Here is a 72,089-nt window from a genome sequence, read left to right on the forward strand (position 1 = left end):
TGTAACTGTATGCTGGGCCCCTGCGCCAAAAAAACTCCCATTCACACCAGTGAGTGTGATTTTAGACTCATTCTGCATTGTTGACCAATAACCACACTTACATCATTTATATTTACTGAGTTGAAAAATCCAGGATCTATTATATGTTCTAACCCAATTTTAAGCTTCAGGAAGAGCAAAGAAAAAGGCAATGTTTCAGGGAACAAGTCCTCCAGTGCACACAAGGGGATGACTCTATTTTTAGTGTATGTGTTAATATGCAGCTATATTTCGGGGAGAATTTTTTTTCCACTTTCAATGGACTTTTAATTGGCAAAAGTTTTAATATCAAAACATGCACCATTCCCCAATCGAAGCATGTCACAAACTGCCCCATGCCCTGAATACTAAATAAATCTGAATTAAAATAAAAATAGAGATAGCAAAGGGATTAACAGTCTCTTGCTTTTTCCTGTTCATGAAAGCCAAGCCTTGAAGGTGGTCCATGAAGCAAAACTAAGCCCTGGCTTTTCAACTGGTTTTCCCAGGTTGAGAGGAAAAAGTAGAGGTTAAAAACAAGGCCTTTATATCATGCAAAGAGCTAACCTCAGCACCCCCTGCTCCCAGATGTCTCTGATAGAGCTGTTTCCCTAGACTTCCAGAACGCTGGCAGCTCCCCCAGTTTCCAGTCATCTCCTGGGGGTGGCATGTAATGGAATGTAAATTTACATGTAACACAGTTGAGGGTCCGTTCTCTTTCAATCTGTTGGACTAGGTAGACGTGGTTAGTTTTCTGCTAGAAAAGGGATACTTTCTGACAATCTCATGAAAGTTCTTAGAAGAAACTGCAGCCCAAAGAAGTTAAATGACTTCCCTGAAGGGTTACAGGTGTGGAGGAGCAGAACAGGACTAGCACCCTGGTCCATTTTTTAAGAGATGGGGCTCTCACTTTATTGCCCCGGCTGGCCTTGAACTCCTGGGCTTAAACTATTCTCCCACCTCAGCCTCCCAAACAGCTGGAACTACAGGCATACAATATGGTTCCTCGTTTGGAACTCAAATGGGCACCCAGGATTACTGACAACAGACAAATTCAACAATCCTAATTTAACAATATTGAATATTTATTTCGAGGAAAGTCATGGGGCTAACTACTCTCCTGCTCCTAGCACCTGACCCTTACAAGTGGGGATAGAGCTGGCAGGGAAGGGACCTGCATCAGGAGGATGAAATCCACATGGAGCGGTGAGGTGGGGTCGGGAGGAGCAGATCTGCAGCACCCACCCAGGAGCTGGCCAGGGCAATCTCCAGACTCGGTCGGGATGAGCAAGGAACCGTGGGGCATCCCCCAGCAACAGGGATTTACCTCTCTCGAGGTGAGGTTTCTAGGGAGCACTAGCAGGGGCAAGATGAAATTGCTCCCTCACCTGGTTTTACCCTCCAGTGCTGAGAAATTAAGAATCAGGTGGCCGGGTACAGTGGCTCACACCTGTAATCCCAGCACTTTCGGAGGCCGAGGCAGGGAGAGATCGCGAGGTCAGGAGATCAAGACCATCCTGGCCAATGTGGTGAAACCCCGTCTCTACTAAAAATACAAAAATTAGGTGGGCGTGGTGGTGCACACCTATAGTCCCAGCTACTCGGGAGGCTGAGACAGAACTGCTTGAGCCCAGGAGGTGGAGGTTGCAGTGAGCCGAGATCGTGCCACTGCACTCCAGCCTGGGCGACAGAGCGAGACTCCATCTCAAAACAAACAAAAAAATCAGGCAAAACCTCATTAACCCTTTGGGACCAGAGAGGGAGAGCGCCCCCAGGTGCCACATGTCTCCCATGCCCATGCTTCTGCTTGACCTCTCTACTTTGGCAGACCTAGCTGAAAGGTGTAGGTGTGTTTTCCTCCTGTGGAATTCTTTCCCCTGTCCATCTATAATCCACTCTCAAGCAAGGCAACAGGCAGGCATTTACCTAAGTTGTAATCTTATCTGGAGATGTTCCCAAGTGTGGCCCAGACTTGTTTTTTCCAACAAAAGTCTGACTCATTGTTGTACACAATCATTTGTTTTATTTGAAAACATGTCTACACCGCATTGAGCACCAACACAGGTGTGACCAAGAAACCCACAGTCCTGTCCCCGCAGGCACTGGGTCCAGTGTATGACTTGGGGTGGACCGTTATTTTTCACAGTGAGGAGGGAAGAAAGGATAGGAAAGAAAAGATGGCCATTATCCCAACTCCTGTTCAGGAATCTGAACAATGAAAGTTATTTAAACTCATCCAGCTCTTCTCATTCCCCTTCTCTCCATCAGCTGGTGTTCAAATATGGAATCTGAGGCCGGGTGCGGTGGCTCACGCCTGTAATCCCAGCACTTCGGGAGGCCGAGGCGGGCAGATCACGAGGTCAAGAGTAGAGACCAACCTCGCCAATACGATGAAACCCCATCTCTACTAAAAATACAAAAATTGGCCAGGTGTGGTGGTAGGAACCTGTAGTCCCAGCTACTCACGAGGCTGAGGCAGGAGAATTGCTTTTTGACATCCTGACACATGTACAATTGCCGGGAGGCAGGGTTGCAGACTACATTTCACACACACAAAAAAAAATACGCAATCTGAGCCGGTGGGGCCAGCTGGATTTGGGAACACACAGACACACTGTTTAAAATAACATCCACACATTATTGCAAAAAATGGGAGGAATGGGCTGTGCTTCCGAATGATAGTTTACTTTTTCCTGTTTTATGAATGCTTACAAATTTAGAGGATACCAGAATTGCACAACCGCAATCATGACAGAGCATCTGCTCAGTATGAAAACTTTGTTTAGAAAAAAAAAAATCCAATGGATATATGGGAAGAGAAGTGCCAAGCTGGATGGTGCTGAGACAGAATGACCCCTTTGGGCTCCTTTATTTTGTTCTTTTCAATAGGACCCCACAGATATTTAGGGCATGTCATGAGGACTGGGGATATCTTCTATTTTTAAATCAGGTATTTAGTCAAGCTGCTTTTAAAATTAAGATTGTACAAATTGATTTTTATTCTCTGCCCTGAGAGGCAGAAAGTGAATGTTATAAAACTGGCAGATTTTATTTCTCATACCAGAGGCTCACATAGGATTTCTTTCTGCACGGGGGCCAACTGGCTCTTGGTTTCAAAAACACTTGAGCCTCTAGCACCATTAAGCATGAAGCAGCTTCCTCGGCATCCAGGCTGAGATATCCATATTCCAGAACAAAGCAGCCAATTTGAAGGATGTGCATCACTGGGAAGATAGAAGGCTGCCCCCTTAGCCCTGGGGCTCCTCATCATCTGAGGGAAGTGGAGGAGGCAGGTGGGAGCTAGCTTGGAGTCACCAAGTCATGGCTGGAGAAGGACTTGGGTAAAGCAACTCTAGAGGCTGCCTGGTGCCCTACTTGGGAGAAACAAAGTGCCTTTGAGACTACAGACTTCCTGCTTGTGATCTAAAATGGATGTCTTTGAAATGATTAATCTGGACCAGCTAAAGGCAGTTGTTCATCACGTGTTATCCAAGTTTAGATTTTCTACTTGATTATTCACACCAGATCAGGCTTTAAAAGATAGACCAAACTAGACCAGAATGTGTACATTTCAGCAGATCAGCAATTGCAAAATGCTGGTGCTATTTACTGACGTAGCACTGGATCCAAGGACTCCGTGAATATAAATATTTCCAGATTCCTCTGCATTTTAACAATAACAATGGTCAGACGGAGACACATGGTTACAGCATATAATATCGATCCAATGGTCCAGTCTTAGTTACAAATCAGTTTATACAGTTTTGCTCCATTTTCTACGAATTTTGTCTTTCAAATAATCTTTTATAGAATGTATATTCAAAAATATGTTTGAAAAGCAAATATTTAGAGGAGCCAAGTCTGGTGAATGGTCTTTCCTTCGGTTATTTTGGCAAGCGGAGAGGTCACCATGGATTCTGAGTGGGCTGGGGAAGTGTTCCACGGGTCATCTTCTCCCACGAGCTCAGGGACAGGGCACAGAGTCAGAAACGGTCTTTTTTAAGCATGTTGGCAGCAGGGCGTAACCCTTCAGCTCTTTAGGGCCTGTGAAAATAGAGAAGGGTGACAGTCGTGTCTCTTAATGGCATTGTGAATAGTAACCCCGTGAGTCCTTTTTCCTATTGTCCTTTGCTCTAAATCTTCCAAGTTCTGACACCTGGTGATCATCTCTTGTTCCTGACATTCCTCCTCCATGCCTTCATCCTCACACAGCAGGGTCAAACCGCCTGGCTTTTCCAAACACGCTAAGTCCACAGCTGTGTTGTCACCTGTATCCTTCAACCCTCCAGGTGTTTATCATTTGTCCTCTCCCCTCCCTTCCATCATATATCATCTCTCCAACACATATAAGAAAAAGGTTTTTGGCCGGGCGCGGTGGCTCATGCCTGTAATCCCAGCACTTTGGGAGGCTGAGGTGGGTGGATCACGAGGTCAGGAGATTGAGACCATGCTGGCCAACATGGTGAAACCCTATCTCTATTAAAAAATACAAAAAATTAGCCAGGTGTGGTGGTGCATGCCTGTAGTCCCAGCTACTTGAGAAGGCGGAGGGAGGGGAATCACTTGAACCTGGGAGGCAGAGGTTGCAGTGAGCCAAGATCGCACCACTCCATCCAGCCTGGTGACAGAGCAAGACTCTCTCAAAAAAAAAAAAGAAAAAGAAAAAGGTTCCCTCTGGCCATGTGTGTAGATATTCTGAATTCTTAAGGAAGTTTAATAAGGAGAAAAAACTCCTTGCCTTCATCAATAGTCAAAGCTAGGAGTCTATGACCACGTATGTGGGTGCACGCAGGGCAAGAGTAGAAGATCTCAATGAAAAAGACCCCATCCTCAGTGGAACTCCTAAATCAGAATGGGCTGCTAACTCTGTGACAGGTGGTTTTCTAGAAGCCACGTATCTTGGATGGTTGGAAACAGGCTGATTAGGCATCAGGTTAAAACTTGGTTTGGGTTTTCTTCCCAGTTCAGTTAGTTGGAAAACTAAAACAAGAGATCAAATGTGGTCAGATCTCAACAGAAGTCAACTTACAAGCCACCTCTGGCTCTGACTGTCTTATTTTGGAAATTTATAAGGTCTAAGTAGACATTTGTCCTTCTGGGGAAATTTCAGATGTAGTCCTTTTGAAGATTAAGAGGCTCTTTTTTTAAGAGACACAGTCTTGCTCTGTCAACCTAGGCTGGAGTGCAGTGGCACAATCATAGCTCACTGCAGCCTCAAATTCCTGGGCACAGGTGAACCTCCTGCCTCAGCCTCTCAAAGCACTGGGATTCCAGGTGTAAGCCACTGCACTCAGAGCCCCAAGTAAGGAACTTTGGAACATGACCATTGTACCAGAGATTATTTTTTTGAGACAGGGTCTTACTATGTTGCCCAGGCTGGTCTACAGGCGCCCAGCAGCTGAGAATACAGGCACGAGCCACCACACCCAGCTTATATTAGAGATTTCTATTAGTTCAAAGATTTGAGTTCTAGACATGATGGCCTTCATTTACCTGTCACATGGGTGTAAGCTATTTACTTACGAGTACCTTCCCGACATTTTTCGCATAACCACAACGATGATTCCACCAATGAAGCCAATGGCTAGTAAGACCCCAACTATGATTCCAACCAGGGTCACTGTTGCCAAACCATCTGAACGAGAGAGAGGAAAAAAGCATGAGCCCCAGAGAAAAATTACATCAGTGAAAATATGTAATATATAAACAAAGCCAATGCCCTACTGCACATAGCAAATATTGCTCTATGTTATTTGAGCATGGAGCATTTCTTCCAAAAGCAGAAAATTTGGGCTAGTCTAATCCTATTTTACGAATGGGAGGATTTCTGGGCCTGAGGATCTATCAACATAACACTCACATTGGCTTCAGTGTTAATTTTTGGGTACTGTTTACATATGACTATTAAGTTGGCCCCTATTTTCATCCTTAGTAATGATAAACTGTCAAATGATACCATTCCCCATATCTGACATTAAGGGAATAGACTCATCTGAGGTTTGCTTAGTTTCAAATACAAGAAATTCCCTTTTCTCTCTTTAAAAAAAAAAAAAAAAAAAAAAAAAAGCTTGAAATCTGTTCTCGGAATGTTTTCTATTCTGCTCTCATTGACTGCAATCCAGAAAAGAATGCAATTCATCTCAACAATTAGCTTCAAAGAAATTTTAAAAACCTCCAGTAAGAGTATTCTGATGCCAAAATCTAGCCTACCTTTCTCAACTGTTGTCTGTGTGTCTCCATCCACTTTCTCTGTGAATAGAAAGATATAATAATGTAGAATCATTAGGGTTTAATAACTATAATTTAACAATTGGCAAAAGATGAATTTACCCAAGTGGAAAGTAGCAAAACATAAACCAAGAGGATGGCTTCTTAAATAAATTGGATCCGGGGATTTTTAAACAAGCCCCGATGTGACACTGTCTTTGTAACTAGTATTATCTAATTTATGGACCCTTATTCACACCAATGGGTTCATAGCACTTTTCTATGTATTAATTTTATAGTTTAGAAAGCAGAGTAAAGGAAACTGAGCCACAAAGATCTTAAATGAATGATCAAGAAGTATCAGAGGTTAAGGTAGTAGAAGAATCCAGAGCTGTGGATTCTGAGTCCAATGTCAAGATCACAGAGAAGGGACAGACTGTGAAGAGGTATTACTCACTTTGAGATTAATACTTTAGTTTGGGAAGATGTGACCAAGATTGTGATTAAATCTCAATATTATTTCCTGCTACTTCTTTGGTAGCAAAATCTAGATTTTTACAAGGCAACAATAGGCCCAGCTAAGTTTCATGAGCAAATACACCCTTTGTGTTTGTGCCACTGTTATTTTAGGGGTTTCTATCTGCAGTCAAACCTAGTCTAATAGTTACATGTGAGTATTTGTCATTGTGAGTTTCTTTTGAATAATTTTATGCAATAACCTATTTAAAAATAAAAATGTCTTTTCTTCTTGACCTCTTTATATAATGAGTCCTTAACTGCTCTGGGTGGTGGCTATTGACTAGTTTGCAGATAGAGAAAAAGTCAAGATGCCTTGATTTAATAAGAAATTGGAGAAGTTAATCATCAATCAGGCCCTGTCCTAAAATCTTAGTTCACAGCTTGCAAAATACCCCAGATATCCAGTAGCTTCTCTAATCAGTGGTAAAACTAGCCAACTATCACATAGAAGATGCCCACTTTTTCTAATGGTTGGGTTTGAAAACCATCTCTTTTGTACCAAGGTTCTCCTCAGCACAAGGCGCCTCCTAAAGATGGCCCCAGGGTACAGGTCCCAGAAGCCAGCACTCCCTGCACAAGCTGAGCCCATGGGTATAGAGCATGTAAGAGCTCATGCTGACTGTGCTACCCCACCATATAGGACAGGGCTGGGTTTGAGCTTTCCCAGAATAAAGATGGGATCAAATCAACTCCCCAAATGTCATTGCTAGGTCAATTGCCCGCAGAGATAAGTCAATCATTTGCTTATCACGTCCTACCACATGGCTGCTGATTCCAGGCTCTTAATATACCATTATCAAAGACACCATTGGTTAAAAAATATATTACTAAAGTTTGTGGAGGATTTGTTATTAAATTAGAGCTTATCAGTGCCATATTTCCCATCTCCCTCCCAATGGCACTGTGATCATGAGCATGCATCATACATGTGCACGTCATCGTATTTGGGTGTTTCACAGCAAAACTGAACATCTGCTGCTCTAATAAAATTACCCCTTCAAAACTGAGTGCTTATAATGACATTTTGGCTCACATGTGAAAATGTCTTGGGATAATGATGTATTAAGTAGGAATGTGCACAAAGTCACAATTTTTTTGTGACAGGAAGGGGCAATTTTGTGACAGGGTGGGGCAGGGGACAAGAAGAAACAGTAACATGAGTTACTTCCCAGGCAACTGAGAATTTTTTTTAAAGGAATAGAAAAGGAGTATGAAGCATGACAGAATACTCAACATGGATGGCACAATTTTCTGCTGCTAATTAGCTGTCAACCCATGTTACAAATGAGCAATTCTCCAAAATTTTGAAATGTTTTCCAATGATCATTTATATTGATTATTCGTTCTTTGCTTAGCTCAACTTGGCTTTCTCTGGTGTTTAAATGTTAACCATTTCTTTAACAGCTTGGAGTGAGCTTCAGGTTTTATCTCAAAGCCCTTTATAAGGCTCCCTCCCGCTAACACTGTGGTAAAACATACAGGATAAAATGTACTAAATTAACCATTTTTAAATGTACAGTTCAGCGGTATTAAGTACATTCATACCGTTGTTCAATCATCACCACCATCCACCTCCTGAACCCCTTTCATCTTGCAAAACTGGAACTCTACCCACTAAACAGTAACTCCTCATTCTCCTCTTCCCCCAGCCCCTGGCAACCACCACTCTACTTTATGTCTCCATGAATTTGACTATTCAAGGGGCCTCATATAAGTAGAGACATACAGTATTTTTTTTTGTACTGGTTTATTTCACTTTGCATAATGTCCTTAAGGTTCCTCCATGTTGTATTATGTGTCTGCATTTTCATTTTCAAGGCTGAATAATATTCCGTCATATATACCACATTTTGCTTATCTATCCAACTATCCATGGCCACTTGAGTTGTTTCTGTATTTTAGCTATTGTGAATAATGCTGCTATAAACATGGAGGTACAAAAAAAAAAAAAAAAAAAAAAAGGCTTTTCTTTTTTTTTTTTTTGAGACAGTCTCACACTGTCACCTGGGTTGGAGTGCAGTGGGCATATCTCGGCTCACTGCAAGCTCTGCCTCCTGGGGTCAGGCCATTCTCCTGCCTCAATCTCCCAAGTAGCTAGGACTACAGGCACCCGCCACCACTCCCGGCTAATTTTTTGTATTTTTAGTACAGATGGGGTTTCACCGTGTTAGCCAGGATGGTCTCGATCTCCTGACCTTGTGATCCGCCCGCCTCCGCCTCCCAAAGTGCTGGGATTACAGGCGTGAGCCCCCGCGCCAGGCGGAGAACAGATTCTTGTACCATGCATACAGACATGAACTCAAGGTAAGGTACTTAAGTAGTCATATAGAATCTATTAAGATTTACAGAGGATAGCTGAGTGTCGTGCCCTTGGATGTCAACACAAGTTGTTCACGTCACATTTTATCTGCTTGGGGTCCACCATGCAACCTCAGTAGCTACTTAACTCACCCTGTGCGGGTGTTATCACTAGTTATTCTAGGTAGAGAGGTATGTTCAGCAACCCACTACAAATGTATCAATTCAAATCGAATTCTGAACCTACCATATAAAGCTTGGTTCAGAAGTCACTCTTGCATCCCAATATGTCCCCTATTGATTATTGTATTTGTTGATGGACTTTGGAATGCACCGATCACGCAAAAGTAGATCAGCCCCCATGGAGGTGGCTGGTTTTCTTACCCGTGGAGTGACTGGTGGCCACGTTTGAGGCTGTGGCGCTTGGACTTTGTTCTTGCGCGTGGACTGTGCTTTCTGAAGTTGGCAGATCCTCGATGCGAATGCCTGTTACACTGTTGACATTTGTTGCTACCTATTGTAGGTGTAGTAAATGAGGAAAAACAGGAAATAAAGCCTACTGTCTTTAAAATATATACCCTGCCTTATAAAAGGATTTAAGGTGGCATAAAAATATGGAACATATGATGGCATGAATTGCAAGTAGAAGTAAGAAAACGAACAGAAACAATTAGATCTCGAAGAGACGGTTGTACACACATGTTCATAGCAGCATTATTCACAACAGCCAAAAGTGGTAGCAACCCAAGCGTCTGCGGACAGAAGAATGGATACACAATATGGTCTGTACATGCAACAAAACATTATTCAGCTTTATTTTTTGTTTTCATTTTTTTGAGCTGGAGTTTCGCTCTTGTTGCCCAGGCTGGAGTGCAATGGTGCAATCTCGGCTCACCGCAAGCTCTGCCTTCCAGGTTCATGCAATTCTCCTGCCTCAGCCTCCCGAGTAGCTGGGATTACAGGCATGCGCCACCACACCCAGCTAATTTTGTATATTTAGTAGAGATGGGGTTTCTCCATGTTGGTCAGGCTGGCCTCGAACTCCCGACCTCAGGTGATCCGCCCGCCTCGGCCTCCCAAAGTGCTGGGATTACAGGCGTGAGTCACCACACCCAGCCTATTCAGCTTTAAAAAGGACAAACATTCTGACACATGCCATAGCACAGATGAACCTTGAGGACATTATGCTAAGTGAAATAAACCAGTCACAAAAGACAAGTACTGTATGATCCCACTTACATGAGGTGCCTAGAGGAGTCAAATTCATAAGATAGAAAGTAGAATAGTGGCTGCCAGGGGCTGGGGAACGGAAGAATGAGTTAGTTTCATGGGTATAGAGTTTCAGTTTTACAGGATGAAAAGTTCTGGAGATCAGTTTAATGATGTGAATATACTTAACACTACTGAATTGTACACTTAAAAATGGTTGAGATGATAAATTTCATGTTACTTTTTTAACCACAATAAAAAACATATGCTAATGAGCACCTCCTATGGGCCCAGCATGGTTCCAAGCCCTGGGACTATAATGTGAATAATATAAATTCTCTGCTCTCTTGAAGCTGGCATTCTGGGGTGGGGTAGCAGACTGTGAACATTTAGTAGGTAAATAAGTACAAAGGGTGGTTTGATATGATTTTGAGTGCTTTGAAAGAAATACAAGCTAGCCTTGTCTAGACTAGACTAGCCTTTGGAAAATTTATTCTGTAAAGGGCCAGATGAGTAAATATTTCAGCTGTACAGGCCACAGTCTCTGTTCTAACTAATCAACTCTACTCTTACAGTAGGAAAGCAGCCAGACAATTCTCAACTGAATGGGCATTGCTGTGTTCCAATAAAACTTCATTTATAAACACAGTAGGTGGGCCAAATCTGGTGGGTAGTTTGCTGACCTAAGGGCTAGAGGTGACTTCTGATGGAGGTGGGGGTGAGACTACTTTAGGCTGTTTGAGATGGCATCAACCTTGAGAAGTGTAAGAAAAAGTCAGCCACCATTCTGTAATTTACCCCTCCCGCTGTAAGGACTCTTCCCTCCAAAACTGTCTGTCAAGTTAGCCAGTCGGCCTCAGTTTAAATTGTGCGGTCCAACTCCAGCCAACGGACACAGTCGTAGGGAAAAACTGCGTTAAGAATAAAAAAACTCTTTCCCTCCTTTGTTCGGTGTGCTCTTGTGACAACCAGTCCTGCGAGAAACACCCTTCTACAGAAATAAATTTGCCTTGGTGAAGAATCTCTTGTTTAAGTGTTCGTTTTCTCTGCGACTCTGAGCTTTACTTCCAACAGATGTGGGGGTGAGATTACTTTAGGTTGTTTGAGATGGCATCAAACTTGAGAATTATAAGAAAAAGTCAGCCATGGAAAGATCTGGGCAGTGTTCTAGGCAGAGAAAACAAAAGCCTAAGTTGGAACAAGCTTAGTGTGTTCAAAGGTCAGAAAGGCCAAGACGGCAGAAAAAGACAAAGTGAAGGAGATGCTGGTGTACAGGTCAGACAGGCAGGCAGGAACCTCCGTTCTGTTACCAAGGAAATCATAGATTCCCTCAAAGGTCGAGGATGTGGCTCACTGACCTCCTCAATCCTTCCCAATGCCTGGCACCTTGTCTTGTCTATGGTAGGTATGTAACACATATGAGTTAATTAAAATTCATCAGGTTAAGAATGTGTTGGTCGAGAGGCTAAATAGTCTATAATCTTGTGGTCTGTGGACTGATTCTAGTCCTGTTTATTACCAGTCTATAGTGAGAAAAGAAATTGAGACTTACTTACTTATTTATTTATTTATTTTTTGAGGCAGAGTTTCACTCGTTGCCCAGGCTGGAGTGCAGCGGTGCGATCTCGGCTCACTGCAAACTCCACCTCCCGGGTTCAAGCTATTCTCCTGTCTCAGCCTCCTGAGCAGCTGGGATCACAGGTGCACGCCACCACGCCCAGCTAATTTTTGTATTTTTAGTAGAGACAGTGTTTCATCATCTTGGTCAGGCTGATCTCGAACTCCTGACCTCAGGTGATCCACCTGCCTCAGCCTCCCGAAGTGCTGGGATTACAGGTGTGAGCTACCACGCCCGGCCCAGAAGACATATTTAGAACCCTTTATAGCAATGACATTGCCACAACACCCACGAAAACTTTCGTTGTATTGAAAGTTGGGCTGTAACAGATTGGAAATGTAAAATCCTGGCTGCTTTTACCAATTTGAGAAGCTCTGGCTTCTACTCTCAAACCACCTGTGATCAGCACACCAGCTAAGTGGATGAAATTGGGAAGGACAGTAAGTCCTCACTTAACTTTGCTGATAGATTCTTGGAAACTGCGACTTTAAGGAAAATGACATGCAGTAGGGTCCTCAAATAATGTTGTTTCTTTCTAAGTCATTTTGCTTCAAGTCAGTCACAGTTTCCCAGAACCTATCAACAACATTAAGTGAGGACTTATTCCTCTTTGTTGAGCCACATAACTATTCCTTGGTATGGTGGCTCATGCTGGTTTTATAGATAGATATATTTTTATATAAAGTAAATTAATATACATCATAGCCTTGCATGTGATCACATGCCTACAGAAAAAATTCCTCTTCCCAGGACACTGACCAGAGTTGTCAAGCCAGACTTATAGCGGTCTTCGCTGGCTCCCGGGGTCACATCATCTTCGGCACCTGGCATGGCAACACCGCCTTCCGTACCTGTAGTCTCAATGTCATCTTCTGGCTGGCCTGTGCTGGCTGAAGAAGAAAGATTGAGTCAGAGCTTAAGGTGGAAATTGCATAAGCAGACTGAACTTGTCGGCTACAAAGCAGACTGAAACTTGTCGGCTACATTTGGATTATTTTCTTTTCCATTTCTTTTGGAAATTTTTGTTTTATTTTTGGTCCTCTTTGTGGCTTACTGTGGTGCCAGAAACCAAACCATTCTCCTTGCAGCACTTCTGGTACATCAACACCCTGGTTATCTCCATTGCAAAGCAAAGGAAAATGAAAACATTAAAAGGTAGAGCAGCCAGCCCCTCCCTGGGGCCCCACCGAGGTGGCCTGGACAGGGGACGTACGTCTTTCCTTTTCAATAAGGAACCAGATTCTTCCTGGTGTCATTTCATATGATGAATTAATATATTCATCTAGACCTAAAAACTCTAAATTAGAGTCAACAGGAAAGATTTCTAAACATACCCCTTTGCAGACTCCATGCCAATGTGGGGTCTCCATCTTTTTATTCTTTTTTTCCCTACCTTTTCAAATTAATGTTTTTTAAGAGACAGGCTCTCCCTCTGTTGCTGAGGCTGGAGTGCAGTGGCACAATCATAGCTCACTATAACCTCAAACTCCTGGGCTCAAGCGATCCTCCCGCCTCAGTCTCCAAAGTAGTGGGGACTACAGGGACTCACTGCCACATCCAACTTCCATCTTTTTAAAAGCAAACTCTCTCTCCATTTAATTTTGAGACTGCTGTTCACTTGGACAATTAGAACCATAGGCTCTGACCACAGACCTCGTAGATTACATGGAGTTTTACCTCTTACTTTACAGTTGAGATTACTGTCTACAGGGGACGGTCAGTAATATGCTTAGGGATGCCAAGTTACCAATAGAACACTTAGTACACCAAACTAGCTGGGTGCAGTGGCTCACGCCTGTAATCTCAACACTTTGAGAGGCCAAGGTGGGTGGGTCATTTGAGGTCAGGAATTTGAGACCAGCCTGGCCAACACGGTGAAACTCTGTCTCTACTAAAAATACAAAAATTAGCCTGGTGTGGTGGTGGGCACCTGTAATCCTAGCTACTCAGGAGGCTGAGGCAGGAAAATTGCTCGAACCCAGGAAGCAGAGGTTGCAGTGAGCTGAGATTGCATCACTGCACTCCAGCCTGAACTCAATCTCAAAAAAAAAAGAAAAAGAGCCAAACTAATGAACTGCCCCTGGCCCTGGCTTTTCTGCATTAACATTTGGACAAATAATGTGTCATGCCAATGAAAAAGGTTTCTGGGCCAGGTGTGGTGGCTCACGCCTGTAATCCCAGCACTTTGGGAGGCCAAGGCGGGCGGATCACAAGGTCAAGAGATCGAGACCATCCTGGCCAACATGGTGAAACCCCATCTCTACTAAAAATACAAAAATTAGCTGGGCATGGGGGCGCATGCCTGTAGTCCCAGCTACTCAGGAGGCTGAGGCAGGAGAATCGCTTGAACGTGGGAGGTGGGGGTTGCAGTGAGCCAAGATCACACCACTGCACTCCAGCCGATGACACAGCAGGACTCCATCTCAAAGAAAAAAAAAAGGTTTCTGCTGGAGCAGGGAATTGGAGTGGACTACCAGGCTGAATTCTACAATGAGAGATAGAGCAGATAACAGCAGTATTCTCTTCTTCAACTTCTGTTGAAGTGACCCAAACTACTACTCATGACCGTGCTCATCATCTCTAAAAAATCACCAAACAACCCTCTTCGTGCATTAAAAATGTGACTCACTGGCCATGGGCTTCTTCCTTAGACTCCAGTGGTTCTGGAAATTCCACGACTAAATACAGTTGCAAAATAAACAAGCATACACATCCCAGGAGCAAGGGGAGGGAGGTGCTTGGAGATTTCTTCGTGTAATTAAAGAGCAGATGTTTGTTTGTCTCTAGGCAGCATTTACATTAGCAATCCATTCCTTGCCTTAAGATACCTTATTCTCCCCACTGCTTAGACAGCACTTACATTAGCAATCCATTCCTTGCCTTAAGATACCTTATTCTCCCCACTGCTTAGACAGCCCAGCCAGAGGCACAGCTAATAAATATTTGATTATAGCTTCTTTGATGCCTAGGGGGAGGAAGCCTCTGAAGTAAGTTCACTTGTTCTATGAGCCTACTCTTTGATTCTAGAGTCCTAATCCAGTAGAGATGGCTTTGGATGAGCTACCTACGCATTTTATTTTAATCTGTGGGTGTACAGCGAGGGGTTTACCAATTAGCAATAACTGAATATTTCTTTGCATGCAAATGGTTTGCCTCTCCATGTGGCCTTTTGCTGGAGTAGGAGTAGAGGTGAGGGTTGGTGATTGGCTCCTACAAAAATGTATGACTTGTGGTGTAGGCAAACATTTACTGTGTATTTATTGAGCTCAATGGGAAATATCCCTTTGCCAGACAAGTAGTCCTTATTAAAAAACTTATTAAGCTTCCCATTTTATTTCTTCCTCACCTGGTTTGAACTTAGTTAACAAATCATCAATTTTAAAAATGTTTTCTGGAGCTGTTTAGTACAATCACTTACTTATTTGGTGTATCTAACTTAAAACAATTCTTGCTTTAAAAAAAAAGATCAAGTGCTCAATGAAGTTAGATTGAATTATTTCATAGAAAGCTCAGTTCACTGAAAGTGTAACTTTATAAAAATTCCTTCTTGTTCTTTTCCACCCTTGGCCCACAGAGCCAAGTACTAAAATCGCTCTGAATGGACAAAAGGCGTTTTATGAATGACAATCAGGATTAAGATGCATGTCTTTTGTCTCACCGCCCTGGCATTCTTTTTGCTCCATGGGAAAGTTGAACTTTAACAAGAGATCCCCAATTGTCCCTCTTATTATCTTGCCTGAAGGCTTCCCTGGGTGAAGAGTTCCTAGAGTTCCAACCAGCATCTCATGTCTTTTCCCCTTCCTCGCTCGTGAAATTCAAATCAAATCATGTACTGATGCCTTCACTTTCCAATCCTCTTTTCCCCAAGACACATGTGTGCACAGGCATACATATGCACTCACACACACACATATACACACACATTCAGGGATGCACATATGTGCAGACACACAATTGTTTCTACAAGCATAGAGTGACGAATTTGCCATCATAAACTAATACCCACAGCCTAGCTTGCAGGTTCAGTTCTGGAGTGGTGTACCATCGTGCTCACATAAACACCCTTTCCTGCCACACCCAGCCTCAGCCAAACACGGCTCAGTGGAAGTTTCCAAATGCGGCAGCAAACGATCCACTTACTTTGAAATTTGTTCTTGTGATTATTTTAAAAAGCTAGGCAGGGCTGGGCACGGTGGCTCACACCTATAATCCTAGCACTTTGGGAGGTGGAGGGGGGTGGATCATGAGGTCAGGAGTTCAAGACCAGCCTGGCCAAGATGGTGAAACCCCGTCTCTACTAAAAATACAAAAATTAGCCTGGTGCAGTGGCAGGCGCCTGTAACTCCAACTACTCGGGAGGCTGAGGCAGGAGAATCACTTGAACTCGGGGGGCGGAGGTTGCAGTGAGCTGAGATCATGCCACTGCACTCCAGCCTGGGCGGCAAAGTGAGACTCTGTCTTAAAAAAAAAAAAAAAAGCTAGGCTTTAGTTTCTGCTTCCTAGGAGAAGATGATTTGATAAATCAACTGTCTCTTGAGGTTCTTAATTTTTGAGAACAAATGAACTTAAGCAATGCTTATTTATATGAAATCACTATGAATAACTTTTATCTTTGCATTCATGTCTATTAACTTATTAGATTGCACACATTACAGGATGGCATTTCTTTTGTCTTTTTTTGAGATGGAGTTTCGCTCTTGTCACCCAGGCTGGAGTGCAATGGTACAATTTCTGCTCACTACAGCCTTTGCCTCCTGGGTTCAAGCGATTCTCCTGCCTCAGCCTCTCAAGTAGCTGGGATTACAGGTGTGCACCACCACGCCCAGCTAATTTTTATATTTTTAGTACAGATGGTGTTTCACCATGTTGGCCAGGCTAGTCTCGAACTCCTGACCTCAGGTGATCCACCTGCCTTAGCCTCCCAAAGTGGGCATTTCTTTTTTAAACAGAATTTCTTTCTTTTCTTTCTTTCTCTTTCTTTCTTTCTTTCTTTTCTGTCTCTCTCTCTCCTTTGTATTTATAGAGATGACATCTGACATCTCATTTTATTGATATATATACATATATTTGTAGAGATGAGGTCTCACTACATTGCCCAGGCTGCTCTTAAACTCCTGGGTTCAAGCAGTCCTCCCACCTCAGCCTTGCAAAGTGCTGGGATCACAGGCATAAGCCACTGTGCCCAGCCTGCCATTTCTTTAAAAATACTTTAGAGTTGGCGGGGCACGGTGGCTCACGCCTATAATCCCAGCACTTTCGGAGGCTGAGGCGGGTGGATCACCTGAGTCAGGAGTTCAAGACCAGCCTGGCCAACATGGTGAAACCCCGTCTCCACTGAAAATACAAAAGAAAATTAGCCAGGCATGATGGTGCACGCCTGTAATCCCAGCTACTCGGGAGGCTGAGGTGGGAGAATCACTTGAACCCGGGAGGCAGAGATTGCAGTGAGCTGAGATTGAGCCATTGCACTCCAGCCTGGGAGACAAAAAAAAAAAAAAAAAAAAGTACTTTTGAGTTTAGATGCAACATTCAATCTGACTGTTATTGTAATAGTCCAAATTCTTAATAAAAATCTTTTGAATAAGTGATTTCAGTCTTTTGGTTTCATTTACACTTCTTTGACTTGTGGAGCGAGTTTCATCCATTTGTCTTTTTTTGTGACCGTTTTTGTAATGGTCACACGGCATTCCCTCTTATAAGCACTGTTCGTAGCTTAAGAATGTATTCTTTGGCTTAAACGCTGCTGGCATTTTTTTTTTTTTCTTTTGAGACAGAGTCTTGCTCTGTCGCCCAGGCTGGAGTGCAGTGGCACGATCTCAACTCGCTGCAAGCTCCGCCTCCCGGGTTCACGCCATTCTCCTGCCTCAGCCTCCCAAGTAGCTGGGACTACAGGTGCCCGCCACCACACCTGGCTAATTTTTTATATTTTTTAATAGAGACGGGGTTTCACCATGTTAGCCAGGATGGTCTCAATCTCCTGACCTTGTGATCCGCCCGCCTCGGCCTCCCAAAGTGCTGGGATTACAGGCATGAGCCACTGCACCCGGCCTACATCTTTCTTTTGCAAATGACCAAGCTATCAGTAGTCAAACTTCTTCAACTTGTTTTTTTGACATCACACTCACAAACCCTTCCCTCAAGATCACATAAATATTCACCTATATTTTCCTTATGGTATTGTATTTACATTTAATATTTCTATTTGTCTTATGTTTAAGTATTATAATAAAAGAGAAATATAATTTCCCCCCAAAAGATTAGCCAATCACTCTGATAAATCCTCTTTTCCCCATTGCTTCAAAACCAGCTCTCATTGAGACAAATCTTTTCTTTCCAATACTATGTCATGGCTGGGGGCAGTGGCTCAGGCCTGTAATGCCAGCACTTTGGTAGGCCAAGGCGGGCAGATCACCTGAGGCCAGGAGTTTGAGACCATCCTGACCAACATGGCAAAATGCTGTCCCTACTAAAAATACAAAAATTAGGTAGGCATGGTAGCACACGCCTGTAGTCCCAGCTACTCAGGAGGCTGAGGCAGGAGAATCATTTGAACCCAGGAGGCGGAGGTTGCAGTGAGGCAAGATTGTGCCACTGAGCTCCAGCCTGGGCGACAGAGCGAGACATGGTCCCAAAACAAACAAACAAACAAATACTATGTCACAGTTACAGGAGAAACTTCTTAGCACAAGGCCCAGCTTAAGTGGCTTGGACACTGCCAACTATCCCCACTCCACATGGCCCTCTGTCTGTCTCCAGAACCTGTTTCTAAATCCTAAATCCGTGCTCTCTTCACTGTAAGCTCCCTCTTCCTCCTCACATCAGCTGACAGCTGCTGAGTTAAATCAGTGACCAGGGAGTAGCTAGAATAAAACTCAGTGTCTAGGGCAAGGAGGAAAAGTAAGTATTCAAAAGGTGCATTTGGGGTCATTCAAGATCTGGCACTGACGCAGCATTGTAAATTCCACTTAACGTGGAAGATACCTCATTGCCCTAATACCCTCTCACTCACATTTGCTACTCACAATGTAGGGTTTACATGGTGTCTCCCAGTTGACTTTATTTCACAACAGCGCTGTGGTGGCTAGGCCCTTAGCCTGCCTTCAGAAAGAATCTTGTTAGGCCAGTTTAGCAAGAGTCCCCCCAACCCCATCTCTTAGGAATTTTCCACCCACTGATCCCCTCATTCTGCTTGTGGGCTACAAATCTCCACTTTTCCTTTCACCCAGAGGTGAACCTGAGCTCTCCTCCCTACTGCAATGCCCCTTATTACAGTGGTCTTGACTAAAGTCTTCCGTACAGTTTTAACAAGTGTCAGAATTATTGTTTCTTTAACAAGGTCGGAAGTTAAGTGATGTGGCCCAACGCGGTGGCTCATGTCTGTAATCCCAGCACTTTGGGAGGCCAAGGCAGGTGGATGACCTGAGGTCAGGAGTTCAAGACCAGCCTGGCCAACGTGGTGAAACACCTTCTCTACTAAAAGTACAAAAATTAGCTGGCCATGGTGGCGCAGGCCTGTAGTCCCAGCTACTCGGGAGGCTGAGGCAGGAGAATCATTTGAACCGAGGCAGAGGCTGTAGTGAGCTGAGATTGTGCCACTGCACTGTAGCCTGGGTGACAAGAGTGAATCTCCATCTCAAAAAAAAAAAAAAAGTTAAGTGATGCGCCAAGTTCATGTGATTCATTAGCGGACACAAAGCCAAATGTTCTGACCACATCCCTAGACTCACCAACATACAACTAAAAAGCAGCTGTACATTTTCGTGATGTGTTCTCCTGGCAGCTTTGGGCTAAAATGCCCGCTTGCCTCCCTCCCTGGGTTCTGAGATCCTTCCCCTTCTGCCCACGTGCCATCCTCATCTTCCCAGAAATCACGTTCCTGGTAGTCAGGAACAATCGCTTCCCCTGGCACCTCACTGCCTCTTATGAAATCCCAACTTGTTAGAAACTTCCAGTCTTATTTAATGACCACAGTCTTGACCTCCTCCAGTGTGTCCCCTTACTAGGAGAAATCTGGACGAATCTAAACTTTGAGCAATGGCAGGTTAGAAGGAAGGAATGACTCGCTCTAAAAGGAGGTGTTTTTTTGAGCAGCAGCAGCCCTCTCTCCTCTTAACTGTGCAAGTTAAGGCAGCAGCAAAAACCAAGACTGAAGCCTGCATGAGTTCACCTCTACAGCCCCAGCTCCCAGCACTTGTATTCCTTCCACAAATATTTACCAAGCACCTGCTATGCGCTGGGCCACATTCTCAGCACTAGAGACAGAGAAGTGAACAGGTAAGGAAGATCTCCACTCTTAAGGACTTGAGTACTCTTGGAGTGGGGTGGGGTCACCATAAAAAAATAAGCAACACATCAGATAAGCTATTAATCCCAGCACTTTGGGAGGCCAAGGTAGACAGATCACTTGAGGTCAGGAGTTCGAACACAGCCTAGCCAACATGGTGAAACCCCGTCTCTACTAAAAATACAAACATTAGCCAGGCGTGGTGGTGGGCCTCTGTAATCCCAGCTACTCAGGAGGCTGAGGCACAAGAATCACTTGAACCCAGGAGGTGCAGGTTGCAGTGAGCTGAGATTGAGCCACTGCACTTCAGCCTGGATGACAAAGCAAGATTCTGTCTGAAAAAAAAAAAAAAAAAAAAAAGATAGCTTCTTGAACACATCAAGATAGCTTCCCTCGTGCCTTCAGATCTCAGGGAACTTTCTGGCCGGGCATGGTGGCTTACGCCTGTAATCCCACCAGCACTTTGGGAGGCTGAGGCAGGTGGATCACAAGGTCAGGAGATCGAGACCATCCTGGCCAACATGGTGAAACCTTGTCTCTACTAAAATACAAAAAATTAGCCAGGCGTGGTGGTGCGCACCTGTAGTCCCAGCTACTCAGGAGGCTGAGGCAAGGGAATCCCTTGAACCCTGGAGGCGGAGGTTGCAGTGAGCCAAGATTGCGCCACTGCACTCCAGGCTAGCGACAGAGCGAGACTCCATCTCAAAAAAAAAAAAAAAAAAAAAAGGAGGGGGGGCACTTTCTTGGACTGTCCATTTAAGCGAGTACCCCTCCCCTCTTCCACGGCACATATACCTGAATGCTTACCCCCACCCTGCTACCTACTTGCTACTTGTCTGTCCTACTGGAATATAAGCTTGATAAAGCCTGCCTCATCTCAATGTCCACAATGTCTGAAATCCCTGGCACATACCAGGCACTCGGTAAGTAGCTGTTGAGTGAATGGGTGAGTTCCAGATAGGAGAACAGCTGGTGCTAAGTAACCCCGAAGCCCAGAACGAGCATGGGGCGCTGCACGGGAGGGAGGGTGGTCAGTGTGGCCGGATGGAGGGGCTGAGGAGGACAGAGATGGGGCTGAGAGGTGTGGAGCGGTGGTTCGGTAGAACTGTTTTAAGGATGGGGTTTCAGTTGCATTTGGCGTGTGAAGGGAAGCCAGGAGATGATGAGGAGGGGATGACCTCAGTTGAGTCCCAGAGGCCACCCTAACTCAAGTAAGTGAATAGAGTGTGTGTGTATCAGGGAAGGTGCCAGGATCAGGCTGAAGCAGGGAGAAGCTTAGATTCTTTCTGTTGTCTAAGAAAGACAGGGGACAGGAGTTGGTCCTTACACCAGGACAGTGGCAGTGAGGAGGGAAAGAACTGGACAGGTGACGGCTGGGGAGCATTTGAAGTCATTACCCACTGACAATCAGAAATAAATGTGGGACAGGTGTGGTGGCTCACACCTGTAATCCCAGTGCTTAGGGAGGCCGAGGAGGGCAGATCACTTGAGGTCAGGGGTTAGAGACCAATCTGGCCAACATCGGGAAACCCTTTCCCTACTAAAAATACAAAAAATTAGCCAGGCGTGGTGGCTTGTGCCTGTAATCCCAGCTACTTGGGAGGCTGAGACATGAGAATTGCTTGAACCTGGGAGGTAGAGGTTGTAGTGAGCCAAGATAGTGCCACACACTCCAGCCTGAGTAACAGAGTGAGACAAAAGAAAAGAAAGCAAAGAAAGGAAAGAAAGAAAGAGAAAGAAAAGAAAAGAAAAGAAATGCTAACCCAGTAGAATCCTTTTTTTGAGACAGGGTCTCCTGTCACCCAGGCTGGAGTGCAGTGGCACAATCTTGGCTCACTGCAGCCTCAATTTTCCAGGCTCAAGTGATCCTCCCACCTTAGCCTCTCTCGAGTAGTTGGGACTGTAAGTGCGTACCACCATGCCTGGCTAATTGGGCTTATTTTTTTGTAGACCACAGGGTCTCACTGTGTGGTCCAGGCTGGTCTCAAACTCCTGGGCTCAAGCGATTCTTCCTCCTTGGCCTCCCAAAGTGAGAATTCATTTTACCACCTGTTACAGCTCTACTGACAAACAACATTTAGAGTAGAAACAGATCTACTGAACAAAGAAGGCTGCCCCTTTGTGATGCTGAGTCTTTAGATGGGGACTTCCTCTCGTTAAGTCCTCTATATAAAATTTAGCTAAAGAGCTCCTGTGCCATTTCCATCTTGACGTGAGTGATTAGTTTCTTTCACTCCTATTTCTGCGGACCTGCAGCTCCCTAATCTGACCGCTGGAGAAGCAGTTTCTACAGCATTTTATCTTGAACTGGTGATGCTGATTTTTAAAGTAAACAAGATACAAGCTGAGTTACCCTCGGGATTTTCAAAGGAAATCTAGGGTATTAGTCAACAGATTAAAGGGGACTTTCATGTTGCTCAGTGTTTTCTAGCATCTTGGGCGGCCCTAGTGTCTAAATGCACAAATAAATGTCTTTGTAGATGGATGACGAAATGGTGTTGGAATGACTTGTGGCTGTTGAGAAGCAGAATTTTTTTAAAATTCATATTCTAGGAAGTTCTGGTTTTCCCCTATAGAACAAACTCTAGGATAACTAATAATTAATTCTAGCACCTCCCCAATTACATTTGAGATAAAGTTATGCTTTTGAAGAGATGTTAAAATGTCTATTTGAAAAACAAAAACACCTACTTCTGTTTCTTTGCCCAAACACAGGCTTTTGTATATTATTTTTCTATCACGTCTCCAAACTGAGCCCAGAAGCCTGAAAGTAAACACACCCCAAAGAGTAGAAAGGTGCCAGCCTCCAACATTTTCCAGCACTGTGCCGACCACCCACTGCAGTCACTGAGGTGTTCATATCTCTCTACAGTCCTTCAGCTGAGTTCAAAAATGTCCCAACTTAGCTGTTTGCTGTTGCTTCCCTCAGTCATCCTGAAGTGGGTTCTGGCAATCAGGAGAAAGGCATTAGAATTTTCCCTCTATCAGCTTTATCTTTTGAGTTGCCCCTTGTGTCCCATAGCCTGGTCCATCTCCTGACCTAGTGTTGAAGCCTTCCTTTGGAATATTGATGTTTTGCTTACAGCCACACGAACCTAAACACACCTGACCTCGTGTGGAATATTGATGCAACCACTAACCTCTGAAGTCCCAAAGCTTTACACGAAGAAAGCCACTCCCTAACCCAGAGCTGTGTGCCCTCAACTTCGAGCAGCCACTGGGCGTGATCGACATAATCACTGATGTGGCCAGTGAACTTTTTTCCCCCTTCACCCCTTCCATGGAGTCTGGTAAATTGCTTACTGGACCAAAAGTTTGGCTCTGGAAAATCTAGAGAACTGTGAATTAATCTAGGCTTCCGCCTGCCTGCCACTCTGTACCCACATACATGTCCCCTCACTGAATTTTCCTCCAGGTATACATAGCGCTAACTGAAGTCCACACCGCCCCGTAGATTCCTAGAGTCTGGCACCATGGTAGGTATTTAGCAGATGCCTGTTGAGTGACAGCATAAGTACATTTATACATTCAGGTAGAACTTTTTTTTTTTTTCTTTTTTTTTTTTTTTGAGACGGAGTCTCGCTCTGTCACCCAGGCTAGAGTGCAGTGGCACGAGATCTTGGCTCATTGCAACCTCCGCCTCCTGGGGTTCAAGCGATTCTCCCACCTCAGCCTCTCAAGTAGCTGGGATTACAGGCACCTGCCACCACGTCCAGCTAATTTTTTGTATTTTTAGTAGAGACGGGATTTCATCATGTTGACCAGGCTGCTCTCAAACTCCTGACCTCAGGTGATCTGCCCACCTCAGCCTCCCAAAGTCCTGGGATTACAGTTGTGAGCCACTGCACCCGGCCGGAACACTTCTTTAAAATTATCTTCTGTATTTATAATGTCCCTGCCGCTGTCCACCAGGCTTCACCCCCGAGTTGTTAAACGCCTTCCCCCGTAATGAAAGAGACAGCATAGCTGAAGATAGCACGGCACCTGCGAAGGGGAACTTGGCTACCCTGCCGTTCGATTTCGTGTGAGCAGCGCCATGCCCATTCACCGTGGCAGGTCCTGTCAGCCCCTGTGGGATGAGACCAATGACGAGATGAGACCTGACTGTGTGCTAACGGCACTGGGGGCGTGTGACTCTTCTGTAAAATGTAAGAGAAACATGTCAAAGCTGAGGAGATCAGACATGTGTCACTAGTTCCTCTGGAGAAATTAGGAGAAATCCAGCACGTGAAGATGGGAAACCGCTTTCCCTGACTACAAACTGGGAGGCAGTCTGCACAGTACCCCCTGCCCCAGAGTTTGCTTTGGGGTCTTGAGGGTCGGGGGGAGGTGTCCCTTCTGGGTCACCTCCCAAAGTTGAGGGCAGCACTTTGAGGGTTTCTGCAGCTGAACTGGGCAATGAAGAAGAGGGGCCAATGAGAGGGACTCCATTTTCCTTTCAATAGCAAGGAGTCACATTAAGTCACTAGACAAATTGAATATTGATGTTTTGCTCACAGTCACACCAGCAAGAAGGGACAGGATATAAGATCCTTATGACATAATACAGGTATGACATTATCTCTCAATCAGATCTATCCTCTCTCCCCTTTCAAGAGGGAAAGAACTGAAATCTCATGTGTATCTTTCACAGATCTTTGCATTTAACCTCTTAGACAATCCACGAGGTGTTTTAATAACAAGTGCTATTTGCTGGATTTATGGGAGAATGTGCAAACTGTGGCGTCAGGTGTGTGCTCTCGTTTTTTGTTTTTTTTTTTTTTTTTTTGAGAAGGAGTCTTGCTCTGTCGCCCAGGCGGCTGGAGTGCATGGTGGGATCTCAGCTCACTGCAAGCTCCGCCTCCCAGGTTCACACCATTCTCCCGCCTCAGCCTCCCAGAGTAGCTGTGACTACAGGTGCCTGCCACCACGCCTGGCTAATTTTTTTTTTTTTTTTTTTGTATTTTTAGTAGAGATGGGGTTTCACCGTGTTAGCCAGGGTGGTCTCGATCTCCTGACCTGGTGATCCGCCCACCTCGGCCTCCCAAAGTGCTGGGATTACAGGCGTAAGCCACCGCGCCCGGCCGCTCTCTTGTTCTTTACAGAGGTCTTGCAAACTAGTATCATCCTCATTTTTTAGCTGACAATGGTGAGGCTGAGGTTAAGTCAACTGCCCATGAAATGAGCAAGTGCCAATGCATGGATTAGACATTGCCATCTGTTCAGACTCTCAAACCCATGCTCCCAACCACTGTGTCTTCACAGGCACCGAATACTCTTGACCAGCTCCCTGTTATATTCCTCTCTACTTCTAAAGAAAGGTCTGGAGTAGACTGAGCTGCCCTAGATTAATCTCTGTAGGAGATTATTGAGGAGGGGCTGCCAAGGGCACCTGCAGGTTCGCCTTTTAGCTCAATCAGTGCCCTTCCAAACCCCACCTCTCCTTCCTTGCCCAGGTAAAATCCCCTTCCCTTCAGAGCTCTTCCAAGTTGCCAGGAGAAAGTAATCTCCTCTAAACTAGTATAGAATTTGATAACATTTTGGCATTTACTACCTCCTCCCTACCAGCATCTACAAGTTCCTTGAGGGCAAGGCCCCATCCTGCTGTAAGTTTATGGCCCAGCCACTAGCACAGTCTCTGCTGCCTGAATGAATGGATGAATGACATTCGTGGTTTTCAGAGTTCATGGGAGTGAATCAACACACTCCTCAAGCACAAACATGGCTCAGAACTGCTCAGTGTTCACATTAGAGGCTGCTGATTACAACCTCAACCAAGATTACTCAACCTGGGGAGACGTTTTTCTCTTGACCAAAGCAGAACATTCTCAGTCCAAGAGGAAATGAGTTCACAGTTTTGTAGACTGAAATCACAGCTCTGTAATAAACTTTTCTGGAACTCAGCTAGGGCTGGTGTCACGAACATTCCCTTTCTAGGGAGGGCCACTTAGTACCAAATGACAAAAACCTGCTTTAGAAGTGCTGTCCTGGAGCAGAGCTTCTCAGTGGGATGTGTTTGGGAAGCACTTGCCATCTGCTCGGAAACTGAATGGAAATCTGAGCTGATTCACTCACGGCTGTCAGCTGAGCAGGCCCTGATTTTGCAAGAGTGAGAAAAGAAGCCCCTTTGCATCTGACCTCACCGTCCACCCCACGCAGCTCAGACAGCCCAGCTGTGAGCCCAGGAGGACCAGGCCTGCAGGAATGTGCAGAATGTGGCCGTTTCCACTAGCGTCCCTTGGCCTCGATCCCAAGCCTGGTTTGGGACCTTGAAGTGTGCTTTGGTAGATTTTTGGAAAATAGTTGTTTTTGGCTAAGAGGATCTCTTCTGTTCTTCCCTTGCCATTTTTCTCCCTTTGTTCTAATGTAGGGGAAATTCAAGCAGCAAACTTCATCTCCAGGGCTTAGCTCTGACACTCTTTTAGATGACTATCTTCCCAGGTACTCATCAGATACATCAAATTGGGTGTCTTACTATTTACCTCAAACTCACCATATCTAGAGCCGGGCGTTTAAATGCCTTTTCCTTACCAAGTTGGTTCCCAATCTCTCATCCCTCCTACCTGATTTTTATGCTTTTATTATCTGCTTTCTGTCATTCCTATTCATCTATCCTGTTTCCTCCCTCTTCTTCCTGCCACATGTTTACTATGTACCTACCACGTGCTCTTTTAAGTGCTCTCTTCTCTAAGGGACAAGATATGTACACAAATAACTAAAATACAGACAGGAGAATCACCAAAGCAATCTTGGTAAAGACAAGGTAGACTCATACATCCATTTCAAAACTTACTACAAAGCTGCAGTAGTCAAGATGGTGCTACTGGTAGAAGGATAGACATATAGATCAATTTAACCCAGATTTAAACTTATACATTTACGGGTAATTGATTTTTGACAGAGATGCCAAGATTCTTCAGTGAAGAAAGAATCATCTTTTCGGCCAGGCGCGGTGGCTTACGCCTGTAATCCCAGCACTTTGGGAGGCAGAGGCAGGTGGATCACCTGAGGTTGGGAGTTTGAGACCAGCCTGACCAACATGGAGAAACCCCGAATCTACTAAAAAAAAAAAAAAAAAAAAAAATTAGCCGGGCATGGTGGTGCATGCCTGTAATCCCAGCTACTCAGAGGCTGAGGCAGGAGAATCACTTGAACCCGGGAAGCGGAGGTTGTGGTGAGCCAAGATCGTGCCATTGCACTCCAGCCTGGGCAACAAGAGCAAAACTCTGTCTCAAAAAAAAAAAAAAAAATCATCTTTTCAACAAATGGTACCTTGCCCACTGGATACCCACATGCAAAAGAATGGAGTTGGGCCTCTACTTCATAGCCCACACAAAAATGAACTCTAAATGAATCAAAGCTCTCTAATCTAAATGAATCAAATATCAGAGCTAAAACTGTAAGAGTAAATCGCTGTAAGCTTGGACTAGGCAACAGCTTCCTAGATGACGCCAACGGTGCAAGCAACAAAACACAGATACATTTAACTTCACCAAAATTTTAAACGCTATTCAATGGTTGCTGTCAAGAAATTGAAAAGACAACCCAGTCCATAGGATGGGAGAAAAGTCTGCAATTCATATATTTAAGGGTCTAATATCTAGAATATATAAAAAAGAGGCTTTCAATCAACAATATAAAGTTAGCAAAGGATTTAACTCAACTTTAGTGAGCAAAGGATTTAAACAAACATATCTCCAAAGATACACAATTGGCTAAGAAGTGCATAAAAAGATGCTCAGCATCACTAATCATTAGGAAAATGCAAATTGAAACTACCAGATGTCATTTCATACGCATTAGAATGGCTACAACGTAAACACACACACACAGAGAAAGAAAACAAGTGTTGGTGAGGATGTGGAGAAACCAGAACAGCATGTATTGTTGGTCGAACTGTAAATAGTGCAGCCACTTTGGAAAACAGAATGGCAGTTCCTCAAAAAGTTAAACAAAATTGGTGTGGTGGCATAAGCCTGTAGTCCCAGCTACTTGGGAGGCTGAAGCAGGAGGATGGCTTCAGCCCAGGAATCTGAGGCTGTAGTGAGCTATGACTGTGCCACTGCTATTCAGCCTGGGTGACAGAGGAAGACCTCATCTCTAAAAAATTTTTTTAAAAAGAATGAAATTCTGGTGCATGCTATAACATGGATGAACCTTGTAAGCATCATGCTAAGTAAATGAAGCCAGGCACAAAAGGCCACATATTGTATGATTCCAGTGATAAGAAATATCCAGAATAAGCAATTCCATAGAGACAGAAAGTAGATCGATGGTGGTCAGGGTCTAGGCGGAGGAGGAAATGGGAATGACTGGTGATAGTTTGGGGCTTTTGGGGAAGGGGCGTGATGAAAACGTTCTAAAATTGATAGTGGTGATGGTTGCATAACTCCGCGACTTTACTGAAGACCACTGAATTGTTTGCTTTAAATGGGTTAATTTTGTGGTATGTGAATTACATATCAATTTAAACGTGTGAATATAGTCATGAGTGCTATAAGAGGTGACTAGTAACAAGTCAAGAAATGCTGAACTGTAAGTCTTGCTGGCTTTTATTCCTAGAAATTTGGTCTTGCTGGGCATGGTGGCTCACGCCTGTAATCCCAGCACTTTGGGAGGCTGAGGTGGGCAGATCACGAGGTCAGGAGTTCAAGACCAGCCCAACCAACATGATGAAACCCCGTCTCTACTAAAAATACAAAAATTAGCCAGGTGTGGTGGCACGTGCCTGTAATCCCACCTACTCAGGAGGCTGAGGCAGGAGAATCGCTTGAACCCGGGAGGCAGAGGTTGCAGTGAGCCAAGATCGCGCCATTGCACTCCAGCCTGGGTGTCAGAGCGAGACTCCGTCTGAAAAAAAAAGAAAAGAAATTTGGTCTCATTCCCACTTTCTGCTGTCACCACATTTTGTCTCTTTACCTCCTGATGACCCCCACCCACCCCTCCACCGCACCTGCCCCTAGACTGGTCCCACAAACGAGATTCAATCTCCTATGGCTCCTTCTTCATTATCTTCTGACAACCCGCATTCATGGGCCACTCCCATTCTCTATTCCTGCCTACAGAAAAAGGTCCCGCCTCTTCCACTCAGCACGGACTCATCTGTCTCCCCAGTTTCCTGTCATTGCCCAACTCAACCCTTCTAACCCCCAGCCTCCACCACTCTTGCCAGCCCTCAATGCCCACGCCTATTCCCACAAAAAACCCGGACTGATACAATTTCCATGCCTTTGCTCAAGCCATTTCTTCTGCCTAGACCAACTGTCCCTGCCACCTGCTCCAACCAACCCCACCATTTTTCACACCAAGATAAAGTCACATCTTCCCCACAAGGCTTTTTCTAGCTCCTCCCAATCCCAAGATTCTCTCTTATCTCTAAATCCCTAGCAACAGACAACAGCGTGTGCCGCGCAGGACACGACTTTATCTGTTGCTTGTATGTTCTTTATACATGTGTAGAAAACACGCACCTGTCTTGCCTCTTTGCAAGCTGCAATCACAGCATATGCTTCCTCTTTAACTTAATATGTGTGCTCTGTAAATGCTTAAGGGGACAGGGACAGCATCCTTCGATTCAGTACTCCCAGCACTGGGTATACACATCATCAGCATTATGTATGCAACCAACAAAGTTAATACAAGCTGGAAAGAAATCATGTATGTAAAAATAACAAGTGGTGGCAGGGCGCGGTGGCTCACGCCTGTAATTCCAGCACTTGGGAAGGCTGAGGCAGGTGGATCACTTGAGGTCAGGAGTTCAAGAACAGCCTGGCCAACATGGTGAAACCCCATCTCTACTAAACGTACAAAAATTAGCCAGGCATGGTGGCACATGCCTGTAATCTCAGCTACTAGAGAGGCTGAGGCAGAAGAATGGTTGGAACCTGGGGGTCGGAGGTTGCAGTGAGCTGGGATGGCACCACTGCACTCCAGCCTGGGCGACAGAGCAAGACTCCATCTGAATCGATCAATCAATCAATACAAGTGGTTTGCTGCCTTAAGGTAAGAAGTACTTGAAGGAATCAACCTCTCCCTTTTCTGGGTGTCCTCAGTGGCACAGATTCAAGCTATTCCAAGCATAGCTGATTGTGTAGCTAAGTGGTTAGGGGCGTGGGCTCTAGGGTTGAGCAGCCTGGGTTCAGTCTCACTGCTGCCATTTACAAGCTCCGTGTCTGTGTGTGGGCTACTGAACCTCACTGAGTCTCTTAATTCCTCTATAAAATACAAGAAGCTCCAGCCGAGTAGTCTGTTGTGAGGACTGAATGAAACAGAGCTTAGAAAGGGGTTCACACACGCTAAGCACTCAGTAAATGCTAGCTGTTATTATATTGTTCGCGCTATTAACACCAGCCATTCAGAATCTAGATCTCTTAGCTTTACAGATTCACATTTAATCTTATGGGGAGATTTGGCTCAGAACAAACTGTTTCCCATTAGCCAAGCTCACAAGAGGCCAGAAAACCAAATAGTTTATTTAGAAGAGGAAACTGTTTTCCAACGCTTTGTATGCATATTTGCTGTCCAAGGCATGCCCTTCTCAGGGGTGAGATACCCCCCAAGATGCTATTTTTCCTATTTACAACAAAAGCAAAGGGTGGAGCTGTTGGGTGGAATAAATTTCCAGACTGTGACAAAACAAAGATCTCTGATTCATCACAGAACCACCTTGATTGAGATCAGAATATCCCCAGTCACCACATATGACACCTTTCCTACTAACTGTAAGCAGGGATAGGGTTTGCCTTGTTCCGCACTGCCTGACTTACACAGTAGCTATTCAATAAATATTTGTTGGCCAGGTATGGTGGCTCACACCTGTAATCCCAGCACTCTGGGAGGCCAAGGCAGGCTCAGGAGTTCGAGTCCAGCCTGGGCAACATGGTGAAACTCCATCTCTACTAAAAATACAAAAACAGTTGGGTGTGGTGGTGCACACCTGTGGTCCCAGCTACTCAGGAGGCTGAGGTGGGAGGATCGCTTGAGCCCGGGAGGTCAACGCTACAGTGAGCCGAGATAGTGCTACTCAACTCCAGCCTGAGTGACAGAGTGAGACCCTGTCTCAAAAAAATATATATATTATATATATATTTTATATATATGTAAATATATAATATATAGTTATATATAGTTATATTATATATAATATATAGTTACATATAGTTATATACAATATATAGTTATATATATTATATACAATATAGTTATATATATTTATATTATATATAATATACAGTTATATATATTTATATTATATATAATATATAGTTATATATATTTATATTATATATAATAAAAATATTTGTTAAATCAGTTAATTCTTTGGGCAGGGAAGGTTTAAACATCAACAAATTCTCATTCTTCTCCTCTTCTAGGCAAACTGATTCCCTTCTCTGGGGCAGGACAATATTCACTACATCACAGCTTTTTTAATATGAGTTGTGTTGTGTTCTCCTGGATGGAAACACCCTGATGAATTGTGGGAAGTGCCCTGTTCTCATCGATAATATGTTAAAAATATTCTAGCATGCCCCTTTCCTGCTTCCCATTTACACTCTGTGTAACTGGCATTTGTACATGCTGCAAACATTAACGATGGTGATTGTTACCCCAGTGGGTCAGGGTTGGTCTCCCTCTACTGCCTGGGGCACTTTGTGGCCTGGCCTCTCTGGATGGCAGTCAAGAGCACATCACATCTTTCTCCGGGTGTGTGTGTGTGTGTGTGTGTCCTGGTGTGTGTGTGTGTGTGTGTGTGTGTGTGTCCTGGCCTCTCTGGATGGCAGTCAAGAGCACATCACATCTTTCTCCGGGGTGTGTGTGTGTGTGTGTGTGTGTGTGTGTGTGTGTGTGTGTGTGTGTGTGTGTGTGTGTGTGTGTGTGTGTTTGGGCGGCGGGGGGGTTCATTAAATTTAGCATTGCCTCACAATGTCAGCTTTCAGCTCCTCAAAAAACTACATGAACGAATTGGCCATACCTGCGTACTTCCCCCTGGACTTAGCTTGATTCACTTCAAAGGACAAATCCATCTCTGAGCAATTCTCAAGGCAAAGACACTCAGACACTCAGCCAGACAAACAGGGTGAGCCCTCCTACCTCTTTCGGCTGACACTCAGGGGAGCTTGCCATCATCTGGCTGGCTGCCAACAGGCCAGTGGACGGGCACTGGGGTTAGACATGTGGGAAGGAAACAGTCACCTTGTTTTCCTGCCTTGGATGGAATTGGCAGAATTCCAGTTATTCCCTACCGGGGCTCTAGCTCACAGCCCCCGATAAAATGCCTAATCACGGAGCTTTATCTCTTGCCCAGCAAATGAGAATCCTAAGACTCATCACAGTAACTGTCCACTTGGAAGTGTCCAGCACCCTCCATCAGTTGATTCTCTGATTCTCTTCAATAAAACGTGCACACTGGGTATTTCTGAGAGGTTTTGGGGCACCAAGAGTGGCAAGGCTTCCTGGAAAAGCCCTACAGGATCTGATTCAGATTCGTCAAATAAATTTCACCAGGGTAATCCTGTAGTTGAGTTCTCTCTCCCTCCTCCTCCTCCCCCGTCGTATTTCCACAAGTTATAACCTGGCATGCCTCCTTTCCAAAGCCAGAAATATGACAAATATTCAGATAAGCCGATGGAATTTGAAAGAGCATGTTCATTGCTTTGCTGGTGAGGACTGCAGGGCACACTTTACAATGTGAGGTGTGCCTCTCTCAAAAGTGCACGCAGTTCAAATTCTGCATCTAGTAACACACCAAGAACTCAGGAAATGCTTAATAACTATTTGCAGAATGAATTAATAAATCCTATTTTAATGTACTGTGACAATTTCATTCTTAAAAGGACATTATGGGGAGCATTTAAATGTAAAGGAATTCTCCTATCTTTAGAAAATTTTGTTTCTACGTTTAAGAGGCTTAAAGTGAGGTTAACCTTTAATTTCAAGTTCAACCTCTTTACTTTGTTTTTATTTATTTTTTTTGAGACGGAGTCTCGCTCTGTTGCCAGGCTGGAGTGCAGTGGTGTGATCTCGGTTCACTGCAACCTCCGCCTCACGAGTTCAAGCGATTCTTCCGCCTCAGCCTCCCGAGTAGCTAGGACTACAGGCGCGCACCACCATGCCCAACTAATTTTTGTATTTTTAGTAGAGACGGGGTTTCACCATATTGGCCAGGCTGGTCTCGAACTCCTGACCTTCATGATCCGCCTGCCTCGGCCCCACAAAGTGCTGGGATTACAGGCGTGAGCCACCATGCCCAGCCTCTTTTTTTTTTTTTAAATGGCAGAGTAGTGTAGTAAAAAGATCTTGCGGTTTGAAGTTAGATCTATTTTTCAAACCCAGTTCTGGTATATTCCGAGATAACAGTGTGTAATTTACAGGTATTATGAGGATTGAAAGAAGTAGCTAGAAACATTCCTAGCACGTGGCAGGCGATGGGAATGAGAGGATGGTCGTGTCCTTTTTTCTTGGCCTGACCGTCCACTGTCATGCCAAGGCTTGGGGTCCTCTAATTCTACCGTGGAGAGTCACTCGCGTGCTGCTCATTTTACAGAAGCCAAAGAAAGGAAGGAGTTTAGTCCCTTTGGCCATGTCCAGACTTAGCCTTGTCATGCCCGGACACATTTTTTTAAATTGTGCTTCTCTATATTCAATGCTATTTTGGATCTTATACACCAGTGCAATGCAGAGGCCTCCCTCACAAAACCTCTAACAGACCTGATCTTTATTAATTGCCTTCAGTGCAACAAAAACTCTTAACAACTCATGAGGATTTCAGGGCCTCCAAACTGGCAAGCGTTTCGGGGAAATCACAGGGAAATTTGTTGGCTGCATGATTAATCCTGGGTGGATTGGTCCCGGAAAAGCGCATGTGGGTTAGCAGCGAGCAGCAGCTTGCAGAATCTCACAAAATAAACTCTCTAATGAAGAGGCCCCCAAAACGTGCCTTCCCGATGAAACTTCAGCATGAGGGTGGGGCCTGACAATGGAAGAAAACACCAGATGTGTGGACAACAGACCTCGTTTGAATCTACTAACACCCAAAGGGATGACACATGGGACCAGATTATAAAACTGAACCAGATTATAACCCTGGAGGAGGGAAACCCAGTAGGGCGTAGGATCTTATGAAAAGGATCATAAAATTCATCACCATAATTACCCCCCAGCCCAGCTCCCCAACAAAAGCCGACAATAGCTTCGCTCAGTGATGTTATTCATCCATATTCAAGTCGCCTCGCTCATTATTCTCAGACAAAAACCCTGCTGGGCCTCTGCTCCTCTGGCAGCCAGGCAACTCAGCACCCACCCTCACTCAGCCAGCCCCTCATACCACTTCTTTCTTTAGTAGTGGAGTTTCCAGCACCAACGATGGTTTTTCGGTTTTAACGCCATCTTTTAGGAGTACCTTTGACATTCAGGAGCTGGCTGAAGGGAATCACAGCTAAAGCTTCCCTGGGCAAAAACAAAGGATGTTACCCAGCAGCTTTTCCTTTAGCAGGGCTGAGATGCCGAAGGGAGGGCGCGCCCTTACTTTGCCCTGGTGAGCACAAAACGGTGTCATTTGCACATTGTCTCGCCAAAAAGGAAACGTAACTGAAAATACAGAACTGTATATATTCCAGTGGAAAGAGAAGTTCCAAAGATAGGACTGCTACGAATAACCCACGGCCCCTATAAAAAGAGTTGCTCAGTCCCTTTGAAGCAGACAGCCCAGCACAGAGCAGTACTCTATCATTTCCCTGAGATTGGGTATTTTAGTCTGTGTGGACCATTGTAGGAGCCCAGGTCAGGCGTACCCCTCCTTCAAACCGTTCCCTCTCCAAGAAGCATTCCTCTGGGCCTAGGCCTACCTTGATCCACAATTTTTGGAAAATGTTTACTTTTCACAGCACAGCTCAGCAACCTCCAGCCCCAAAGATCACGAGTTAGCTTACAATTCCTTCAACCAACATTTAGTGAGCAACTACTATGTGCCAGGCATTGTTTTGGCCGTGGGGAATCAAAGCTGGATGTAGCTGCGTCCTGCAGAACATATGTTCTATTGAGGAAACATAAAAATAAAAACCCAAGAAAAGAAACAAAATGTTGACAGATGACAATGGAGACCACCAACACAGCACCCCAGCAGGAAGAGGTAAGGCTCCAGGAGAGGACAAAGGGTAATGGAAGCTATGGACGCCCCACCCCAACATGGGATCCAATATATTTAAAGCCTAAGGAGTCACCAACAGGCATTCAGCCACTGATGTTGTTGCCCAAGATGAACACGTGGCTCAAACCCACTTAAACCTCAATGTTCGTAACGCGTAACAATCCTCATGCACTCACACTCCGCAGAAGCCTCCACTTGGGTCCTTTCCACACACACCATCCTCTCTAAAGAGGATAAAGGAGGCCTCTTCCAGTCCAGTGACGGGGTACTGAGTGTGTCCAACAGGCAGGGCGCCAGACTAGGTAGTCCCAAGGGGGACCAGGGCCACCGCAGAGCGGAGAACCCTCCTCTTGGCCCAAGCCCTCCTGAACGTCCCTCCTGATTCTACGGGGCCAGCTTCTCCCGAGGCGTGCGTATTCCTCCAACACACCGCCCTATGGGAAGGAAACCCCAGTCACTGCTGCCAGCAAGCGGGGCTGCCTACTGTGAACCTTCCACCCGATCTCTCTGGCGCTGCCGACTCGGAGGGAGGCCGCCTCTGCTGCCCACCTCGCAGCCTGTGGATTCCGGGGCTCCTCCCGGCACACCCGCGCAGCTGCGTCTTTGGGACCTGGCACCGGCTAAGCCGCTGCCTCTCCTCCTCCGGCGCTCAGCCGCCTGGCACGCACACACCCTCAGCTCCCCCGCGCTCCCCCGGACAACCTCGAATAATACCAGGCCCGGGCAGTCCAGCAAGTCTCTGCTCGCTCGTCCCCATCAGCGACCGCAGGAAGCCACTTGCGCTGGGTCTTACCTCCTTCTGCCAGGACCCAGAGCGATGCGCTTCCCAAAACGAAGAGCAGGGCTGACACCTTCCACATCGTTCCCGTTGAGTTGCTCTCCTGCGGGCCGAGCAGCAAGTTTCTGAGCTGGGGGAAGAATTAAAAAGTACCGCGGCCACAGGCCCAGCCTGGAGGAGCGTGACGGTGGGGGCTGGAGGAGTGGGAGCAGGAGCCCCGGAGCGGGAGGGTGCCCGAGCTTCCCAGACGCCAGACAGCCGGACAGCAAACTTTGCAGTTGAGAACTTTCCGAGCGGAGTCAGCATTTATCTCTCCCGAGGAGGCGGGGGAGCAGGGTCGGCTGCAAGGTGGTCTCCGTCAGGGCGCGCTAGGCCCGCCCTCGGGCTCTGTTTGGCCGGCGCCAAAACGATGATCTCAGGCCAGGTTTAAAGTTACAGGGCCGCAGCTGCGGGGGCCGCCAGGACTGCGGGCCCTGGCAAAATGGGCTTTTATTCTGCTCAACAACAGGAGGGAAAGGAACCACATGCAACAAACGGAGTTTTAAAAATTATATATAAATTATTAAAAACCTATATTTATTTATTTATTTATTTTTTTAAGAGTAAGGCACAAGTCTATGTTTTTCTTGTTATGGGCAGAAGTGAGAAGTAAACTGTTCCTTGAGTGGCCAGTAGTTTTAGAACCAAGCATGGGGTTGTTCCTGTAAATATTGAATTTGATGGCTTAAAAAAAAAAAAAGAAAAGTTGGCCGTCATCTGGGTGGGCCGGAGGCGGCCCGCGCTGGTCAATTGCGCCCTTGTCCCGGGGACCAGAGCGGGCGGGCTCCGGGGGGCTGCCCCAGAGCTGGCTGGTGGGGGAGTTTGGCAGACCGGGTGGCTTTGGCAGTTTTGAAAAAGAGGCTGAACTCCATCCGCCTCTCCCGACCCGGGGATCCAGCGCTGCGATGCTGTGGCCCACCGATGTGCGCAGTTGGATTAGGCCGGGCCAAGCGGTGACCCGTCTGGTCTCCAAACCTGTGTCCCCTTCCAGGCCCGGCTCACCCTCTTTATTCCTGAATTTGCCCCCATATTCCTCACTTACTGGTTTAAGCAATCTTGCCTTGATCTCAGGTACCAGATATCAGCAACCAGAGAACTTACGTCTTTTACTTTAATTCCTTCTGAATTGCTGGAATTTAAAAAAAATAAGAAGAAGAACAGGAGTTTGGGAAGTGGTCTCTGCTCCACTCCCAGATGCCACAAATTCCATTCAACAAAAGAACCTGAAGACTAACGCTGTCTCAAAGCTCCACATTGGGTGAAAATTGTTTTCAGATGCTTATCTTTGACCCCGCCCCATTATAAATTTACTTTCTAAGAATCACAGGAGAGATTGTTTTAAATGCCCAGTTTCCTGGGTTCCACCCCCAAACTCATTAATCAGACCTTTTGGGAATTCCTATTTTAAACCAGTGTCACTGGAGAACTTGTCCCCAGGAACATTTGGCAAACCTTGCCCTTCATCATAGCTTCTCAGTCGGATCTACCTGGGGCGCTGGTTATGCAGGTGCAATTCTGTTGTGGGGTAGGGAGAGATTCTGCATTTCTAAAGATCTCCCAGGTAACGTCTTGTCCTGGGGCTACAAACAGGAGCTGAGCACCTGAACCTAGAAGATGAGGGGTAGCGGCAACACCCCTAGAGCCAAGGGGTTGGAAATGTAAAGAGAAAACTCCTGATACAGATACTCTTTCTTGAACTGACTTCCCCATCTTGGAGATGAGTTTTTTGACTCTACTGTCAATAATGTCTGTTGACAGGAGGAATTGTGCATTGTCTGTTGAGCCTGTTAGATGGAGAATAGATGCACATCTATTTTGCATATGTGTCACTCCAAGGTCACACACAGAAAGAAAGATGGCCTGCTTTATTTAAAAGATTGAAACACAATGAAGCCTAGGTGGGGGAGATTGGGTGACATGCAACTAATTTAGAGGGATGCTGAGGCTAGGTCATGATTCAAGGACACCTGCCTTCTATCCCGCACCCCCAGATGTGTCTAGAATCTAGAAGGTTGGTCACATGACCTTTTGATCACGACGGAGGAGTGCGAGGTAATAAGGAATTGCATTCAGCTGGGGGTCCTGTGGTGGGGAGAGGGGCCAAGATGAAGGAGTTTGTGGATGGGCTCTGGGTGCTGTTGGTCTGAAAACCTAGGGAGAAAGGCTGGGTCTTGGGAGGGGGAATCTGAAGACCAGAGGGAAGAAAGAACTCACCCTCCTGGACCAGATAGAGCCAGCAGCTCATGAGATAAGGAATATGGGCCCTGGGCGGTGAGACTCGGTTAGCTAAAGGAGCTGAAGTGAAACACAGGGGAATCTGGAAGCATGAGACCCGGCTCAGCTGAGGGGAAGAGGGAAAGAAGGAGGGTATGTGGCTCCCTTCTTGGCAAACAGCTTAAGCTCAGAAAGCCGTGGCTGTGAATGATGATGCGTTATTGGTGAGATAACAGCAGCTGCTACATACTGGCCTTCACCTTCCTGCCAGGAACATGCACTATCTCCTTTCAGTCCCAAAACAACCCTTGGCTTCCGAACATTGATGATACCCATTTCCTACACAAGTGAGGTTGAGAGTGGATTCACCTGGAGGGCTTGCTTGCCTGGAAGGCAAGACTGCTGAGCTCCACTGCCAAAGTGCTGATTCAATAGCTAAGGGGTGGGGCCCAAGAATTTGCATTTCCAACAAGTTGCCAGGTGATGCTGAAGCTACTGGTCCTGGGTCCCCACTTTGAGGACTGTGGGTTAGAGGCCACCATGCAAATTGTCTGGGATCCTACAAGGTAGGAGCCGTGGGGTCATGCATTTCCATTGCAGAGCAGGAGTTGAGCCTGTTACTAGTACTGTGCCTGTGCCTTGCAGGACTGAGTGGTAAACATCTGTAAATTGCTTTTAGGAAGGAAGAGGACCCCCAAAAGGTGGGACCAGCAGTGGAATGAGGATCTGAGCCAGAGCTGCCAGTTTGGTACCTTCCACCCTGGGGGATGCTGGAGATGACACGTCAGGGTCTCCTCAAGCTCTGTGTTTCCTGAGGGCTCTGCATAGTCCAGAGAGCACCTGGCTGAGCTGCTCCAGGCAGCCTGGGCTGACCTGGCTGGGAAGATGCTTCTCAACACACAATGGGACACCAGCCCCCCAACCCGCGGTGGTTCACACCTGTAATCCCAATGCTTTGAGGGGCAGAGGGGAGAGGATCACTTGAGGCGAGGAGTTTGAGACCAGCCTAGGCAACATAGCAAGACCCTGCTTCTATAAAAAATAAAAATAACATTAGCCAGGTGTGGTGACACGTACCTGTGATCCCAGCTACTCAGGATGCTGAGTTGGGAGGATCACTTGAGCCCAGGAGGTCAAGGCTGCAGTAAGCCACGATCATGCCACTGCATTCCTGCTGGGGTAACAGAGCAAGACCCTTACTCTACAATAATAATAATAATAATAACTTTAAAAATCAATATGCAATGTTCCAGAGCTGATATACCCCCAGCTGAATCTCTGACAGCAAAGGCAGCTCTATGGCCCAGGAATAAGTAACACACTTATGGGTTTGAGTGGGACCAAAATTCTGATTTATAACCCAGACTGCTACAACTGACTGGACAGAGGACCGGCCTTACAAACTTTCTCTCCTGTTAAGCTACTGCACACCTCAAGCCAGTTTCAGCAGCTAAGAGAGGCTGCATACGAACTATCTTTGTGTCTTATAGTTCACATTTTGATGTAAAGAACCAAATACCACCTCATTTTAACTAAAACCCCGCTCCAAAGTGAATATGGGATGTAAGTTACAAGTATGTTTACCCATTGTGCACGCACTTGGCTCCTCTCATGTAAATGGACAGCCTTTCCTTCAAACCTGCTAAATAGGAACACAGGCCCTGGAAGGCAGAAAACTCAACCTGCCGTCTTTGAAGAGAGAACCTTTGGTCCAGCTGGAGACAGTCTCTTCCTCATTTGTAAACTGACATCGCCACTAATATTAGCCTTTCTAATATGAGCCATCCTGGTGGTTTTCTGGATGACACAGGGAAAGACACAGTTTCACACTGCCAACCTGGGACTAAAGAGATTTTTTTCACCCCAGGAAATGCTCCATAAGAAGATATGGGATGGATAAGAATCTGCTTTTTTTGTTTGTCTTTTGGTAAATTGGGGATGGGTTATTGGGAAGGTGCTGCATTTTCCCAGAAGTTTCAGTAGAAAACTTAGGAGCCAGGGCCGTGTGTGGTGGCTCACGCCTGTAATCCCAGCACTTTGGGAGGCCGAGGCAGGCGGATCCCCTGAGGTGAGGAGTTTGAGACCAGCCTGACCAACATGGAGAAACCCCATCTCTACTAAAAATACAAAATTAGCCGGGCGTGGTGGCACATACCTGTAATCCCAGCTACTAGGGAGGCTGAGGCAAGAGAATCGCTTGAACCTGGGAGGCGGAGGTTGCGGTGAGCCGAAATCGCACCATTGCACTCCAGCCTGGGCAACAAGAGCGAAACTCTGTCTCAAAAAAAAAGAAAAGAAAACTTAGGAGCCAGGGCAGTGGTTCATGCCTGTAATCCCAGCATTTTGGGAGGCCAAGGCAAGAGTATTGCTTGAGGCCAGGAGTTCAAGACCAGCTTGGGCAACATAGCAAGACCCTGTCTCTACAAAAAAAAAAAAAAAAATTATAAAATAGAACAAAACTTAGGAACATTGAGGCACTGGAAATTGATCCCCTTGGACCCATCCTTGCTGGCATTCTTCTGGGGAAATCTGTGTGCATCTACCATTTGAAGGCCCCTGCCCTGTACCCCTGCGGAGCTGGATCTCCTCCCAGCAATAGGGCTGTCTCATGCCACCCCACTATAGTTAAAGGATTGAGCCCAGTGTGTTCCCAGCTATGCTTTATCTCTGCCCCCTTTGATGATATCCTAAGCTCCCAAAGCCAGGAGCTTAGCTTTGAGAGCTATCTCTCTCTCTCTGTCTGGCCTCTGCCTCTACCACTGCTCCATCAATACTTGTGAAAGTCAAGCTTGTAATTTTCCTTAGCCCACCGGAAGACCCTCACCATAAAAGAATCTCAGCCCAACCTGAGGCTGGAGGTGGAGTCAATGACATGTAATGTACAATCAGCCAAAGACAAAACAAGTAAGTAACTTTTGTGTTTTTGGGGGCTGCTGGGAGAGCCCTGCCAGCACCTCCCCAAATCTCAGTACACTTCCCCTCCCCCTTGCAAACTCACTGATGGCTAAGGATGCCTTTTAGGCTGCCAGTACACCTGGGAAGGACACACACTTAGCACAGTTGGTCTCGCAGACCTCGACGTGCATGGGGTTCTCTCCCTTTCCCAGGAGGATGTTTCGATGAGGTACCATGGGTACTTGATTCTTGGATACTGCCAAGGAGTAAGCGCACAAAATGGAAAGCCTGGAGCTGCTGAAGACACATTGTACCCATTTCACACTTTTTATTTATTTATTTATTTATTTATTTATTGAGACGGAGTCTCCCTCTGTCACCAGGCTAGAGTGCAGTGGTGCAAACTTGGCTCACTGCAACCTCCGCCTTCCAGGTTCAAGAGATTCTCCTGCCTCAGCCTCCCGAGTAGCTGGGACTACAGGCGGACACCACCACATCCAGCTAATTTTTGAATTTTTAGTAGAGACAGGGTTTTACCATGTTGGCCAGGATGGTCTCAATCTCTTGACCTCGTGATCCACCCACCTTGGCCTCCCAAAGTACTGGGATTACAGGCATGAGCCACCGCGCCCGTCCCATCCATTTCATACTTCAGTTTGATCAAACAGGATTTGCTAGCTGTGATGTCTCCTGAGTCTGGCTTGAGCCAGTCACCTTCTCTCTGTCCTCTTATCTAACAGACGTCACATGTGGTCAACCCCTCAGTGGGCAGCTCTACCCACTCACTTGGTAGGGAAAGGTTGAGTCTTCACCAATTGCATCTTCTGTGGCTGAGGCGGGGCCCTGCGGCATCTCAGGACAAGGAACAAGGTGCGACGTTTAGTTTTCCACTGGTCTATTAAAAGCATGGGGCTTTTGCGTGAAGCAGAAAGGAAAACATTCATCTCTGCAGATCAACAGGCTTCTGTGTTGTTTGTCATCCCAGGGAAGCCTTGGGCCCCGCTGCTGGATGTAGCTGTGTGTACAGAGTGAGCACCACATGCTCCAGGAGAACGAAGAGCACCGACCTGGTCAAGGGGGTGAACGTGATCCCCTCGCAGGGAAGGTGAGACGCCGCGTTTTATTTACTCCGCATCTGATGCTGGGCTCCATGCTGCACCAAAGAAACGCAAAAAAGGAACTCAGACCATTGGTAATTTTTCTTCACAACAACACATTGCTTATTTACAAAGTACCCATCCCCCAAGCCAAAAGAAAAAATTGGCTGGACCCATGCATCAGATTTGAATCAGGTATCTCTGATGGACATGAAAGTCTTTAATGGGTTGGGAGCATAGAGTCGGAGTGGATTTTTTTTTTTTTAAGATAAATACTGAGTTTTAATGGACAGACAAGCATTGGGGAGGTTGATTTTTTTTACAATTCAGACCAATACACACAGAAAGCTCCTTTCATTGGTGTGTTCAGAGAGCCCTTGATTATGAAGACTCAGTACCCTGCTTGGAAAACAATCTGAATGAATGTGTTTCAGTGTGGGAGACGGGGAAGTCACACAGGGACAGTCTGGGAGGGCAGGAGGGAGGCTGGTATTTACCTTCCTGCCCTCTGGAAGGGTGGTGGCCTTGCAGATCCCAGTCCCAGCCTTTCTTTCGCTCAGTTTCCCTGGGTGGAAACTGGGCTTGTGAAAATGATGGTGGTAAGGTCTCCACGCGTCCCTGGTAACACCTAAGCAGGAGCTTCACTCTGCTGGAGGTTTGATGAGAGCAACTTCTCCCTTCATCCTGCCAGCTGAGGTGATGACAGCAAACCACCACCGCCACAAGCCTCATGCCATCCCAGCCTGGAATTATCTCCCCGGCACAGACGGTGCCCCCCTAGAGATGAGGCCATGAGGCCCTCAGGTGAGCCCCCACCCTGCCTCCCTCCAATGGGTGCAATCCCTTTGGAATAGTTGGGATCTTGTTGGTATTTTGGAATGTCTTGTTGAGGTCCCAAATCTGTTTTAATCACTGTTCAGGAATCTAATTCAAATATTCAGACTTCAGTGGCTGCCAAGAGGTGGGTTTGGCCATGACAGGAAAACAGGAAAAGGTTTAAAAGTTAGTAAAGTTGGAAGAAAACAGCTTTTGTGTTAGCATCTGATTTCCAGAGCCCCTGCCTCGAAGCTGCCTTTAGCGAGGCAGAATTGGGCATTGGAGAGGGTGGAACTCTCCTTGCATGGCAGCAGCCTGTTTAGAGTTTCTGGAGATAGGCGAGAGGCATGGGGTTTCTGGAAGATGTTACTGGAGATATTTAACTGTTTTCTTTAGCAGGGCCAAGGAGCCTGATCACATATTTATTACTGGCACCAACAGCAGGGAGCTACCACACCGATTACTTATTCTTTTATTTGACAACTATCTATTTAATATCAGCTGTGTGCCAGGCAGTGTCCTAGACTCCATGGACAAGGCAGGGAACAAGGCATCCAGGTCCTGGTTTCTGAGCCTCTTGCATTCTGTGTGGGAGACAGATGATAGGAGCAGAAATAAAAAAAGGTAAGGAGAGGTTATGCTGACTGTTCTGAGAAAAAATAAAAGTCAACGGAGTAGAGCAGCAGTCTTCCAAGCGGGAAGGCAGCGTGACCCTTCCAGGTGACACATATGCACACAGGAAAGTTCAAAGGGCATCAGTTTCCAAATTCTCCACTAACATATGTGTTCTTTTCAACACAGATCTACTTCCCCATCCCATTGTTTCTTCTTCCACTTTGCTATACAAAGACAAACTTCTGACCAGGTGCGGTGGCTCACGCTTGTAATCCCAGCACTTTGGGAGGCCGAGGTGGGCAGATCACGTGAGGTCAAGAGTTCGAGACCAGCCTGAACAACATGGTGAAACCCTGTCTCTACTAAAAATACCAAATTAGCCGGGTGTAGTGGTGCATGCCTGTAATTCCAGCTGCACGGGAAGCTGAGGCAGGAGAATCGCTTGAACCTGGGAGGTGGAGGTTGCGGTGAGCCGAGATAGTGCTACCATACTCTAACCTGGGCGACAGAGAGAGACTCCGTCTCAAAAAAAAAAAAAAAAAAAAAAAAAGAGAAACTTCTCAGTCCTCCTTAATCCTAGAATAGTGCATTGCCTAAGGGATGTTAAAAACCTTCTAAGGGCATTTAAGGGACAATTTGAAATACCGGTGTGTGCGCAGCCTCCCTTAAGCAGAGTACCCTATGGTGGGCAGCAGGAGAGCGTTCTGTCTTTTCCTCACGTGTGGATATTCTGTTAGGTGTGAAATCCAGCTTTAGAATTGGGATATTTTGACCCACATTGGGTTATTCTGAATTCAGACGGCCAGAGTGATGACAATTTTAATTTTATGACTTGACCTCTTCCAAAACCTGGCTCTTGACTCAGATGTGTTGCTGCCAAGGGACAGCCTGAAAGACTGAAGTGAACGCAGAATGACAAGAAACCGTGGAGTCTGCAGCAAACACTTCAAACAGGAGACAAGGTCATAGCCAAGGCTCCCTTCCTTATCCGTGTATCCATGTTAGAATTAGAATTCGGATGCTGTTTGAATTCTCAATAAGGTATATATCAGTTATCTTGGGCTGGACGCCGTGGTTCATGCCTGAAATCCCAACACTTTGGGAGGCTGAGGCAAGAGGATCACTTGAGCCCAGGAGTTTGGGACCAGCCTGGGCAACATGGTGAGACCCTGTCTCTACAAAAAATGCAAAAGTAGCCGAGCATGGTGGTGCACACCTGTAGTCCCAGCTACTCAGGAGGCTGAGGTGGGAAAATTGCTTGAGCCTAAGAGATGGAGGTTGCAGCGAGCTGAGATGAAGCCACTTCACTCAATCTGGGTGACAGAGGAGACCTTGCCTCACATAATAATAAAGTTATTTTGAATTGAAAATAAAGTTAGACTCTTGACAGAAAGAAATATGATTTGATAAAGACTGGCTTTGACAATTATGTCATGGGAGAGATGTGCCATTAATTCAATGAGTAAAATTTGCAGCTCTATGGGTTTTTAAAAAATAAATGTAAATTAGGGGCCGGACGCGGTGGCTCACGCCTGTAATCCCAGCACTTGAGAGGCCGACGCGGGCAGATCACAAGGTCAGGAGATCGAGACCATCCTGGCTAACACAGTGAAACCCTGTCTCTACTAAAAATACAAAAAAAAATTAGCTGGACATGGTGGCGGGCACCTGTAGTTCCAGCTACTCGGGAGGCTGAGTCAGGAGAATGGCGTGAACCTGGGAGGCAGAGCTTTTGCAGTGAGCCAAGATTGTGCCACTGCACTCCAGCCTGGGCGACAGAGTGAGACTCCGTCTCAAAAAATAAATAAAATAAATAAAATAAATAAATAAATAATAAAAAAATAAAAATAAACGTAAATTAGGTACCATGACTCACACCTGTAATCCCAGCTACTTGGAAGGCTGAGATGAAAGGGTCGGTTGAGGCCAAGAGTTTGGAACCAGCCTGGGCAATATACTGAGACGCCATCTCTAAAACACATATAAAGAAAGAAAGAGGGCGGGGGGGCGGTGGTTCACACCTGTAATCCCAGCACTTTGGGAGGCCAAGGCGGGCAGATCACCTGAGGTCAGGAGTTCAAGACCAGCCTGACCAACATGGAGAAACCCTATCTCTACTAAAAATACAAAATTAGTAAGGTGTGGTGGCGCATGCCTGTAATCCCAGCCACTCAGAAGGCTGAGGCAGGAGAATCACTTGAACCCAGGAGGCAGAGGTTGCAGTGAGCCGAGATGGCGCCATTGCACTCCAGCCTGGGCAACAAGAGCGAAACTCCATCTCAAAATAAAAGAAAGAAAGAAAGAAAATAGATGTAAAGCATATGATAAGATAAAATCAATTTATTTAAATGCATTGGCAAAGTTCTCTTGAGATTAGAAATGTTTTCATTTTCCTATTTTTTGAGTATATCCAATTAACCTAAGGATCTCTAAGTGAAAGAATAATAGGTAAATGTGTAGTCATCTAGTAAGTCCTGGTGATTTAATGGTCCCCACTTATCCACACTTGTGCTTTCCAAGGTTTCAGTTACTTGTAGTCAACTGCGGTTTGAAAATATCAAATGTAGGGCTGGGCGCCGTGGCTCAAGCCTGCAATCCCAGCACTTTGGGAGGCCGAGTGCTTGAACTCAGGAGTTCCAGACCAGCCTGAGCAACATGGCAAAACCCTGTCTCCACCAAAAATACAAAAAAAAAATTAGCCAGGTGTGGGACTACAAGTGCATGCTTGTAGTCCCAACTACTTGGGAGGCTGAGGTGGGAGGATACCTTGAGTCCAGAAGGCAGAGGCTGCACCACTAACACTAACAGAGTGAGACTCTGTCTTAATTTTAAAAAAATGTATATGTATAAAATAGAAAATTTCAGAAATAACTCATAAGTTTTAAGTTGTGCACCTTTTTGAGTAGCGTGATGAAATCTTGCGATATTGTGCTCCCTTGCTCTCAGCACACCAAAGTCTTTGAGTCACCCCTTTGTCCAGCGTATTCACATTGTCAATGCTACCTGCCTTTTAGTCACTTTGTAGCCATCTTAGGTGATCAGATTGACAGTCATGGTATCGCAGTGCTTGTGTTCCAGCCTTATTTTACTTAATAATTGCCCCCAAAGCGCAAGAGTAGTGATGCTGGTATGTTAATTGTTCTATTTTATTATTGTTGTTAATCTTGTTATATATAAAGTTTCGGTGCCACAAAAGAAATAGCACTTGAATATAAAATTTTCTTTTTAATTCTCAGCAAGGCAAGTTACTGCTCTACAGAAGGGTGCGCCTTTACAGATGGAACCATGGTGAGCGCACACTTGGACAAGGGAGGGGGAGGGGTTCTTATTCCTGATGCACATGGCCCCTGCTGTTGTGTTGTTCCCCTATTGGCTAGGGTTAGCCAATAGGAGCTAAACTATTTAGCCACACAGGCTAAACGAATTCTGATTGGCTAATTTAAAGAGAATGACGGGGTGAGTGCTTTGGCAGGAGTCAGGGCAGAGCAGGTAGCAGGTAATTGGAATGAGTTAGGGTGGAGCAGGTGATTGGAATGTAGGGTGGAGCAGGTGATCAGAATGAGCCAGGGTGGAGTAGGTAATCGAAAAAGGTTGCTTTACGAGGAAGTTAAGTTTAAAAGTAGAAGGCAAAGAATTGAACATACTGACATATTAATTTTTTGAAAAGAAATTTAGAACTCATACCTAACAATCCCTCCCCTTGTATTTCCTTACAGCTTTCTTTTCAAACTTTTCTTTAACATGTCTTGGCTTAGTTGTTTTGCTTGATTTTCTAAAAGGAGAAGCTTCTCTGGATAAGGTGGAAGATAGTTAAGGGAGGTTTTAGTAAGTGCCATTTTTATAAGCCTCTGCATTTAATTACGGATGCATGGTATGACACAGCACCCGTCAAGAATAAGTACACCTATTACGGCTGCAAGGGAAGTAAGAATTGAGGCTATTATTCCTTTCCATTTACCGAACTACCTTTTTTTAGCCATCCTGTAAAGGGGTCATTTACCCCTGAGTTGCTGGCTAACTTATTGGATAGAGTAGTCAGACCTTGCAATGCTTTTGTTATACTTTTATTAGGGGCGGTGTTGTTTTTTGGATGAAGGTGTAACATTGAGTTTTAATTATGATGCAAACTCCTCCTCTTTCTGCTAATACCATGTCTAAGGCTATTCTATTTTCCCAAGCCATCTGGCTAGTAGCCCCTAATTGCTCAGCTATTCCTTTAACAGCATCTCTAGTGTAGTTAATAAATCGCTGTTGGTTGTAATAGATGTAGTTTATCCAACTTACATTTTTATTAATTGTCACCCACCAAAATATTGACTTAAATCCTGCAGCTATTTGATTTTGGGCTTTAAATTGATCTGGTATTCCCCGTGGGACTTTAATTGTGTCTAAATGGACGTGAGAGTTGAAAGACCTACAAGGGGCTTCTCTCACTTTACGATGTCTTATTTTTCCTTCCTCTGGTTGATGAAATGCCAGGGTGAAAGGGATAGCTAATTGGACTAAAGCACAAGTGCCACTCCAGTTATTTGGCAGAGTGTCCAGTAAAGGTCCACCACAATATCGTGACACATCTGCTCTGGGATGAACAAGGGCTGACTGATTGATAAGCTCTTGAAAATTCTTAAGCTCACTACATTCCTTCAGGTCTCCAAGGAACTCTAAGTTTCCTCCCTGTCATGAGAGACACGAAGCGAACTTAGTGTTGGGTGATGGAGGCTGGATGGCCCTTGGGGGCTGACCCGCAGGGTGCCAGATTTTGGGATATAGCAGAGAGCTTGGCACGACTTATTACTCCAGGCTGTAGAATCCTGGAAAAGAGCTATCATGCAGCGTATGCCCAGTCGACTGGAGGACCACCTTAGTGGAAAGGGGACAATCTGGGCCTCTGGCCTGCCGTGCGCACAAGCATAACAATTGCTTTTGTTTAATGTGTGGACGGAATATTTGATCCATTCCAACCAGGCATTTACATCTTGGTATCCTGTCTCAATTGCCAAAGTTTGTTTTAAATCTTTAACTTTTACCATTGCTATCTTGGTCTTGTCTTTAGATGGAGGAGGAACAATGGTTCCGTTGTGAGAGATTTTGGAAGAAGGCTTAGAGGCAGATGCAGGCAGCAGGGGAATCAAAGATATGCATTTTAAAGACTCCAATAGGGTCTGTCCTTGAAAACTCAGCCCCCATACCATAAAACTGGCTTAAAGAAGGGAACCAGCTTAGAAAAGGGGAGAACTTTGGGGACTTGAAATAGCCTGTATAGGGTTGCACTGCTTTAGCTGACAGTTAGGGGGTGCTGTCCCTTTAGTAAAATGAACTTACAGTTTTAGGAAATTACAAAAACTGATTGGGGCAGTCTATCCTTGCTCTTTAGTGGTCCACAGAATATTGGACCAACTACAGCATAAAAACTTTACATCGGGGGCAAGACTCCTGGTTGACACTGGGGTCTTTATTGAAATCTCCCCAGATTAAATTGTTCCAATTTACTAATGCCCAGTCTGAGGAGAGTCAGGAGGGACAGAGGTACTTTTCTGAAGTAGAGAGCTGTTTTTGACTTGGCAAGTCCCCATAGGGTATAACAAGGCAAGCATTAAATGCAATAGTTTGAGGCGAAATTGACTTGGTTATGTTAATAACTAGATGGTCAGCAATAGAGTGAGGAAAGAAGAAAGAATAATAGAATAGATGAAAGAGTTAATTTTTTTTTAGCTTTAGTTTGGTAGGGGTTTCCTCTGGTACTGTGGCACACGACTCGGGAGTTGGTGGCGCTTTGACTCGGGTGTGTTGAGTCCATCCCTTTTTCACTGTATGAAGAGCAGTCTCGGTGGTTAGCAGCACAAGGTAGGGTCCTTCCCAGGCTGACTCGAGTTTTTCTTCTTTCCACCCTTTGATGAGAAGGTGATCTTCAGGCTGGTGCTGGTTTACTGGAAATTCTAGGGGTGGTACCTGTGCTAAAAGACTTAGTTTTGAGGGAAATGGATAAACCAAGCATATAATTTTTAAGAAATTGACCTTTTGTTTTAAATGTGGGGACATCAACGATGACTTTTATAGTCTTTGGTGCCTTCTTACCGAGAAATTCCCTTTAGCACCTATTTATATTAGTTTTCAGACCAAAGAAAGCCAAACACCATTTTATATTTAACAATGCTTTCTGTATGATTTTATACCAGATAAGCTAAATTTTACCTTTATATTAGTGTGTTATTAATGTTAAACTTAATTTTAATAAAATCTTGTAGACATATTTATCCAATTTTTAATGTCTGACCATAAGATTTTTATAGACTCTTTTTAACCTTTTTTATAATTTTTGTTAAAGAGCAGATTAGTGCTTTAAGAAAAACCTGTTGTGCTTTTATTTTAATGTCCAGTTCACAGAGAAACTGGATACCTCTTTAACTTTAGCTAATATGTTTACACACAGAATTTCCTTTACAATTAACATTTTAAAACTTGCTTAAACTTTTAAAACAAAATATATTTTTTAACCTTTTAATGTAGGTAAAAATTCATATTCTTATGCTTCCTTATAATCTTTTTACCAAAAGTGTATTTTACTTTCCTTACACACCTTGCACATAAACTGTTTCTTCAATAGTTTTACATTTAGGAGGCCTAATTACTTTTAAATTATACGACATTTCTTGCATAAATTTCCTCTTATAACCTTTTTTTCCCATGACTTTCACAGATAATTTTTCAACATGCCTCAACTTTCTGACTTGTCTCAAACATCTTTTTTTTTTTTTTTTTTTAAACAACCAGTTAATTTATTTTAGGACAAGAATTTACCATATAACATTCTTTCTACATAAATTCTCCCCCACCCCCTTTTCTTCTTTCTTTTTAAAAAAATTTTCCTAAAGATAACCATTCTTTTCTAAAACGAACTTCCTTCATGTCTGTAGACTAGACTGCCTAAGGCCAAAAGTTTAGAAGTTAGGATAATACACGTTACACTGTTAACTGTTAGCAAACTTTACTTTTGTTGAAAACCTTCTAAGTTTGCGATTTCAATTATCCTTTGCTGTTAATAAGACCTTGTTTAGTCTAAATTAACTTAGAATTGGTATAGATGGTTCTTTCGTGGTTCTGTAAGTACTTTAAGGCTTGGCTGAACGCAAACAGCTCCCACGTTTGAGCAGACCAGTTATTAGGCAATTTTCCTAACTCAGCCTCTACAAGAGTTTCCCTATCAATTACTGTATACCCATTATGGGTTTTTTTCCCCCTCAATCACCGAGGAGGAACCATCTATCTTCCTGCCCTGAAGGGTGTTCCTCCTTGGTCTGGTCGGACCTTTGTATGGTAATTAAGATTTAAATCCCCTGTTAGGAAACCTGCTGGGTTAAGGGAATTTTCAGTGGTTAATGATAAATCATCTTTTTCTAACAGAATAGCCCTATGCTTTAAGATTTTTGAGTTAGTAAGCTACCTTTTTGCTTTTTGACTTAGGATAGTTCTGAACTGGTGAGGTGCTCACAATGAGGTTTCCTCTAAAAGTTATTTTTCTACTTTAGTCTGTTAACAAAGCAGTTGCCGCTACAGATTGAATGCATTTGGACCATCCGTGATTTACTGGGTTAAGGATTTTTTTGAGACAGAGTCTCGCTCTGTTGCCCCGGCTGGAGTGCAGTGGCGCAATCTCAGCTCGCTGCAACCTCTGCCTCCCAGATTCACACCATTCTCCTGCCTCAGCCTCCCGAGTAGCTGGGACTGCAGGCCTACGCCGCCATGCCTGGCTATTTTTTTTTTGTATTTTTAGTAAAGACGGGGTTTCAGCGTGTTACCTAGGATGGTCTTGATCTCCTGATCTCGTGATCTGCCCGCCTCAGCCTCCCAAAATGCTGGGATTACAGGCATGAGCCACTGTACCCAGCCACTTTGGGTTAAGGATTTTTGATAGGAAGGCTATGCATTGTCAATGACCTCAGTGCTTTCAGGCTACGCCCTTATTTACACTGACAATGAGGTGGTATTGGAATGTTATAGGGTCAAGGAGAAGACCTTCAATCATCAACTATAGGTTTTAAATTTACCCTGGCTTTTAAAGGAATAGGGCACACTTTTTCTTTACTACTTCTGTTTTTCTCTTTCTCTCTTTGACTTTCTCTTTCTCTTGCTCTGACTCCCTCTTTGTCTCTCTGCCTCTTTCCCCATCTGCCTCTTTCCTCTCTCTCTGCCTCAGTTTCCCCTCTCTCTCTCTCTGCCTCTCTTTCCCTGCCTCTCTTTCTCCTCTCTCTCTGCCTCTCTTTTCCCTCTTTCCTGTGTCTCTTTCTCTTCTCCTATGGTAGGGACTTGCGGGAGTGGAGCTACTCTCTTTTCCCTTGTCTCTCTCTGCCTCTTTCCCTCTCTCCTCTCTGTGTCTCTCTTCCCCTAGGGTAGGGACCTGTGGGAGTGGAGCTACTGTCTCTTCCCCTGAGAAGGAAAGGTGGGGGAGGTTGTATCAGGTTTAACCCTTGAAATTAGCAGAAGGCTCAACCCCTCAAACCAGGGCTGTCTCTCTTTGCCTGTTCCGGAAGACTCAACCCCTCAAACCAGGGGGTGTCTTGCCTTGCCTGTCCTGGAAGGCTCAACCCCTCAAACCAGGGCGTGTCTTGCCTGTCCTGGAAGGCTCTGCCACACGCGTCCATGTGAAGAGATCACCAAACAGGCTTTGTGTGAGCTGTTTATTTCACCTGGGTGCAGGCAGGCTGAGTCCGAAAAAGGAGTCAGCAAAGGATGGTGGGATTATCATTAGTTCTTATAGGTTTGGGATAGGCGTACATAGTACGTTCTCAAGGTGGGGGAGAATATTACAAAGTACCTTCTTAAGGGCAGGGAAGAACATATTGTATCAGTTAGGGTGGGGTGGGAACAAATCACAACAGTGGAATGTCATCAGTTAAAGCTATTTTCACTTACTTTGTGGATCTTCAGTTGCTTCAGGCCATCTGGATATATACGTGCAGGTCACAGGGGATATGATGGCTTAGCTTGGGCTCAGAGGCCTGACATTCCTGTCTTCTTATATTAAGAAAAACAAAATAAAATGATGAAGTGTTGGGGTGGCAAAAATTTTTTGGGGTGGTATGGAAAGATAATGGGCGATGTTTCTCAGGGCTGCTTCAAGCAAGATTAGGGGTGGCATGGGAACCTAGAGTGGGAGAGATTAAACTGAAGAAAGATTTTGGGGTAAGGGGTGATATTGTGGGGTTGATAGAAGGAGCATTTGTCATATAGAATGATTGGGGATGGCCTGGATGCGATTTTGTATGAATTGAGAAGCTAAACAAAAGACACAAGTTTGAATAAAAGAAGGAGAAAAATAGGTATTAAAGGACTAAGAATTGGGAGGACCCAGCACATCCAATTAGAGAGTGTCCAAGGGGGTTCAGCATAATTATTTGCTTGGCTGGTGAGTTTTTGAGCTCTATCCTTGAGTTTTTTTATGTTGTCATATACCAGGCCAGATTGATTTAGATGAAAAAAAACACTCTTCATTGAAAAATATACAGAATTTCCCTTTTTTTTTTTTTAAGCAGTAAGTTGGGGCCTTGGCGATTTTGGAGGAAAGAGAAATGCAAAACCAGCAATTGTTTGTTAAAGAAGGACTAGAAATGGCTAGGAGAGAGTGAGTGAGAATGATAGTGTGGTGGAGATAGCTGGGGAGAGGTAGAGGGTAGCATAAGAACGGGAATGAGAATAAGAGTGAGTATAAAACTAAAGAATAGGACTTTATCAGGGTGAAAGTATTGGAGGGTGCCCTGCCAGCAAAGATCATCTATCCACTCTAAGAGGGAGTTAAGAGTGGCAGTTTGGCGATAGCACCAGGAGATATCAGCTGTGATGGCTTGGAGAAACAGTGTAAACCAGCAGTGTAAACAAGAGCAGGGCATTTGTGAGTAGTTGAGAATGGTGAATAGGAATATGACTAGACAGAACATAGTAGGGATGACAAGTTTTTGGGGCACAGTCCAAGTAGTGGGGGTGACTGCATAAAGCCCTGTTGCAGAAAGTAGGGTAAGGATGAACAGACCTAACAGAATGAAGGGATGTATTAGGCTCATAAGATTTATTGCTGTTCTTCAGAAATGCGAATGAGTTTAAGGGAAGTAGGGGAGAGTAGCTGCAACTTCCAGGAGGAAGAGGAAAGATTAGGCTGGCTGTGTGATGGACATAGCTTTATTCTGGAATGGTGAACCCAGTAGGGAGGATCCTGCAGGCGGATGGCAGTTGGGGTACTATAGATGACTAAGTGGGGTCTGGTCCATGGAGTTTGTAGAGTTTGAGGGGTCAGATTCTGAACAAGAACTGATCATCCAGCTAGGGTGTCTTCATGTGGCTGGGAATCTGAAGTAGGCAAGAGAAGATGAGCAGCCTGGCGAATTTCCTGTCTAGCTTGCTGGAGGACTGGAAGATAATCACCTAGAGGGCTGGTGTCTGGCATGAGACTGGGGCCGAGCAAGAAAGTGCATCCATATAAAAGTTCAAATGGACTGTACTCTGTAGCATCTCAAGGACAGGCTCTAATTCTGAGAAGGGCAAGAGGTAAAAGTACTGTCCAGCCCTTTTTAAGTTGGAGGCTAAGCTTGGTGAGGTATGTCTTTAAAAGACCATTAGTCCATTCTATCTTTCCTGAAGATTGAGGATGGTAAGGTCTATGAAGCTTCCACTGAATACCAAGAGCCTGAGAAACTGCTTGGGTGATTTGACTAGTAAAGGCCGGTCTGTTATTGGACTGTATAGAGGTGGGAAGGCCAAACCGAGGAATTATGTCTGACAGAAGGGAAGAAATGACCGCGGTGGCCCTCTCAGACCCTGTGGGAAAGGCCTCTACCCATCCAGTGAAAGTGTCTACCCAGACAAAGAGGTATTTTAGTTTCCTGACTCGGGGCATGCGAGTAAAGTCAATTTGCCAGTTCTGGGCAGGGGCAAATCCCTGAGCTTGATGTGTAGGGAAGGGAGGGGGCCTGAACAATCCCTGAGGAGTCATAGAATAGCAGATGGAACATTGAGAAGTGATTTCCTTGAGGATAGATTTCCACAATGGATAGGAAATGAGAGGTTCTAAGAGGCGGGCTAGCGGCTTGTAACCTACATGGAAGAGGTTATGAAATGACGACAGAATAGAATTGGCCTGTGAGGCTGGAAGGAGATATTTTCCTTGGTCTAAGAACCATTTGCCTTTTGTGGGAACAGCATGGTGGTGTAGGATATGGAAGGCATATTTAGAGTCAGTATAAATATTGATGTGTAGTCCCCTTGCAAGAGTGAGGGCCCGAGTCAAGCCAGTGAGTTCAGCTTGCTGAGAGGTAGTGGAGGCGGCAGAACAGTAGCCTCAAGGATAGATGTGGAAAATACTATATAGCATAGCCTGCCTTTGCTGGTGAGTGGCGATTACGCCTGGTGGAACTGCCATCAATAAACCAAGTGTGATCAGGGTAAGGAGCAGGAAAGAAGGAAATATGGGGAAATGGAGTGAATGTCAGTTGGATCAGAGAGATACAGTCATGGAGGTCAGGTGTGGGGTATCAGGAATAATGTGGAAAGCCTGATTGAAGTCTGGGGCCAGGAACAATGGTAACTGTGGGAGGCACAACAAAGAGTGAGTATAGCTGAAGGAGCCAGAGGGCAGGAAGTATATGCATCAGGTGTGAGAAAGAAAATAGATTTTGGAAGTTATGAGAACTGTAGAGAGGGAGTTGAGCTTAGTTTGTGATTTTGAGGGCCTCTAAAAGTATTAAAGCAGTGGCAGCTGCCACACGCAGACATGAGGGCTAGGCTAAAAGAGTAAGGTCAAGTTGTTTGGACAGAAAGACTACAGGGTGTGTTCCTGGCTCTTGTGTAAGAATTCCAATCACACAGCCCTGCACTTTGGCTATGTGTAATGAAAAAGTTGGGATGAGTTAGGGGGAGGTAGTGTGGGAGCAGCTTTTAGGGCTGCTTTTTAAGGAATGGAAAGGGGAGTGGGGAAAGGATTTAGGATTTACGGGGTCAGCTAGGTTTATCTAGAATAGAATAATGGGTTGTGGAGGGAGGTATTGAGGATAGGAGAGTATATGGGTTGGGCACCACAGGGTGGATAGGCAAGACAATTTGGTTGATAAAGCGCAGATCCTGAACTAACTTGTAAGACTTGTCTGGTTTTCAGATAGGTAAAATGGGAGAATTGTAAGGAGAGTTTATAGGCTTTAAAAGGCCATGCTGTAACAGGCTTTACTCCTTTTAGATCATGCTGTGGGATGGAATATTGGCGTTGAGCGGGGTAAGGGTGATTAGGTTTAATGGGATGGTAAGGGGTGTGTGATCGGTTGCCAGGCAGGGAGTAGAGGTGTCCCATACCTGTGGGTTAAGGTGGGGGGATACAAGAGGAAGATGTGAAGGAGGCTTTGGGTTGGGAAGAAGGGTGGCAATGAGATATGGCTGTTTTCCAGGAATAACCAGGGAAGCAGATAATCTGATTAAAATGTCTCAGCCTAATAAGGGAACTGGACAGGTGGGGATAACTAAAAGGGGGTGTATAAGAGAATACTGTCCAAGTTGGCACCAGAGTTGGGGAGTTTTAAGAGGTTTAGAAGCTTGGCTGTCAGTAACCACAACCGTTATGGGGGCATGGGAAACAGGCCCTTGAAAAGAAGGTAATGTGGAGTGGGTGGCCTCTGTATTAAGAAGGGGATAGACTTACCCTCCACTGTAAGAGTTACCCAAAGCATCTGTGATTCTCCTGTAGGCTTCCGAGGTGATCAGGCAGTGTCAGTCTTCAGCCACTAAGCTGAAAAGATCTGGGAAGGAGTCAGTCAGAGATCCTTGGGCCAGAGTTCCAGGGGCTCTGGGAGTGGCTGCCGGGCGAGTTGGACAGTCCAATTTCCAATGGGGTCCAGCACAGATGGGACATGGCTTAGGAGGAATCCAAGGCAGTGGGCATTCCTTGGCCCAGTGGCTAGATATCTGGCACTTGAAGCAAGATCCTGGGGGAGGCGGTCCTGGAGGAACAACTAGCTGCTGCGGTTCAGACGTTTTGAAGTTCTTGTGTGCTGGAGATGTGGCTGGGGTTTCTCTCACAGTGGCAAGTAATTGCAACTCAGAAATACATTGCCTCTTCTCTATTATTGTACACCTTGAAGGCGAGGTTAATTAAGTCCTGTTGTGGGGTTTGAGGGCCAGAATCTAATTTTCAGAGCTTTTTCTAATGTCAGGAGGGGATTGGGTAATAAAATGCATATTGAGAATAAGACAGACTTCTGGCCCCTCTGGGTCTAGGGTGGTAAAGTGTCTAACTGCTAAGCAGGCCATGAACTGGGCTGGGTTTTCATCTTTACCTTGGGTAGTTTCCTTTAGCTTGTCATAATTAACAGCTTTGTATGCTGCCTTTTTAAGCCCTTCGACTAGGCAGGAAACCATGTAATCTCGCCTAGCTATACCTGGGGAATCTGCCTGATAGTTCCATTGGGGGTCCTCTTGGGGAACTGCTCTAATGCCTTCCTGGAGGCCTGGTTCATGAAGCTGGTGGTTATTGCATGAGACTGGGCTAGAGAAAAAACTTTCCCGTTCATCTGGGGAGAGGGTAGAAGTTAGGATGACATTTAAGTCACTCCAGGTTAAACTGTAGGAGAGAGTTAGATATTGGAATTCCTGTATATATTTAATGGGGTCTGATGAGAAAGAGCCTAAATGCTGGCTGATTTGGGAAAGGTCTGATAGACAAAAAGGCACATGTACCCTGACTATGCCTTCAGCTCCAGCCACCTCTCTAAGAGGAAATTGTTGGGCAGGTTGGGGAGAGCTAGTCGCAGAACAAAACTGTAAGCCAGATGAGGTGTGAGAAGGGGAGGTAATAGAAGGGTTATAGGGTGGGGGAGCAGAGGCTGAAGAAGAGTTGGAGCCTGATTAGCCTGGCAGGGAGTGACCTGAGGAGGAGCAGTCTGGGGAGGAGTTGAGAAGTCAGATGGGTCAGTAGAAAAGGAAGATTCAAAAGACTCAGTGACGCTTTCAGTTGGGACTGAAGGGACAGGCAGGAGGGAAAGGAGGAGGATTTGGGACAAGTCGCATTGGGAACAGAGACTAGGGAGGGAACGAAGTGTGAAAAATGCCTGGACGTAAGGCACCTCAGACCATTTGCCCATTTTTTGACAAAAATTATCTAGGTCTTGTAGGATAGACAAATCGAGAGTGCTGTTCTCTGCCACTTGGAACTATTGTTGAGTTTGTATTAGGGCCAAGCGGTATTGCAGAAGAAAATAAGGCGTTTAGGTTTTTAGGTCAGGTGTGAGTTGCAGGGGTTTTAGGTTTTTAAGAACACAGGCTAAAGGAGAAGATGGGGAATGGAGGACGGAAGGTTGCCCATAGTGAGGGAGGTAAGTTTAAGGAGAAAGGTAGAGACACGGAGAAGGGGGTGGTGAACAGCCCTGGGATGCAATGTGGGTGAGCAGCCAAAGCAGGCATCCCCACAATTGACTTGCTACCAAGCGAATGTGGGTGAATGACCAAGGCAGGTGTCCCCGTGGTGATCAGACACCAATGAAATGTGGGTGAATAATCAGGCAGATGTCCCTGCAGTGATTAAACACCAAGGAAAGCCTGTCTTCCCGATTCCGTGACCAGCGCCGGAGTTTTGGGTCCATGGATAAAATGTGTCTCCTTTGTCTCTACTAGAGAGGAAAAAGAACTGGAATTGGAAAGACAGGGAGATTGAAGTGTAGTGGAAGAGGGAGATTGAAGGGTAGAGAGAGAGGCTGGAGAAAAGAGTGAAAAGACCCCCTACCAGGTTTGAAATTGGTGAGATGTTCCTTGGGCTGGTTGGTCTGAGGACCCAAGGTGGTAGGTGGCTCTCCTCATAGAGTGAGGGCGAGGACAGGGGACTGGACTCCTAAAGGAGTCCTCCTGTCCCAGGTCTTCGGCACCAAATGTCACATGCATCTGTGCGAAGAGACCACCAAACAGGCTTTGTGTGAGCAACAAGACTGTTTATTTCACCTGGGTGCAGGCGGGCTGAGTCCAGAAAAGGAGTCAGCAAAGGGTGGTGGGATTATCATTAGTTCTTATAGGTTTGGGATAGGCATATAAAGTTCATTCTCAAGGGTGGGGAGAATGTTACAAAGTACATTAAGAGGAGGGGGGAAATATTACATAGTACCTTCTTAAGAGAGGGGGGAAATATTACCAAGTACCTTCTTAGGAGGGGGGAGAATATTACAAAGTACCTTCTTAAGGGCGGGAGAGAATAATATATTGTAACAGTTAGGGTGGGGCGGGAACAAATCACAATGGTGGAATGTCATCAGTTAAGGCTAGTTTCACTTATTTTGTGGATCTTCTGTTGCTTCAGGCCATCTGGATGTATACGTGCAGGTCACAGGGAATATGATGGCTTAGCTTGGGCTCAGAGGCCTGGCAGCTCAACCCCTCAAACCAGGGGGTGTCTTGCCTGTCCTGGAAGGCTCAACCCCTCAAACCAGGGGGCGTCTTGCCTTGCTTGCCCTGAAAGGCTCAACCTCTCAAACCAGGGATGTCTTACCTGTCCTGGAAGGCTCAGACCCTCAAACCAGGGGTGTCTTGCCTGTCCTGGAAGGTTGACCTGTTTCTCCCCTTTCCCCCTCTGAAGGTCCTTTGCACACTTGCTACTCGTGCTATCCTCTCTGGTCATTCCCTCAAGGTAGAATCAGGACCTTCTTAGTGTTGGCGTGCCCATGGCAGGATCTGCGCTAAGCCATATGAGGTAGCTATGGAACCACAGGGAGGATCCACTCACTCCGTCCATCAGTAGGACTTGTCACCATCCACATGAACCGTACCGCAAGAAGGGTCGTTTGTGATCATTCATGCACACACACATTTAGCTCTCCAGAATTTGACCACCAAGGAAATACTTTACCAGCTCTTGTGGCTTCTCCTTTCTTGATCTGTGCACAGAGTTGTGGCTGCAGTATGTGAGGATCCTTTAAGCTAGGTTGCTGGCCAGTTTTTTTTTTTTTTCCCACGTTGCTGAGAGCTCAGGTTATTCCTCGCACTGGGTGGGTCTTGATTTCTCACCCTTGAGGCCGCCACAATAGGGCGGGGTGCACCTCCTCATGAGAGAGAACCAGAGACCGTCCCGGGAGAGGAATGTAATCCCAGGTGAGACCCCAAATTGTTATATATAAAGTTTCAGTGCTGCAAAAGAAATAGCACTTGAATATAAAACTTTCTTTTTAATTCTCAGCAAGTCAAATTACTTCTCTATACAAGGGTGCGCCTTTACAGATGGAACCATGGTGAGCGCACACTTGGACAAGGGAGGGGAAGGGGTTCATATTCTTGATGCCCCTGCTGCTGTATCGTTCCGCTATTGGCTAAGGTTAGACTGCACAGGCTAAACTAATTCCGATTGGCTAATTTAAAGAGCATGATGGGATGAGTGCTTTGGCGGGAATCAGGGCAGAGCAGGTAGCAGGTAATTGGAATGAGTTAGGGTGGAGCAGGTGATCGGAATGAGTCAGGGTGGAGCAGGTAATTGAAAAAGGTTGCTTCAGGAGGAAGTTAAGTTTAAAAGTAGAAGGCAAAGAATTGAACATACTGACATACTAATTTTTTGAAAAGGAATTTAGAACGCATATCTAACAATCTCTTACTGCACCTAATTTATAAATTAAACTTTATCATATGTATGTATGTATAGGATAAGCTATCATATGATATAAGCTATACATATGATAAGCTATCATATGTATGTATGTATAGATAAGTTATTCCTCGGTATCCATGGGAGATTGCTTCCAGGACCCCCAGGGATACAAAAATCCTTGGATCCTCAAGTCCCTGGTATAAAATGGTGTAGTATTTGCATATAACCTATGCACATTCTCCCATGTGCTTTAAATCATCTTTAGATTACTTATAATACCTCATCCAATGTAAATGCTATGTAAATAGTTGTTATACCATATTGCTTAAGGAATAATGACAAGAAAAAAGTCTGTACATGTTCAGTACAGATACAATTATTTTTCAAAAATTTTTTTTTCTTTGAGACAGTCTTGCTCTGTCACCCAGACTGGAGTGCAGTGGCGCGATCTCGGCTCACTGCAGCCTCCGCCCCGAGGGCTCAAGTGATTCTCCCACCTCAGCCTCCTGATGGGACCACAGGTGCACACTACCACACTCAGCTATTTTTTTTTTTGTATTTTTAGTAGAGACAAGGTCTCGCCATGTTGCCCAGGCAGGTCTCAAACTCCTCAGCTCAAGGGATCCGCTCTTCTGGTCCCCACAAAGTGCTGTGATTACAGGAGTGAGCCACCGTGCCCAGGCCAAATAGTGTCAGTCTTCAGTTGGTTGAATCCACGGGTGCAGAACCCATAGCTAAGGGGAGCTGGCTGTATAGAGGTTCATTCAAGGTTTCAGACATCTACTGGAGAATCTCAAAATGTATTCCCTGAGGATAAAAGGGGACCACTGGGCCTTTTGGTTTGCTTTCCAGAAACTGAAAATGACTCAAACGACTCAGAGATATGTCTTTTTGCAAACCAAAATGTTCGCAATTCTTTTTTTCTCCAACAAAATTTAATCCGTTTGCCATCACTAACTTGTCATTTAACGATTGATCACCATCTAATCTTTAATAAATAATTTATCTTTGATGAATTCATGAGTTCAAAGAAGTGAGATAACAACATTCCTTTTATTCCAATGTTTGTATTTATGTGAACATAGTTCCTCAAACTTACAGTTATACAAATTTTAAAATTGGAATAAATTAATATCGACTCCTATCTTATTATAGCAATGAGTAATAGACATCCATGGATATATGAGTTAATTGGGGGAGATACTCATCTCATTAAATGCTACATTTCCAATAAGATACTACTTTTATTATTTTTTCTTTATTATTTATTATTAGCATAAAATATTAGGAGTATATTTTAGTTATTTATTAAAATTGGTAATATTTGTATCAGTGTGTATCAATTGTATAATAATTATAATAGTTTGGCCAGGTGCAGTGGCTCATGCCTATAATCCCAGCACTTTGGGAGGCCAAGGGGGGGCGGATCACCTGAGGTCAGGAGTTCAAGACCAGCCTGACCAACATGGAGAAACCCCATCTCTACTAAAAATACAAAATTAGCCAGGAGTGGTGGCGCATGCCTGTAATCCCATCTACTTGGGAGGCTAAGGCAGGAGAATCACTTGAACCCAGGAGGTGGAGGTTGCAGTGAGCTGAGATTGCACCACTGTACTCCAGGCTGGGCAACAAGAGCGAAACTCCATCTCAAAAAAAAAAAAAAAAAAAAAAATTACAATAGTTCAATCCAGAAAAAATTTAACTTAGACAATTAAAAACTGTTCATTTCCATTTTTTAATATTGTAACGAATGGTTTATTCAACATTTTACCAACTAATATACTTTAACAGAAAAGGCCTGGAGGTTTATTAGACTATTTCTGAAGGAAAAAAAAATTAAGACATCTCAGATATGGCAGTAAGAACAACTAACATTTGTGTAGCACTTTACGATTCACAAAGTGCTTTCAACATACATTATCTCATTGGATCCTCACAACAACTCTGTGAGGTAGGGATTTTTGCCAATTTACAAGTGAGGTAACTGAGGCTCAAAGGTTCCAGGACCATTAGGGAGATCCACAGCAAATGATTGGTAAAGATGGACCATAAAACCAGATCTTTTGACTCCGGGTTCCATTTCATGCCAAGTAAGTGTTTATTTTTATTTTTATTTTTTTTGAGATGGAGTTTCGCTCTTGTTGCCCAGGCTGGAGTGCAATGGTACAATCTCAGCTTACCACAACCTCCGCCTCCCAGGTTCAAGTGATTCTCCTGCCTCAGTCTCCCGAGTACCTGGGATTAGAGGCATGCACCACCACACCCGGCTAATTTTGTATTTTTAGTAGAGACGGGCTTTCTCCTTGTTGGCCAGGCTGTTCTCGAACTCCCAACCTCAGGTGATCTGCCCACCTCGGCCTCTCAAAGTGCTGGGATTACAGGTGTGAACCACCGCGCCCGGCTATAAGTGTTTATTTTTCAATGCAGAATTATACCATACAATGTTAAAAATAAAAGGTCTTAACAACTGATCCAACTTCTCAAAAATGGAAGCTTTTATAAGGAAAAATTTAATTTCTTTGATTTCTATGAAAATTCATGGATTCTTCAGTTTTAAAATTAATTTGGCCGATACTGCCATGACTTTAGTCTCTCTCTTTAGGAAGTACTGATAAATTATATAGCTTTCCCTTCATTTCAGGGTCACAGAAAATCCTCTACTGGACAGCACATATGTAGGATCTGTGAGTCTGAACACTAATTCAAAGTCCATCCCTGCTGGACCTACCAGCAATGCACTTAAAATAAAAAAAAGTCTGCTCTCCTCTATAGGAGATAACAGCAGAACAGAGGTTTGAAGGAGTCACAATGTGCCAGAAATTAGTTTCTTCACAACTCAGAGAGGAGAGGGAAGACGTCATACTAAACCTCTACTGAGCCTCGGGTTCCCCAAACTAACAGCCATATTGTATTTTACATGAATGGATTCATTGCCACGATCCTGACCAAAGAGCAGTTACAAGGCATCCTTTTGTGGCACTAGTACAAAACAAACAGAGAATATGGCCCCTACCCTAGGGCAGCTTGCTGAAGTCGCTTCTAAGGTCTGCCAGCTCTAAATCACTGTTCATCATAAAACAATGACGTGGAGCTTGACACGAGTATAGAAAACAGGCTACCAAATTACTACTACCATAGAACCAGCTAAAATAGAATAATTACAAAGTGAATAGGGACACCGAAGAGGAAGAACATAAACAGTGTCCTGATTAGTGCCTCAGGGCGGTATGGCTAGAGCACTAAGAAACAACTAAAGCTAACGAACCAGTCTGGCATGGAACTGAGAGGGAGGGCTGTTCTTTTTCAGTAAAGCTTTATATTGGCGGTGCATCTAAGAGGTGGCATCACATCAGCAATGGCTTGTAATAAAAAATAATCATGGGGTGAACTTCATGTATGCTCAGCATCAGAAGAGCCAACAATCTTTGCCCATTAGCAGTTTAGCCACATGTATGCATAGATTATATCACATACATATACTTAGTCTAAATCATATATACCAAGCTAACAGAAAAAGAATAGCAATTTCAAACATTTTGCTAGCACATAACTTTGCAAAATTTCCCTTTATAACAAAGTTCCCTTTATAACAAAGGGCTTTCAGAATCTAAATATCAAATGAAATACTTCCAGCATTTAAAGAGTTTTCTACACACATACAATTACATTCAATGAAGTTATGAGTGAGCTACAAAATGGAAAATTGAGAACTCACATTGATAAAACCTCAAACACATCTCAGAATAAATTCAAGCTTTTTAGCTTAACATCTATATCTTTATCAACTTTTTACTACAGAAGCGCCCATTAAACACTTATGTAATAAAATTCAATGTTCTATGCTAAATGCAGAGAATTTTGTAGTTCACAGCATGATTTACAGTTACATTATCACCTTTCTTTCACAATGCTTACATTACTTCACAATTATAATCATTATTAAGCTATTAATACAAAGCAGAACACTTCTTCAAATTAAGTTACCTTTTGCTGTAAGTAGCAAAGACTGCCTTCCTGCACCAAACAAAGAAGCGACTCTTGAAATACTGGGTGGAATTTCTTTTTTTTGTTTCTTTTTCTTTTTTTTTTGAGACGTTGTTTCACTCTTGTTGCTCAGGCTGGAGCGCAATGGTGTGATCTCGGCTCACCACAACCTCTGCCTCCTGGGTTCAAGTGATTCTCCTGTCTCAGCTTCCCGAGTAGCTGGGATTGCAGGCAAGTGCCACCACGCCTGGCTATTTTTTTTGTATTTTTAGTAGAGACGCGGTTTCGCCATGTTGGTCAGGCTGGTCTCGAACTCCCGACCTCAGGTGATCCACCCGCCTTGGCCTCCCAAAGCGCTGGGATTACAGGCCTGAGCCACCGCGCCCAGCTGGAATTTCTTTATCCAGTATAGGACCTATGCGCTGGCAGATTTGCAATAGGTGATCAGGAGCCACATGCTTACTGGACAAGACCAATTCCTGGTAGCTCCTGCTGTGCTCATTGCCCTCCCAGTCCAACCTCTTTGGCAACAACTGGCACTGCTCCAGGTCCTGCACCAGTACCTGGGCCGCTTTCCGACACGAGCCTGCAGATAGGTACCTGGCGATGAGGAAGTACAGCTCTGACTCCGCGAGAGGCACTGGGCACTGAGCGGACAAGGGCTCTGCCATGGCCGGGCACTGAGCGGACAAGGGCTCTGCCATGGCCGGGCACTAGGCGGGAGGCGGGAGCCAGTGATCCAGCCAAGCATGTAGGCCCCACCGAGGCCTGACTGGTCTGGCGTTCCCCTCCTCAGGCATGCGCCACCACTGCCATCCATTTCCATTTTTAGATATATTTTTGTTGCAGAGACACGTGATAGTGCCATCAACATAAGATTTTTTTCAGGGAGGTGCGGTGGCTCACGCCTGTAATCCCAACACTGGGAGGCTGAGGCGAGCAGATCACGAGGTCAGGAGTTCCAGACCAGCCTGGTCAACGTGGTGAAACCCTGTCTGTACTAAAAATACAAAAAATTAGCCAGGCATGGTGGCGCACGCCTGTAATCCCAGCTACTCAGGAGGCTGAGGCAGAAGAATAGCTTGAACACGGGAGGTGGAGGTTGCAGTGAGCCAAGATCGAGCCACTACACTCCAGCCTGGGCGACAGAGTTAGACTTCGTCTCCAAAAAAAAAAAAAAAAAAAAAGATTTTTTTCATCATATATGATTTTTAAAATGAATATGGAAGGGCATTAATTACAGATTTTCAGATTCTGTTGGATACATTTAAAAGAGTAATGTAATCATTTATTTTAAAAGGTCAACATCTACACTATGCTGGGTGTAAAGTTGTATCTTGTGCAACTATTTGAACTTGTGCTGAGGAATTTTTTGTTTGTTTGTTTGTTTTTTTGAGAGAGAGTCTTGCTCTCTCGCCTAGGCTGGAGTGCAATGGTGCCATCTCGGCTCACTACAACCTCTGCCTCCTGGGTTCAAGCTATTCTCCTGCCTCAACCTCCCAAGTAGCTGGGTCTACAGGTGCCTGCCACCACACCCGGATAATTTTTTTGTAGTTTTAGTAGAGACAGTGTTTCACCATATTGGCTGGGCTGGTCTCGAACTCCTGACCTTGTGATTCGCCTGCCTTGGCCTCCCACAGAGCTGGGATTACAGGCATGAGCCACCGTGCCTGGCCGTGCTAAGGAATTTTAAATCTAAGTTTTAAAGTGTGCAGAGAAGGTACCTAATTTTTCAAGATTATTTTTAAATATATGTAAGCAAAACAAAAATGTGAAGCCCACTGGGGTAGAGAATGACTGTGACATAGTTTCATATATATTAATTTTCCTACAATACTTACGAATTAGTTACCACAGCCAAATCCTGCCATAATCCTATAAATGAAGTACAAAAAATCCAATTGTTTAAGATACTAGGTAGCACTATTTGAAGTTGACAGAATGGAAACAGGAACAGGGGAATAATGGTAGCCAACTTCCAATCGGATTTTACTGGGTTAATATTCCTTTTTCCATAGAGAAAACTGAGGCATGTATGGAGATGTTGCTACCTTCCCAAGGCCATGGAGGAGCCAGGATTTGGTTCCAAAGTCTGTGCTCTTAATTCCTGCACTATGCAGACCTAGAGGGTGTAAAATAGTACAGTTCATTTGGGTGCTAAATGCAAATTAGTACAACTACTAGTGAGATTGGTTATTGTTCCATATGTTTATCCACCATATGCATTTTCTCTTTGAAAGGTCTCATATCTTTTGTCCATTTTGTTCCTAGACTGTCTTTTTATTATTGATTTGTCAAAATTAATACATGTCTATATCCTTTATATACTGCCACTTATTCGTGGTTATGTGTATGCAAATATACCCCCAATTTATGACTTGTTTTTCAGTTTCTTTATGGTATCTTTTGATGAACGGAAATTGTTAATTTTAATGTAGCTCAATGTGCCAAGTTTTTCTTTTAAGTCGTGTAAAAAACTCTTACCTTATCTCTAGGTCACAAAAATATTCTTTCATATTTTATTCTGAAGTTTTAAAATTTTATGTCCTACTTTAAGTTGTTAATCCACTCGAAATTGATTTTGTATGTGGTGTGAGGTAAGGGTTCAATCACCCCCATCCCCACCCCAGGTGGCTAACCATTTATCTCAAGATTAGTTTCATAGTACATCTTTTACTCATGGAACTGATAGCTCCCCTTCATGTATAAGGTTTGCAAATAATTGGGGGTCTAGTCTGTTGCATTGATTATAATTATTCTTTTTTGAGACGGCGTCTCACTCTGTTGCGCAGGCTGGAGTGCAGTGGCGCTATTTTGGCTCACTGCATGCTCCGCCTCCCGGGTTCATGCCTTTCTCCTGCCTCAGCCTCCTGAGTAGCTGGGACTACATGTGGGCCTGCCACCAGGCCCGGATAATTTTTTTTTTTTGTATTTTTAGTAGAGACGGGGTTTCACTGTGTTAGCCAGGATGGTCTCCATCTCCTGACGTAGTGATCTGCCTGCCTCGGCCTCCCAAAGTGCTGGGATTACAGGCATGAGCCACCGCTCCCAGCTGCATTGATTATTATGTCTGTAACTGCATCAATATCATACTGTTTTACTTACCATAACTTCATCATAAGTCTTGATGTGGGATTAGGCAAAAATAATATTTCCATTTGTTGCCTGTGTATAAAAGTACAATTGATGTTTGTATATTGATTTTTTTTTTCCCCAAGACACAGCCTTGCTCTGTCACCCAGGCTGGAGTGCAATGGCATGATCTCAGCTTACTGCAACCTCTGTCTCTTGAGTTTAAGCAATTCTCCTGCCTCAGTCTCCCGAGTAGCTGAGATTACAGGCACATGCCACTACACCCAGCTATTTTGTTTTGTATTTTTAGTAGAGACAGGGTTTCACTATGTTGGCCAGGCTGGTCTTGAACTCCTGACCTCGTGATCTGCCTGCGTTAGTTCTTATTTGCAGCTGCTTTGCTAAACTCCTTTTTTTTTTTTTTTTTTTTTTTTTGGAGGCAGGGTCTTGCTTTGTCACCCAGGCTGGAGTACAGTGGCACAGTCTCAGCTCCCTGCAAACTCAACTTCCCAGGCTAGGACTATAAGAGTGTGCTACCATGCTCAGAAACTTTTTTTTTTTCCCTAGAGAGGAAGGTCTCACTATGTTGCCCAAGGTGGTCTGGAACACCTGGCTTCAAGTGATACTCCCACCTCTGCTTCCCAAAGTGTTGGGATTACAGATGTGACCTGCTGCACCCGGCCAATTTTCCTTTTTAGCATTATTCTTGCTTGGCGTTAATATCAAAGTTTTATTCACCTTATAGAATAAATTGGGGAATGTTTCCTCTAATAATCTGTTCTTTGAAAGTTTGTAAAAATTCCCTTGTGAATATCCCTGGGATTGGTATATGCACTTTCAGTCAAATTTTAACTATTAATTCAACCTTCAATTTCCTCAATGTTTATATGATGGTTCAAATTTTCTATTTCCTCTTTAGTCAGTTTTGGTAAATGACATTTTCTATTATCTTGCCTATTTCATCTATATTTTCCAATGTATTACCATAATGTTTATAGTATATGCTTATCTTTTTGTCTCAGCTAATGCCGGATCTTTTTTATTTGGGCAATGTCTTTTTTTTTCTCTCTTGATTCCTTTTGCCAGAGGTTTTTAAATTGTTATCATCAGAAGAACCAACACTTGATTCTCTCAAAGAACCAACATTTGGCTTTGTTGATACTAATTGCCAGGCACTATTCTGAGTGTTTACATATATTAACTAATTTAATGTGGTGTGTATAATGCTTTCTCATTGGAATTTACTTATCTTTCATATTTTCCATCTGCTTGTCTCTGTTTTGCCTTCTGGATAATTTCTTCAGATCTATCTCTTAGTTTACTCATCTCTCTCTTATTTGATGCTTAACAAATATATTGAGTTTCAATGATTATAGTTTTTGATTCTAAAATTTCTATGTGGTTTCTTTCCAATCTGCCCGGTCAATTTTTATAGTCTCTTGGTTTTTGTTCAGTTTTTAGTTACATATTTTTTTCTGTAAACACTTCATACTTTATATTTTGTATCTGACAGTTTCAGCATCAGAAATTCATATGATTCTAAATCTGTATTTAGTTAATTCTGTTGATCTCACTCAGCGAAGCTTGTTTCCTGGCAAGTTTGGTAATGTTTTTTATTGTGAAATTTTTATTGTGTGTGTGTTTTTTTAATTGGTTGAACATAATCTGTAGGGATCCTGGGAGCACATATTGGTGATGCTTTATTCCGGAGAGAATTTGTGTTTGCTTTTCTCAGGAGCCAGAGGCTATTACCACACTGGATACATTTAAGCTCCCTTGAAAGAATCAGGGCTTAAGGCAAGAGTCTCAGATTTAGCTTCTCTATCTCACAGAGAGCTCAAGGCTTAGTGTACGGATTCCAGGGCTGGTACTCACACTGTCTCCTCTGGTTACATTTGCTGACTGTTCCCAATATACTGTCAATTTAGTATTCTCCTCCCATCCCCCCACCAACCTTAGAGAACCTTTATTTTCATAGAAGCCTAGCAGTGCGTAAAACTATGTTTATTGTAATTTTCCTAAGACCTAGTTATATTACAGAGGAGGCGCCTTCAGAGGAACTGATATGCCATATTTCTTGAAGAGGAATTCAGTTCATTTTTAATCTTTGAATCATATCAAGGAGAAAGTCTGAATCATGTGTTCTTGTGTGAATTATGTGTTGTTGTGTCTTAAACACCTCTTCAACACCTGTTAAGGGTCAGAGACTGCACCAGCAACAGTATCTAGCTAGAATTTAATACAATTGTTTTGTTTGCATTATCTTTATCCTATGGTTACACTGTATTATGGCAAGTGATACTGGTTTTCCATTTACTATAGAGATATGAACTTTCTTTAAAGAGGAATTTATATATATATGTATAAACTAATTTAATGCCTGGCCTATTTATATATGTATACACGTAGACGTATACACGTACACGTATACACGTAGACGTATACACGTACACGTATACACGTAGACGTATACACGTACACGTATACACGTAGACGTATACACGTACACGTATACACGTAGATGTATACACGTACACGTATACACGTAGACGTATATGTATACGTACATATATGTATATGTTTATATATGTATATATGTATATACATATATAAATAGGCCAGGCATGTTGGCTCACACCTGTAATCCCAGCACTTCAGGAGGCCAAGGTAGGTAGATAGTTTGAGCCCAGGAGTTTGAGCCCAGCTTGGGCAACATAGCAAAACCTCATCTCTACAAAAAAATACAAAAATTAACTGGATGTGGTGGTGTGTGCCTGTGGTCCCAGCTACTCTGAAGGCTAAGGTGGGAGGATTGCTTGAGCTCAGGAGTCAGAGACTGCAGTGAACTGAGATCGTGCTGCTGCACTCCAGCCTGGGTGCCAGAGTGAGACTCTGCCTCAAAAAAAAAAAAAAAAATTCAATTTAAATAAATTGTTAAATAAACAGTAGTACAGGTTGTCATCAACTATTGCAAAAGTCGTATGAGAATGAGGGCTGGGAAACACTGGTCTGCATCTTCCCAATTCCTCAGGCTCCATGTCCTTGGTCAAAGCTTCCCTTTGCAGTCCAGCCCCAGTGCCCCCTCCCTCCTCTGAGTGATGAAAGAAAGCATTGTGGCCAGTGCCTCTCAGCCTCTCTCCTGCTAATCATCCCTTTGTCATGTGCGCTGCACCCCGATTCACCCCAAGACTGAAGCAAGCTCCTTGAGGGAGGACAAATAAAAACCCAAATCCAATCCCTACAGGGGAAGTTCTCCCTTACTCATGTCTCCCCCGAGACCTTGCCTCCCCATGTCTCTTCATGAAACCTCGTCTCCCCATGTGCTGTGCTTTAAATGTGTCCCCCCAAATTCTTCTGTGGGAAACTTAATCCCCAATACAACGATGTTGGAAGACAGCACTTGGTGGAAGGTGTTTAGGTCATGAGGGCTCTGTTCTTGTGAATAAATGAATGCAGTTTTAAAGGCTTGACAAGGGGAGTTTGCTCTCTCACTCTCTCTTGCCCTTCCACCCTCACCCTGTGAGGACACTGCATTCCGCCCTCTGGACAGCTGTCGCCAGATACCTGCACCGTGATCTTGGATTTCCCAGATTCCAGAACTGTGAGAAAATAACCGTCTGTTTTTTATAAGTTAACCAGTCTTAAGTGTTCTGTTTTAGCAGCACAAGATGAACTAAGACACCATTTCGCCCCTTGTGCCCTTGTACCCTTATGTGTCCTTATGACACCTCGTCTTCTAACATGACCTTATGTCCTCATGTCTCCCCATATGACCTTGTCTTCTCAAGTCTCCCTATGAGACCTCGGCTCCCCATGTATCTTTATGTGACCTCGTCTCCCCATGTATCCCCACAAGACCTTGTCTCCCCATGTGACCTTGTATTTTCATGAAATCTTTTTTTTTTTTTTTTTTTCTTGAGACGGAGTCTTGCTCTTGTCGCCCACACTGGAGTGCAATGGCACGATCTCGGCTCACTGCAACCTCTGCCTCCCGGGTTCAAATGATTCTCCTGCCTCAGCCTCCCGAGTAGCTGGGATTGCAGACGTGTGCCACCACGCTCGGCTAATTATTGTATGTTTAGTAGAGATGGGGTTTCACCATGTTGGCCAGGCTGGTCTTGAACTCCCGACCTTATGATCTGCCTGCCTCGGCCTCCCAAAGTGCTGAGATTACAGGTGTGAGCTACCGTGCCCAGCCTGTATTTTCATGAAATCTTATCTCCTCATGTCTCCACATGAGACCTTGTGTCCCCGTGAAACTTTGCCTTATGCCTTACTCATGGTTGGTGCACATGTGGCAGTTGGTCCGCTCTGGTGTGGGAACTGTGACATGAGTTGACATAATTAGATGAGTGGGTGGGGTTGTGGGGAGCATCTAAGCAGCAGGCCGGGCACCACTGCATACCAGCAAATAAGTTGCTGCTTCCAGACAAGCCAACAAGTTGAGTGGAGGCAGTAATGCCCTGAGCAGCCTGGCTCTTGGCCTTTCATTTGTTTGTCTCATAAACAAACTCTGAAATTGTGTTTCTTGGGAAGTGGAGTATAAACCCATCCCCACTTCCTGGTGCTCAGAGCCAACAAGCCATCAGCACTGACCATCATGCTGAACTTCTGGTGGGGATTTAGGGGAGTAAGGCTCTCACCTACTCCTGCTTGCTAAGGTCTCATCAGCAGCCCTTCTTTTATTTATTTTTTATTTTTTATTTTTTTTGAG

General features: G+C 44.6%; 2 protein-coding genes across 2 annotated transcripts; both read right to left on the reverse strand.

Annotated features, from left to right (window-relative positions):
- Positions 1-2,021: 2,021 nt before the first annotated feature.
- Positions 2,022-36,407, reverse strand: PDPN (podoplanin). The gene is given in 8 exon segments (XM_024253242.3): positions 2,022-4,062; positions 5,542-5,653; positions 6,229-6,267; positions 9,427-9,556; positions 12,629-12,759; positions 36,071-36,194; positions 36,196-36,250; positions 36,252-36,407. Coding segments are annotated over 8 exon segments (708 nt in total). The 5' UTR covers positions 36,362-36,407; the 3' UTR covers positions 2,022-4,055.
- A 27,761-nt stretch (positions 36,408-64,168) lies between these two features.
- Positions 64,169-64,974, reverse strand: LOC100437702 (bromodomain and WD repeat-containing protein 1-like). The gene is made up of 2 exons (XM_024239750.2): positions 64,683-64,974; positions 64,169-64,378 (listed from the first exon to the last, which is right to left on the reverse strand). Exons 1-2 carry the CDS (start codon positions 64,972-64,974, stop codon positions 64,290-64,292), a joined length of 381 nt encoding a protein of 126 aa, XP_024095518.2. The 3' UTR covers positions 64,169-64,289.
- Between the last annotated feature and the right edge of the window lie 7,115 nt (positions 64,975-72,089).

The sequence above is a fragment of the Pongo abelii genome, chromosome 1 (assembly GCF_028885655.2).
Source record: "Pongo abelii isolate AG06213 chromosome 1, NHGRI_mPonAbe1-v2.0_pri, whole genome shotgun sequence".
Classification (NCBI taxonomy): Eukaryota; Metazoa; Chordata; class Mammalia; order Primates; family Hominidae; genus Pongo; species Pongo abelii.

Bases quoted from the DNA above. Each gene is read 5' to 3' on its own strand.
- LOC100437702 (XM_024239750.2), bottom strand. From the start codon at position 64,974: ATGGCAGAGCCCTTGTCCGCTCAGTGCCCAGTGCCTCTCGCGGAGTCA. The intron at 64,379-64,682 runs GTGGCTCAGGCC...AACAAAAAAAAG, and splicing joins AGAAATTCCAGCTGGGCGCG to AAATTCCACCCAGTATTTCA.